Source organism: Zalophus californianus, chromosome 14 (assembly GCF_009762305.2).
Source record: "Zalophus californianus isolate mZalCal1 chromosome 14, mZalCal1.pri.v2, whole genome shotgun sequence".
NCBI lineage: Eukaryota > Metazoa > Chordata > Mammalia > Carnivora > Otariidae > Zalophus > Zalophus californianus.
This window is the reverse complement of record NC_045608.1, coordinates 29364578-29434510: the sequence shown is the minus strand read 5'-3', so window position 1 is coordinate 29434510 and position 69933 is coordinate 29364578. Positions and strand designations below refer to the sequence as shown.

The window sequence follows — 69933 nt, the reverse complement described above, 5'->3', positions numbered from 1 at the left end:
CACAGTGGAAGATACAGGTGAAGTGTTATTCCATCTTATCCAGAACTGGAACCTACAGTGGATTTTAAAAACCAGAAGTAAAAGAGAAACCCAGATTAGTGCAAATCCATTCTTTTTACTGGGAAGATAATTAAACCCACTGTCTGCTGCTAGTGGGGCAGCCATGTTACCCTCATCTACACAGGATGGCTTCATTACCCTCATCGAAATTGTATGCCCAGGCATATCTTTATCTAATTCTGCTTCATTTGAAAGAATTTTTCATAGTCATTGAAATTTCCAGCTGCTTCGAGACTAGGTTGAATAAGTAAACTGATGATTCTCTGGGATGTGCTCACTTGTTAAAGATGTCTCATAACCCGAATACTCCAGGATCCTGCTAATTCTACAACCGAGGTCCTTCGGGGATCATCTCAAACCCACAGTCTTGGATATTAACTTCCACTTTTGACAAGAATGTTGATGGCGATGCCAACTCCAAAGACGTTAATTAAGAGACACCAGATCACATCATTAGATGCACATGTATTGATTCTCCCTATTGATTCTTTAAGAGCTAGCCAGGAAGACACAACGAGAGTTGAGAGAACAGAGATGCCACAGTCCCCACTTCACTGAAATGTAGAGTTCATGCAACGGATCCTGTTGATTCCTTCAGCATCAGGGGATAGGGTGCAGGAAGGGGGTCAGGAAGTGCTTGCCAGATACCTTTTTCCCAACTTGGATTAGTGAATATAGAGTTTGAAGAGAGAAGTGAGCTCTTGGGGGAAATGTGGAGGCAGAGTTTCTCTCAGATTAGAAAAAGGAACATCTGGGTGTGTGGGGTGGAGGCTACAGGGCAGGCAGGGATGCTCCAAACTATGCTCCGAACTCAGAGACAGTGGTCACGTGATGCCCCACGGATGTGGATCCCACCTCAAACCTAGCTCAGGGGCAGCAAGAGAGCTTGAGATCTGAAGGGTCCACGGGAGCTGGCAGGGGGTGTCTCCGCTCTCAGCTGTCATTGCTCCACCTGGAACCCCAAAGGCAGAGACTCATTTTCTAGAAAAAGCTACACTAGGAGAGTGCCATACGAATGACTCTTGTATTCCAAGCAGCCAAGTGGAGATAAAATTAAGTTGATTTAAAGGTACTGAAGACATAAAACATTTCTGGCACATCCAAGCTGTGGATCGAGCTTCCTGTCCATGATCCTCCACTACCACTACCAGCCAGCCACACCACATGCACAATAAGAAATAGTAAACAGAGACATAACCTTTGTGGAAAGGAGGATTTTCAGCAAAGATAGGAGGCTGCCAAAGCCAGGGAGTCTCATTGAGCCAAATGATTACAGCTTGATTTTATTTCTAAGCATCTTTTTAGCATTATGTTGTCACCTATAATAAGTAGTCTCTTGCACAAGGAGTAGAAGATCCTAATTGGCTCTGGCAAAGGAATTTTCTAAAATTCTCACAAATCTCAAGTGGGTAACAGCAGTACAAGACAAGCATCTTGTTTTCTAATGGCTCCTGGGTAGAAGATGATCACCAGAAAGACCAAGACATGATTAGAAGCATGGAACTTTCAGTCCCATACTCCAGCCTCCTGAGGAGAGACGCTGGAAATGGAGTTAGTAATTGATCATGCTCATGTGAGGAAGCCTCCATAAAATCTCAATAGTATGGGGTCAGAAACCTTCCAGGTTGGTGAACACATCCACATACCAGGAGGGTGATGCACCCCAACTCCATGGGGCCAGAAGCTCCATCACTCAGGAGGCTCTCAGATCTCACTCTGTATATGTCTTCTTCTGGCTGTTCATCTTTATCCTTTGTCATATCTATTATTATATAGTAAATTGGTAAACATAAGTGTTTCCTTGAGTTCTGTGAGCTGCTCCAGCAAATCAGTGGAACCCAAGATGGAGTAGTGGGGACCTCTGGTTTGCAGCCAAGTGGGCAGAAGTTGTGAGTAACCTGGGGACCTACTACTTATGGTCGGCATCTGAAGTAGGGAGCAGTCTCATGAGACTTAACCTGTGGGATTTGAAGCTATCTCCAGGCAGACAATGTCAGAGTTGAGTTAAACTGTGAAATACCCAGCTGGTGTCACAGAGAATTGCTTGGTGGGGGAAAAGCCCCACACACCTGGTGTCAGAAGTGTTGTGAGTATGGTAGTAGATGAGCATAAAGGAGACAGAAAGGAGGAGGAGAGACTCGTGTTTTTCTGTTTCTAAGGATTTTGTGGAAAAAAATGCTTTTAAAAGGCTATGTGAGGGGTGCCTGGGTGGCTCAGATGGCTAAGCCTCTGCCTTAGGCTCAGGTCATGATCCCAGAGTCCTGGGATCAAGCCCACATCAGGCTCCTGGCTCAGCAGGGAGCCTGCTTCTCCCTCTCCCTCTGCCTCTCCCCCTGCTCATACTCTCTCTGTATCTCTGTGTCTCGAATAAATAAATTTTTTTAAATTAAAAAAAATAAAAAACTATGTGAATTTTGAGAGTACACAGAGACTGTTTCTCAGATTTGTTCATGTTGGTGTTAAAAAATGGGCATTTGGAAATTATTTCAAGGTACTCAACTTCACTCAATATAGAAACTGGACTAGTTCTAAATTAGTCCTTTCAGACATTCACAAGGCCACTCCATCCCTCTTTTGATGGTTGCAAAAATCCCACACTTCGTAGGAAAACTTAAAACAGAAAGGATTTTCTTGCAGTTACATCTCTGTTGCATTTTTGCAGCCAAACATTAGAATGAATGTATCTAAAACATGATGTTCTAGATCAGGATGGCCCACTCCAGGTCCGCAGCAGCCCACTCCCACTTTCAGCTTGTGTCGGCCCACACTGCACAAGTCATCTTGCCTTCCAAGTGCTGCCTCAGTATTAGTGAAAAAGAAGTTTTATTGAGTGTTTCAAATAACAACAGAAAATAATCTCTTCAACAAGTGTGTTTCTTTTAAATATATCTTGTAACAAATTACACTTTTAATGTTTTCTGCTTAAAAAGTATGTCATAAGATTTTCATAAGTTTTCACTTTTCTAGCAATAATTAAGAAATAATAAAAATAGTAGAGATATGTCAAATATAATTTTTTACAACATGTCTATCATACAAAAATAGGAAAAGTGAAATAAAATAAAAACAGGAAAAAAACCATAAATTTATCACTCAGAGATAAACACTAAAACTATCTTTCCATTTATTCTATTTTTATATAAGACTATATTTGCATGTTTATTAAAATAAAAAATAGGATGACATATTCTGTCTTAAAATATATATTTATTATTTATAATATTGGGAACTTCTTCTTCTGCAACACCATTCTAATGACTGTATAGCATGCCATGTTTTAGCATTTATTAACCAGTCCCCTTTTGACATGCTTTGTTTCTCCTTATTCACAAGTAGTATAACCAGGGACTCAATTGCAAAAGAAACTTTTTACTGTTGTGGCTTTTTGTGAAAGAAAAAGATGAACTAAAAACAGTTTCATAGCATTAAAGAAGTAGACTCAATTTTAATTGGATAAATAAAATGAATGAATAAAACAAACATTTCAGCAGTTTGTCAAGAGCTCTGGTGACAGTAAATAGCATGAGATATTTGGTCCAAAAGCCTGAGATATTGTCATAATTTATATAAGTGCTATAAAAAATAGTTTAGAATAATATTAGTATTATATCATTTAACAGCATGTATTGTATGGATCACGTACATCTAATAACTAATGTAATCAATATTTATGAATATTATGGAAACTTGCTATAGGGTCTTTTTATATGGACAATAGTTTTTTTCATTTTTTATTGTTATGTTAATCACCATATATTACATCATTAGTTTTTGATGTAGTGTTCCATGATTCATTGTTTGTGCATAACACCCAGTGCTCCACGCAGAACGTGCCCTCCTTAATACCCATCACCAGGCTAACCCATCCCCCTACCCTCCTCCCCTCTAGAACCCTCAGTTTGTTTTTCAGAGTCCATCGTCTCTCATGGTTCGTCTCCCCCTCCGACTTACTCCCCTTCATTCTTCCCCTCCTGCTATCTTCTTCTTTTTCTTTTTTCTTAACATATATTGCATTATTTGTTTCAGAAGTACAGATCTGTGATTCAACAGTTTTGCACAATTCACAGCGCTCACCATAGCACATACCCTCCCCAATGTCTATCACCCAGCCACCCCATCCCTCCCACCCCCCACCACTCCAGCAACACTCAGTTTGTTTCCTGAGATTAAGAATTCCTCATATCGGTAAGGTCATATGATACATGTCTTTCTTTGATTGACTTATTTCACTCAGCCTAACACCCTCCAGTTCCATACATGTCGTTGCAAATGGCAAGATCTCATTCCTTTTGATGGCTACATAATATTCCATTGTGTATATATACATCTTCTTTATCCATTCATCTGTCGATGGACATCTTGGCTCTTCCCACAGTTTGGCTATTGTGGACATTGCTGCTATAAACATTGGGGTGCATGTACCCCTTCGGATCCCTACATTTGTATCTCTGGGGTAAATACCCAGTAGTGCAATTGCTGGATCGTATGGTAGCTCTATTTTCAACTGTTCGAGGAACCTCCATACTGTTTTCCAGAGGGGTTGCACCAGCTTGCATTCCCACCAACAGTGTAGGAGGGTTCCCCTTTCTCCACATCCCCGCCAGCATCTGTCGTTTCGTGACTTATTAATTTTAGCCATTCTGACGGGTGTGAGGTGGTATCTCATGGAGGTTTTGATTTGGATTTCCCTGATGCCGAGCGATGTTGAGCACTTTTTCATGTGTCTCTTGGCCATTTGGATGTCTTCTTTGGAAAAATGTCTGTTCGTGTCTTCTGCCCATTTCTTGATTGGATTATTTGTTCTTTGGGTGTTGAGTTTGGTAAGTTCTTTATAGATTTTGGATACTAGCCCTTTATCTGATATGTCATTTGCAAATATTTTCTCCCATTCTGTCAGTTGTCTTTTGGTTTTGTGGACTGTTTCTTTTGCTGTGCAAAAGCTTTTTATTTTGATGAAATCCCAATAGTTCATTTTTGCCCTTGTTTCCCTTGCCTTTGGCCATGTTTCTAGGAAGAATTTGATGAAGCTGAGGTCGAAGAGGTTGCTACCTGTGTTCTCCTTTAGGATTTTGAAGGACTCCTGTCTCACGTTTAGGTCTTTCAACCATTTGGAGTCTATTTTTGTGTGTGGTGTAAGGAAATGGTCCAGTTTCATTCTTCTGCATGTGGCTGTCCAATTTTCCCAGCACCATTTGTTGAAGAGACTGTCTTTTTTCCACTGGACATTCTTTCCTGCTTTGTCAAAGATAAGTTGAGCATAGAGTTGAGGGTCCATTTCTGGGCTCTCGATTCTGTTCCATTGATCTATGTGTCTGTTTTTGTGCCAGTACCATACTGTCTTGATGATGACAGCTTTGTAATAGAGCTGGAAGTCCGGAATTGTGATGCCGCCAGCTTTGCTTTTCTTTTTCAAGATTCCTCTGGCTATTCGGGGTCTCTTCTGGTTCCATACAAATTTTAGGATTCTTTGTTCCATTTCTTTGAAAAAAGTGGATGGTATTTTGATGGGGATTGCTTTGAATGTGTAGATTGCTCTAGGTAGCATTGACATCTTCACAATGTTGGTTCTCCTAATCCATGAGCATGGAATGTTTTTCCATTTCTTTGTGTCTTCTTCAATTTCTTTCATGAGTATTTTATAGTTTTCTGAGTACAGATCCTTTGCCTCTTTGGTTAAATTTATTCCTAGGTATCTTATGGTTTTGGGTGCAATTGTAAATGGGATCGACTCCTTGATTTGTCTCTCTTCTGTCTTGTTGTTGGTGTATACAAATGCCACTGATTTGTGTGCATTGATTTTATATCCTGCTACTTGACTGAATTCCTGTATGAGTTCTAGCAGTTTGGGGGTGGAGTCTTTTGGGTTTTCCACATACAGTATCATATCATCTGCAAAGAGTGAGAGTTTGACTTCCTCTTTGCCAATTTGGATGCCTTTGATTTCTTTTTGTTGTCTGATTGCTGTGGCTAGGACTTCTAATACTATGTTGAATAGCAGTGGTGATAGTGGACATCCCTGCCGCGTTTCTGAACTTATGGGAAAAGCTCTCAGCTTTTCCCCATTGAGAATGATATTCGCTGTAGGTTTTTCGTAGATGGCTTTTATGATATTGAGGTATGTACCCTCTATCCCTATACTCTGAAGAGTTTTGATCAAGAAAGGATGCTGTACTTTGTCAAATGCTTTTTCTGCATCTATTGAGAGGATCATATGATTCTTGTTCTTTCTTTTGTTAATGTATTGTATCACGTTGACTGATTTGCGGATGTTGAACCAGCCTTGCAGCCCAGGGATAAATCCCACTTGGTCGTGGTGAATAATCCTTTTAATGTACTGTTGGATCCTATTGGCTAGTATTTTGGTGAGAATTTTTACATCCATGTTCATCAAGGATATTGGTCTGTAATTCTCCTTTTGATGGGGTCTTTGTCTGGTTTTGGGATCAAGGTCATGGTGGCCTCATAAAATGAATTTGGAAGTCTTCCTTCCATTTCTAATTTTTTGAACAGTTTCAGGAGAATAGGTATTAATTCTTCTTTAAATGTCTGATAGAATTCCCCTGGGAAGCCATCTGGCCCCGGGCTTTTGTTTGTTGGGAGATTTTTGATGACTGCTTCAATTTCCTTACTGGCTATAGGTCTGTTCAGGTTTTCTATTTCTTCCTGGTTCAATTTTGGTAGTTGGTACATCTCTAGGAATGCACCCATTTCTTCCAGGTTATTTAATTTGCTGGCATAGAGTTGCTCATAATATGTTCTTATAATTGTTTGTATTTCTTTGGTGTTGGTTGTGATCTCTCCTCTCTCATTCATGATTTTGTTGATTTGGGTCCTTTCTCTTTTCTTTTTGATCAGTCTGGCCAGGGGTTTATCAATCTTGCTAATTCTTTCAAAGAACCAGCTCCTAGTTTCGTTGATCTGTTGTACTGTTCTTTTGGTTTCTAGTTCATTGATTTCTGCTCTGATCTTTACTATTTCACTTCTTCTGCTGGGTTTAGGCTTTATTTGCTGTTCTTTGTCCAGCTCCTTTAGGTGTAGGGTTAGGTTATGTATTTGAGACCTTTCTTGTTTCTTGAGAAAGGCTTGTATTGCTACCTACTTTCCTCTCAGGACTGCCTTTGCTGTATCCCAAAGGTTTGAACAGTTGTGTTTTCATTTTCATTGGTTTCCGTGAATTTTTTTAATTCTTCTTTAATTTCCTGGTTTCCCATTCATTCTTTAGTAGGATGCTCTTTAGCCTCCATGTATTTGACTTCTTTCCGACTTTCCTCTTGTGATTGAGTTCTAGTTTCAAAGCATTGTGGTCTGAAAATATGCAGGGAATGATCCCAATCTTTTGGTACCAGTTGAGACCTGATTTGTAACCTAGGATGTGATCAATTCTGGAGAATGTTCCATGGGCACTAAAGAAGAATATGTATTCCGTTGCTTTGGGATGGAATGTTCTGAATATGTCTGTGAAGTCCATTTGGTCCAGTGTGTCATTTAAAGTCTTTATTTCCTTGTTGATCTTTTGCTTAGATGATCTGTCCATTTCAGTCGGGGGGGGGATGTTAAAGTCCCCCACTATCATTGTATTGTTGTCAATGTGTTTCTTTGCTCTTGTTATTAATTGCCTTATATAATTGGCTGCTCCCATGTTCGGGGCATAGATATTTACAATTGTTAGATCTTCTTGTTGGATAGACCCTTTAAGTAGGATATAGTGTCCTTCCTCATCTCTTATTAGAGTCTTTGGTTTAAAATCTCATTTGTCAGATATAAGGATTGCCACCCCAGCTTCCTTTGGTGTCCATTAGCATGGTAAATGGTTTTCCATCCCCTCACTTTCAATCTGGGGGTGTCTTTGGGTCTAAAATGAGTCTCTTGCAGACAGCATATGGATGGGTCTTGTTTTTTAATCCAATCTGATAGCCTGTGTCTTTTGATTGGGGCATTGAGCCCATTTACATTCAGGGTAACTATTGAAAGGTATGAATTTAGTGCCATTGTATTGCCTGTAAGGTGACTGTGACTGTATATTATCTGTGTTCCTTTCTCATCTATACTGCTTTTAGGCTCTCTCTTTGCTTAGAGGACCCCTTTCAGTATTTCTTGAAGGGCTGGTTTCGTGTTTGCAAATTCCTTTAGTTTTTGTTTGTCCTGGAAGCTTTTTATCTCCCCTTCAATTTTCAATGACAGCCCAGCTGGATGTAGTATTCTTGGCTGCATATTTTTGTTGTTTAGTGCTCTGAAGATACCTTCCAGTCCTTCTGGCCTGCCAGCTCTCTGTGGATAGGTCTGTTGCCAATCTAATATTTTTACCATTGTAGGTTACATATCTCTTCTCCCGAGCTGCTTTCAGGATTTTCTCTTTGTCTCTGAGAAGCATAAGTTTTACTATTAGATGTCAGGGTGTTGACCTATTATTATTGATTTTTAGAGGGGTACTCTGTGCCTCCTGGATTTTGATGCATGTTTCGTTCCTGACATTAGGGAAGTTCTCTGCTATTATTTGCTCCAATATACCTTCTGCCCCTCTCTCTCTTTCTTCTTCTTCTGGGATCCCAATTATTCTATGTTGTTTCATCTTATCATATCACTTATCTCTCGAATTCTGCCGTCTTGATCCGGTAGTTGTTTATCTCTCTTTTTCTCAGCCTCTTTATTTTCCATCATTTGGTCTTCTATATCACTGATTCTCTATTCTGCCTCATTTATCCTAGCAGTTAGTGCCCCCATTTTTTATTGCGCCTCATCAATAGCCTTTTTTATTTCGGCTTGGTTAGATTTTAGTTCTTTTATTTCTCCAGAAAGCGTTTCTCTAATACCTTCCATGCTTTTTTCAAGCCCAGCTAGTATCTTTAAAGTCATGATTCTGAACTCTAGGTCTGACATCGTACTAATGTCCGTATTGAGTAGGTCCCTGGCTGACGGTACTATCTCTTGTTCTTTTTGCTGATGTGATTTTTTTCGTCTTGTCATTTTGTCCAGAGGAGAATAGATGAATGAGAGAACAAAATGCCAAAAGGTTAACAACGTCGCCAGCAAATATATTGTATACAAATCAGAAAAGACCTGAAACCAGGGGAAAAGAAAGGGAAAGAAAGAAAAAAGAAAGAGAAAAAAAAAGAAAAAATGATAAAAACAAAAACAGAACAATACAAAAAAAGCAGAATATGATCAAATATGATCAGGCTAGTGCATAGATCAGTGCCACACACTAGATTTTGGGCATATTTTGGTCTGTTAGATAAAAGTGCCTCCTAAAATTTTAAAGGAAGAAAGACATATATGTACAAAATAAGGGTTGATACAATGAAGGGATGAAAGATGACTGTAAAGATGAAAATTATAAAACATTTTTATAAAAGGAATTGATAAGTTGTTTGAAAAAAGAAAGAAGATTTAAAAAAAAAAAAAGGAGAGAATGTGATCAGGAAGGAGACTAGAACAAAGCCATACACTAGTGATTTAGGGTATATTTTTATCTGTTAGAAGAAACTGTATCTCAAAATTTTAAAGAGAGAACAACTTATATATATATGCCAAAAATAAGGGTAACTACTATGAAGGGATAAAATATGACTCTAAAAATGAAAAATAAAAAATGTTTTTTTTAAAAAAGGGATTGATAAGATGTTGGTTGAAAAAGGGAAATGAAAAATTAAAAAAAACAGTTAACAAAAATTAACTTTGATGAACTAATGAATCATGGTAAAAAAAAAAAAAGCCATGAATTCTATGTGCAGTATTCCCCTAGCGCTGGAGTTCTCCCATTCTCCTTGATCGGTAAACTTGGTCTTGGCTTGCTGGCTGTTCATGCTGATCTTCTGGGGGCGGGGCCTGTTGCCGTGTTTTCCAAATGTCTTTGCCAGAGGCTGAATTGCCCTATCTTTGTCGGTCCGGGCTAAGCAAGTTGCTCAGGTTTGCTCTCAGGACCTTTTGTTCCCTGCAAGCTCTCAGTACAGCTTTGGAGGACCAGGGCAAAAATGGTTGCCTCCCAGTCTCCGCCCAGAGGAGATGAGAACTCGGGGCCCCGCTCCTCAGTGCGCCCCCAGAGAAAAGCAGTCACTCCCGTCTCCCTGGTCTCTGGCCGCACTCCGTGCTCACCCGGCCTATGACCGAGCGTTTCTATCTCTGGTACCCGACCCCGTGTGGAGTCTCCAAACCCAGCAGATCCCTGCGGTGCGTTCCCGTGCCGCTCCTCCCGGGGGAGAAAGGGGAGTCTCCCCGGCTCTGCCTCTTGTTGGGTCCCTGCTGGAGGAGCAGTGGCCCAACTGGGCCGCGGATCACAGTTTATGGCAACCCCGAGCTGAGAGCCCGCGCCTCGGCTTCATCTCTGCAGCCAGCTTCCCCGCTCTGATACCTGGGAGCTCTACCGCACTCAGGCACCCCCGGTCTTTCTGTGACCCCAAGGGTCCTGCGACCACACTGTCCCAGGAGGATTCCACCCCCCACTTAGCCACTGCAGCAACGTCCCTCAGCGGAGCCCACTTCTTAAAAGGTCCGATTTTGTGCTCCGCGGCTCTATCACTTGCCAGAAGCGGCCGACGGAGGCCCCCTCCCCCACCGTCTATCCTCCTGACTATCGCCTTGGATTCACTTCTACACACGTCCTACCTTCCAGTAAGTGGTCGCTTCTCTGTTCAGAGAGTTGTTGCTACTCTCCTCTTCCATCTCCTGTTGAGTTTGTGGGTGTTCAGAATGGTTTGATCCCTATTCAGCTGAATTCCTGAGACCAGACGAAATCTACATCTCCTACTCCTCCGCCATCTTGCTCCAACCTGACACTATATCATTCTTAAAGGGTCTATCCAACAAGAAGATCTAACAATTGTAAATATCTATGCCCCCAACATGGGAGCAGCCATCTACATAAGCCAACTGTTAACCAAAATAAAGACTCATATTGATAACAATACGTTAAGTGTAGGAGACCTCAATACTCCACTCTCAGCAATGGACAGATCATCTAAGCAGAAAATCAACAAGGAAACAAGCGCTTTGAATGGTACACTGGACCAGATGGACTTCATAGATATACACAGAACATTCCACCCTAAAACAACAGAATACTCATTCTTCTCAAGTGCACATGGAACTTTCTCCAGAATAGACCACATACTAGGTCACAAATCAGGTCTCAACCGATACCAAAAGATTGAGATTATTTCCTGCATATTCTCAGACCACAATGCTTGAAAACTGGAACTCAATCACAAGAAAAAATTTGGCAGAAATTCAAACACTTGGGAGCTAAAGACCACTCTGCTCAAGAATGTTTGGGTCAACCAGGAAATCAAAGAAGAACTTAAACAATTCATGGAAATCAATGAGAATGAAAACACATCGGTCCAAAACCTATGGGATACTGCAAAGGTGGTCCTAAGGGGGAAATACATAGCCATCCAAGCCTCACTCAAAAAAATAGAATAATTCCGAATTCACCAACTAACTCTACACCTTAAAGAACTAGAGAAAAAACAACAAACGATGCCTAAGCCATGCATTAGAAGAGAAATAATTAAAATTAGAACAGAAATCAATGAATTAGAAACCAGAAACACAATAGATCAGATCAATGAAACTAGAAGTTGGTTCTTTGAAAGAATTAATAAGATCGATAAACCACTGGCCAGACTTATCCAAAAGAAAAGAGAAAGGACCCAAATTAATAAAATTATCAATGAAAGGGGAGAGATCATGACTAACACCAAGGAAATAGAAACAATTATTAGAAATTATTATCAACAACTATATGCCAATAAACTGAGCAATCTGGATGAAATGGAGGCCTTCCTGGAAACCTATAAGCTGCCAAGACTGAAACAGGAAGAAACTGACAACCTGAATAGGCCAATAACCACTCACGAGATTGAAGCAGTGATCAAAAACCTCCCAAAAAACAAGAGTCCAGGGCCTGATGGATTCCCTGGGGAATTCTACCAAACATTCAAAGAAGAAATAATACCTATTCTACTGAAGCTGTTTCAAAAATAGAAACAGAAGGGAAACTCCCAAACTCATTCTATGAGGCCAGCATTACCTTAATCCCCAAACCAGGCAAAGACTCCATCAAAAAGGAGAATTTCATACCGATATCCCTGATGTATATGGATTCCAAAATCCTCAACAAAATCCTAGCTAATAGGATCCAACAATACATGAAAAGGATCATCCACCATGACCAAGTGGTATTTATCCCCGGGATGCAAGAGTGATTCAACATTCGCAAATCAATCAGTGTGATAGAACACATTAATAAGAGGAGGAAGAAGAACCATATGGTCCTCTCAATTGATGCAGAAAAAGCATTTGACAAAATACAACATCCTTTCCTGATTAAAACTCTTCAGAGTATAGGGAAAGAGGGAACATTCCTCAAGTTCATAAAATCCATCTATGAAAAACCCACAGCGAATATCGTCCTCAATGGGGAAAAGCTGAGAGCCTTTCCCTTAAGATCAGGAACACGTTAAGGATGCCCACTCTTGCCATTATTGTTCCACATAGTACTAGAATTCCTAGCAACAGCAATCAGACAACAAAAAGAAATAAAAGGTATTCAAATTGGCAAAGAAGAAGTCAAACTCTCCCTTTTCACAGACGACATTATACTTTATGTGGAAAACCCAAAAGACTCCACCCCCAAATTACTAGAACTCATACAGCAATTCAGTAATGTGGCAGGATACAAAATCAAGGCACAGAAATCAGTTGCTTTCTTATACACTAACAATGCAACTTTAGAAAGAGAAATTAGAGAAATGATTCCATTTACAATAGCACCAAAAACCATAAGATACCTCGGAATAAACCTAACCAAAGAGGTAAAGGATCTATACTCTAGGAACTACAGAACACTCATGAAAGAAATTGAAGAAGACACAAAAAGACAGAAAAACATTCCATGCTCATGGATCGGAAGAATAAACATTGTTAAAATGTCTCTGCTACCCAGAGCAATCTATACCTTCAATGCCATCCCGATCAAAATTCCAATGACATTTTTCAAAGTGCTGGAACAAACAATCCTAAAATTTGTATGGAATCAGAAAAGACCCTCAATCGCCAAGGAAATGTTGAAAAAGAGAAACAAAGCTGGGGGCATCACGTTGCTCGATTTCAAGCTATATTACAAAGCTGTGACCACCAAGACAGCATGGTACTGGCACAAAAACAGACATATAGACCAATGGAACAGAATAGAGAACCCATATATGGACCCTCAACTCTGTGGTCAAATAATCTTTGACAAAGCAGGAAAAAAAACATGCAATGGAATAAAGACAGTCTATTCAATAAATGGTGCTGGGAAAAATGGACAGCCACATGCAGAAGAATGAAACTCGACCATTCTCTAACACCATTCACAAAGATAAACTCAAAGTGGATGAAAGACCTCCATGTGAGACAGGAATCCATCAAAATCCTAGAGGAGAACATAGGCAGTAACCTCTTTGACACCGGTCACAGCAACGTCTTTCAAGATATATCTCCAAAAGCTAGTGAAACAAAAGCAAAAATGAACTTTTGGGACTTCACCAAGAGAAAAAGCTTCTGCACAGCAAAGGAAACAGTCAACAAAACAAAGAGGCAACCCACAGGATGGGAGAAGATATTGCAAATGACACTACAGATAAAGGGCTGGTATCCAAGATCGATACAGAACTTCTCAAACTCAACACCCAAAAAACAAATAATCAAATCAAAAAGTGGGCAGAAGATATGAAAAGACACTTCTCTGAAGAAGACATACAAATGGGTAACAGACACATGAAAAAATGTTCATCATAATTTTTTTTAAAGATTTTATTTATTTTATTTGAGAGAGAGAATGAGAGAGAGAGAGCACATGAGAGGGGGGAGGGTCAGAGGGAGAAGCAGACTCCCTGCTGAGCAGGGAGCCCGATGCAGGACTCGATCCCGGAACTCCAGGATCATGACCTGAGCCGAAGGCAGTCGCTTAACCAACTGAGCCACCCAGGCGCCCGAAAAAATGTTCATCATAATTAGCCATCAGGGAAATTTAAATCAAAACCACGTTGAGATACCACCTTACACCAGTTAGAATGGCAAAAATGGACAGGGAAAGAAACAACAAATGTTGGAGAGGATGTGGAGAAAGGGGAACCCTCTTACACTGTTGGCGGGAATGCAAGTTGGTACAGCCACTTTGGAAAACAGTGTGGAGGTTCCTCAAAAATTTAAAAATAGAGCTACCCTATGACCCAGCAATTGCACTCCTGGGTATTTACCCCAAAGACACAGATGTAGTAAAAGGAAGGGCCATATGCACCCCAATGTTCATAGCAGCAATGTCCACAATAGCCAAACTGTGGAAAGAGCCGAGATGCCCTTCAACAGATGAATGGATAAAGAAGATGTGGTCCATGTATACAATGGACTATTACTCAGCCATCAGAAAGGATGATTACCCAACTTTCACATCCACATGGATGGGACTGGAGGAGATTATGCTAAGTGAAATAAGTCAAGCAGAGAAAGTCAATTACCATATGGTTTCACTTGTTTGTAGTACATAAGGAATAGCATGGAGGACACTAGGAGAAGGAAGGGGAAAATGAAGGGGGGGAATCGGAGGGAGAGATGAACCATGAGAGACTATGGACTCTGAGAAACAAACAGGGTTTTAGAGGGGAGGGGGGTGGGGGGATGGGTTAGCCCCGAGATGGGTATTAAGGAGGGCACGTACTGCATAGAGCACTGGGTGTTATACGAGAACAATGGATCGTGCAACACTACATCAAAAACTAATGATGTGTTGTACGGTGACTAACATAATAAAATTTAAAAAAATAAAGTGCATTTTTTTTCAAGAGAAGTTCTACCATTTGCTGTTTCCATTTAGCAGGTGATCATCAGCATCTTCCCTTGTCAGTACCTATAGATCTGTCTCTTCTAAAAAGTAAATATAAAAATAAAGTAAAACACAAATTCATGGTGTTGATGTACTGGAATTTATCTAACCTGGTCCCTCTTAAGAGCTAGTATTTTTGGGGGCGGAGCAAGATGGCGGAGGAGTAGGAGACCTAGATTTCGTCTGGTCTCAGGAATTCAGCTGAATAGGGATCAAACCATTCTGAACACCTACGAACTCAACAGGAGATCAAAGAGGAGAGTAGCAACAACTCTCTGAACAGAGAAGCGACCACTTACTGGAAGGTAGGACGTGCAGAGAAGTGAATTCTAGGCGATATTCGGGAGGATAGACGGCGGGGGAGGGGCCTCCGTCGGCCGCTTCTGGCAAGTGATAGAGCCACGGAGCACAAAATCGGACCTTTTAGAAGTCGACTCCGCTGAGGGACATCGCTCCAGTGGCTAAGCGGGGGTGGAACCCTCGCGGGACAGTGGGGTCTCAGGACCCTTGGGGTCACAGAAAGACCGGGGGAGCCTGAGTGCGCCAGAGCTCCCAGGTATTGGAGCGGGGAAGCCGGCTGTAGAGACGGAGCCGAGGTGCGGGCTCTCAGCTTGGGGTTGCCATAAACTGTGATCCGCGGCCCAGTCGGGCCACTGCTCCTGCAGCAGGGACCCAACAGGCGGCAGATCCGGGGAGACTCCCCTTCCTTCCCGGGGAGGAGCAGCGCGGGAACGCACCGCAGGGATCTGCTGGGTTTGGAGACTCCACACGGGCTCGGGTACCAGAGATACAAATGCTCAGTCACGGGCCAGGTGAGCACGGAGTGCGGCCGGAGACCAGGGACAAGGGAGTGACTGCTTTTCTCTGGGGGAGCACTGAGGAGCGGGGCCCCGAGTTCTCAGCTCCTCCAGGTGGAGATTGGGAGGCCACCATTTTTGCCCTGGTCCTCCAAGGCTGTACAGAGAGCTTGCAGGGAACAAAAGCTCCTGAGATCAAACCCCAGCAGCTTGCTTAGCCCGGACGACAAGGGTGGGGCAATTCAGCCTCCGGCAAAGACATTTGGAAACCACGGCAACAGGCCCCTCCCCCAGAAGATCAGCACGAACAGCCAGCAAGCCAAGACCAAGTTTACCGATCAAGGAGAACGGGAGAACTCCAGCGCTACGGGAATACTGCACATAGAATTCATGGCTTTTTTTTACCATGATTCATTAGTTCATCAAAGTTAATTTTTGTTAACTGTTTTTTTTTTCTCTTTTTCTTTTTCCCTTTTTCAACCAATATCTTATCAATCTCTTTTTTTAAAAAAAAAAACAAAACATTTTTTATTTTTCATTTTTTTTTGAGTCATATTTTATCCCTTCATAGTAGTTACCCTTATTTTTGGCATATATATATATATATATATAAGTTGTTCTCTCTTTAAAATTTTGAGATACAGTTTCTTCTAACAGATAAAAATATACCCTAAATCACTAGTCTATGGTTCTGTTCTAGTCTCCTGCCTGATCACATTCTCTCCCTTTTTTCTTTCTTTTTTTTTAAATCTTCTTTCTTTTTTCAAACAACTTCGTATCTTATCAAGTCCTTTTATAAAATCTTTTATAATTTTCATCTTTACAGTCATCTTCTATCCCTTCATTGTATCAACCCTTATTTTGTACATATATGTCTTTCTTCCTTTAAAATTTTACTGGACCTACTCAATACAGACATTAGTACGATGTCGGACCTAGAGTTCAGAATCATGACTTTAAAGATACTAGCTGGGCTTGAAAAAAGCGTGGAAGTTATTAGAGAAACGCTTTCTGGAGAAATAAAAGAACTAAAATCTAACCAAGTCGAAATCAAAAAGGCTATTAAGAGGTGCAATCAAAAATGGGGGCACTAACTGCTAGGATAAATGAGGCAGAAGAGAGAATCAGTGATATAGAAGACCAAATGATGGAAAGTAAAGAGGCTGAGAAAAAGAGGGAGAAACAACTACAGGATCACGACGGCAGAATTCGAGAGATAAGTGATTCGATAAGACGAAACAACATTAGAATAATTGGGATCCCAGAAGAAGAAGAAAGAGAGAGAGGGGCAGAAGGTATATTGGAGCAAATAATAGCAGAGAATTCCCTAATGTGAGGAAGGAAACAGGCATCAAAATCCAGGAGGCACAGAGAACCCCTCTCAAAATCAATAAAAATAGGTCAACACCCTGACATCTAATAGTAAAACTTACGAGTCTCAGAGACAAAGAGAAAATCCTGAAAGCAGCTCGGGAGAAGAGAAATGTAACCTACAATGGTAAAAATATTAGATTGGCAACAGACCTATCCACAGAGACCTGGTAGGCCAGAAAGGACTGGCAAGATATCTTCAGAGCACTAAACGAGAAAAATATGCAGCCAAGAATACTATATCCAGCTAGGCTGTCATTGAAAATAGAAGGAGAGATAAAAAGCTTCCAGAACAAACAAAAACTAAAGGAATTTGCAAACACGAAACCAGCCCTCCAAGAAATATTGAGAGGGGTCCTCTAAGCAAAGAGAGAGCCTAAAAGCAGCAAAGATCAGAAAGGAACACAGACAACATACAGTAACAGTCACCTTACAGGCAATACAATGGCACTAAATTCATACCTTTCAATAGTTACCCTGAATGTAAATGGGCTCAATGCCCCAATCAAAAGACACAGGCTATCAGATTGGATTAAAAAACAAGACCCATCCATATGCTGTCTGCAAGAGACTCATTTTAGACCCAAAGACACCCCCAGATTGAAAGTGAGGGGGTGGAAAACGATTTACCATGCTAATGGACACCAAAAGAAAGCTGGGGTGGCAATCCTTATATCAGACAAACTAGATTGTAAAACAAAGACTGTAATAAGAGATGAGGAAGGACACTATATCCTACTTAAAGGGTCTATCCAACAAGAAGATCTAACAATTGTAAATATCTATGCCCAGAACATGGGAGCAGCCAATTATATAAGGCAATTAATAACAAAAGCAAAGAAACACATTGACAACAATACAGTAATAGTGGGGGACTTTAACACCCCCCTGACTGAAATGGACAGATCATCTAAGCAAAAGATCAACAAGGAAATAAAGACTTTAAATGACACACTGGACCAAATGGACTTCACAGACATATTCAGAACATTCCATCCCAAAGCAACGGAATACACATTCTTCTCTAGTGCCCATGGAACATTCTCCAGAATTGATCACATCCTAGGTCACAAATCAGGTCTCAACCGGTACCAAAAGATTGGGATCATTCCCTGCATATTTTCAGACCACAATGCTTCGAAACTAGAACTCAATCACAAGAGGAAAGTCGGAAAGAACTCAAATACATGGAGGCTAAAGAGCATCCTACTAAAGAATGAATGGGTCAACCAGGAAATTAAAGAAGAATTAAAAAAAACTCATGGAAACCAATGAAAATGAAAACACAACTGTCCAAAATCTTTGGGATACAGCAAAGGCAGTCCTGAGAGGAAAGTATATAGCAATACAAGCCTTTCTCAAGAAACAAGAAAGGTCTCAAATACACAATCTAACCCTACACCTAAAGGAGCTGGAGAAAGAACAGCAAATAAAGGCTAAACCCAGCAGGAGAAGAGAAATAATAAAGATCAGAGCAGAAATCAATGAAATAGAAACCAAAAGAACAGTAGAACAGATCAACGAAACTAGGAGCTGGTTCTTTGAAAGAATTAACAAGATTGATAAACCCCTGGCCAGACTGATCAAAAAGAAAAGAGAATGACCCAAATCAACAAAATCATGAATAAAAGAGGAGAGATCACAACCAACACCAAAGAAATAGAAACAATTCTAAGAACATATTATGAGCAACTCTATGCCAGCAAATTAGATAACCTGGAAGAAATGGGTGCATTCCTAGAGATGTATCAACTACCAAAACTGAACCAGGAAGAAATAGAAAACCTGAACAGACCTATAACCACTAAGGAAATTGAAGCAGTCATCAAAAATCTCCCATGAAACAAAAGCCCAGGGCCAGATGGCTTCCCAGGGGAATTCTATCAGACATTTAAAGAAGAATTAATACCTATTCTCCTGAAACTGTTCCAAAAAATAGAAATGGAAGGAAAACTTCCAAATTCATTTTATGAAGCCACCATTACCTTGATCCCAAAACCAGACAAAGATCCCATCAAAAAGGAGAATTACACACCAATATCCTTGATGAACATGGATGTAAAAATTCTCACCAAAATACTAGCCAATAGGATCCAACAGTACATTAAAAGGATTATTCACCACGACCAAGTGGGATTTATTCCTGGGCTGCAAGGCTGGTTCAACATCCGCAAATCAATCAACGTGATACAATACATTAACAAAAGAAAGAACAAGAATCATATGATCCTCTCAATAGATGCAGAAAAAGCATTTGACAAAGTACAGCATCCTTTCTTGATCAAAACTCTTCAGAGTATAGGGATAGAGGGTACATACCTCAATATCATAAAAGCCATCTACGAAAAACCTACAGCGAATATCATTCTCAATGGGGAAAAGCTGAGAGCTTTTCCCCTAAGGTCAGGAACGCGGCAGGGATGTCCACTCTCACCACTGCTATTCAACATAGTATTAGAAGTCCTAGCCACAGCAATCAGACAACAAAAAGAAATCAAAGGCATCCAAATTGGCAAAGAGGAAGTCAAACTCTCACTCTTTGCAGATGATATGATACTTTATGTGGAAAACCCAAAAGACTCCCCCCCAAAACTGCTAGAACTCATACAGGAATTCAGTCAAGTAGCAGGATATAAAATCAATGCACACAAATCAGTGGCATTCCTATACACCAACAACGAGACAGAAGAGAGACAAATCAAGGAGTCAATCCCATTCACAATTGCACCCAAAACCATAAGATACCTAGGAATAAATTTAACCAAAGAGGCAAAGGATCTGTACTCAGAAAACTATAAAATACTCAGGAAAGAAATTGAAGAAGACACAAAGAAATGGAAAAACGTTCCATGCTCATGGATTGGGAGAACCAACATTGTGAAGATGTCAATGCTACCTAGAGCAATCTACACATTCAAAGCAATCCCCATCAAAATACCATCCACTTTTTTCAAAGAAATGGAACAAACAATCCTAAAATTTGTATGGAACCAGAAGAGACCCCGAATAGCCAGAGGAATCTTGAAAAAGAAAAGCAAAGCTGGCGGCATCACAATTCCGGACTTCCAGCTCTATTACAAAGCTGTCATCATCAAGACAGTATGGTACTGGCACAAAAACAGACACATAGATCAATGGAATAGAATCGAGAGCCCAGAAATGGACCCTCAACTCTATGGTCAACTCATCTTTGACAAAGCAGGAAAGAATGTCCAGTGGAATAAAGACAGCCTGTTCAACAAATGGTGTTCGGAAAATTGGACAGCCACATGCAGAAGAATGAAACTGGACCATTTCCTTACACCACACACAAAAATAGACTCCAAATGGTTGAAAGACCTAAACATGAGACAGGAGTCCATCCAAATCCTAAAGGAGAACACAGGTAGCAACCTCTTCGACCTCAGCTGCAGCAACTTCTTCCTAGAAACATTACAAAGGCACAGGAAGCCAGGGCAAAAATGAACTATTGGGATTTCATCAAGATAAAAAGCTTTTGCATAGCAAAAGAAACAGTCCACAAAACCAAAAGACAACCGACAGAATGGGAGAAAATATTTGCAAATGACATATCAGATAAAGGGCTAGTATCCAAAATCTATAAAGAACTTATCAAACTGAACACCCAAAGAACAAATAATCCAATCAAGAAATGGGCAGAAGACATGAACAGACATTTTTCCAAAGAAGACATCCAAATGGCCAACAGGCACATGAAAAAGTGCTCAACATCGCTCGGCATCAGGGAAATCCAAATCAAAACCTCCATGAGATACCACCTCACACCCGTCAGAATGGCTAAAATTAACAAGTCAGGGAACAACAGATGTTGGTGGGGATGTGGAGAAAGGGGAACCCTCCTACACTGTTGGTGGGAATGCAAGCTGGTGCAACCCCTCTGGAAAACAGTATGGAGGTTCCTCAAACAGTTGAAATTAGAGCTACCATTCGATCCAGCAATTGCACTACTGGGTATTTACCCCAAAGATACAAACGTAGGGACCCGAAGGGGTACTTGCACCCCAATGTTTATAGCAGCAATGTCCACAATAGCCAAACTGTGGAAAGAGCCAAGATGTCCATTGACAGATGAATGGATAAAGAAGATTTGGTGTATATATACACAATGGAATATCATGCAGCCATCAAAAGGAATGAGATCTTGCCATTTGCAACGACGTGGATGGAACTGGAGGGTGTTATGCTGAGTGAAATAAGTCAATCAGAGAAAGACATGTATCATATGACCTTACCGATATGAGGAATTCTTAATCTCAGGAACAAACTGAGGGTTGCTGGAGTGGTCGGGGGTGGGAGGGATGGGGTGGCCGGGTGATAGACATTGGGGAAGATATGTGCTACGGTGAGCACTGTGAATTGTGTAAGACTGTTGAATCACAGATCTGTACTTCTGAAACAAATAACTCAACATATTTTAAGAGAAAAGAAAAAGAAGAAGATAGCAGGAGAGGAAGAATGAAGGGGAGTAAGTCAGAGGGGGAGATGAACCAGGAGAGATGATGGACTCTGAAAAACAAACTGAGGTTTCTAGAGGGGAGGAGGGTAGGGGGATGGGTTAGCCTGGTGATGGGTATTAAAGAGGGCACATTCTGCATGGAGCACTGGGTGTTATGAACAAACAATGAATCATCGAACACTACACCAAAACAAAATAATATATGGTGATTAACATAACAATAAAAAATTTAAAAAAAGAGCTAGTATTTTTTCCCGTTTTGTTATAATAAGTAATGCTGAAATCAGTATCGTATTCTACATGTATTTGCACAAATGTTCCCCAGTCCCGTTGTCATTTGACTTTGCTTGTGCTATGTGCAAAGATCTGTTTTGTTTAAAATTTGTGAGGCCACGTTTATCGATCGTTTGCTTTATGGCTTCTGGGTTTAATTATAAATAACAGTGATTCATCCATGTTCTCTAGGAGTACTTTCAACATTTCAGTTTCCCAGGCCTTGCCCAGCTGAGCCCCCGCAGAACTGACCAAGTCTCCCGGGAACCCGGGAACCGCCTGAGCTGCTCCGGAGAGAACCTAGGCAGCACTCCCTGGCCTGTTAGCCTCTCCGGGAAATGTTCCAAGTTCCCCCTTGGGCTCCGGGGTTGCGCTTTGCGGGCTAGGAGCTCCCAGGAGGATGCCCCTGGATGCATTGCACGCCCACCGCCCGCCCCCAACCCAAACCCCCTGGCGGAGAGATGTGATCTTGGGTGCCCCCTGAGGAGATCGCGCCTTTGGGTGGCGGCGGTGCGTCTTTGCTGGCCGGCGATATAGTGCCCTCCCTCTGACATGAACGACGGTTGTGGGGAGCCATCTGGCGGCCGCTTTTATATAGTTTTCCTCCGGAATCCCGGAGAAATCCGCAAGGATGGGGTTTGGCCAAGGCACGCAAGGCAGAACTCCAGAAGGCCGGTGGCGCTAGCGGAATCTTCCCGGTCCTACCGGGAGTCGGTGCGTTGGTGCATCATCCATTCGCTGGAGAATGAACAGGCAGGGTTTTAGGGGAGTGACCGTCGCTGTCCTCCCGGGTGCGGGTGTGGACCAGAACCTGCTGGTGCCCCTTTGCCCTCGAGAACCAACCATAGCGGGATAATGGGAAAGCGTGTGACCTGGCCTTCTGGTCTTCATGCTTTCCATTTTCTTTTTCCGTCTCCCGCCGGGAGGTGGGACCCGGCTGTTCCGGGAGGACCGGATTGCGCATCATAGGCTCAGCCGCAAGCCCAAGTGGATCCCAGCTGTCAGAGGCACCTGCTGAAATTATTTTCCAAGCTTCCATTCGTAGTGGCACACCGGTAGGAGCCGTCTGTGAGAGACAGAATGGGGCCCTGGCTGGGCCGCTGTCCTTCGCGAGGTCCGGTGGTCGGAGGTGACTCCAAGATTTCCCAAGTTCCCCTTCGGAGACACGGACCGGCCCTACCCACACAGATGGCCTGGGAAGGTGTATCCGGGCCTGGAGACGGGCTTGCGTGGGTCCCCATCGCCGGACTTTCCCATCAGCTTTTCCGAATCCCGCTGTGGAGGTGGAGACCAGCTCGAGCCCTATGGGTGAGTTTAGGTAGGACGCCCCATCCATTGTGCGGGTCTGCGTGGGACCCGGTCTTCGGAACGCCCGCAAATATTCCAACTCCCTTCTCCAGAGCTGTGGCCTGGCCAGGATGACCGATGAGAGGAGGCCTGCGGAGGGCTTTACTGGGCCTCCACGTCTTGCTTCCCATCATCTTGTCGTTAGGGACCGAGACGAGGCCAGGCCCATTAGGCTGGCGGTGCTCCCTCTTGGTCCTAGGGACCCAGGTCCATCCGGGTGCGGTCCACCTCGGTGGTACTGCGCCACCTGGCGGCCCCTTTTATATAGTTTACTCCATGCGCTGCGGTTGAATGGTCAAGGGATCTGACTCTGCCACGATGCCCGAAGCAAAGCCCCGAGATGCCATCAGCGAGGGCGGGGTCGCTCAAGTGGCCTCCCGGAGCCGACTGGGAGCGAGCCCTGAGATCGGACCTGCAGCTCTGCGAGGGAGCGCCCGTTCCCGCCACCTTCCCAGGAGGCTCGCTGGCTTGGCGCTTTAAGGGTCCACCAGCACAAGGTGCCCTTCACCGCAGGTGGTCCACAGGCCGGCCCGCGTACTGCCTGGGCTCCAGTCGTTGGAGGTGCTGCTCAGAAAATTTTCCAAGACCCCATTCACAGGGCCGCCTTGAGTACTGGGAGGGGAACCCCCAGCGTGGCCGCTGTACCTTTTGGGGCCTGTTCTTTGGAGGCACCTTCCAGGGAAGTTTTCCAAGTCTCATTCCAGGGACACTGATCAGCTCCTGCCCCCGGAAGGGGCGGGGCGGGGGTAACACTCCTTGCTAAGAAATACTGAGCTGGGCTGGGAGGAGCACCCGTAGCGGACCCGGAGGAGAAATACGTTATTAAGATAGGTGATTGAAGGGATTTACTGGAATAGAGAATGGAAATCCTGAGATTTATAGGAATGATTGTTACTACTGAGGTTACTATTATTCATCATTATCGTAATTGTTACCGTTTTTTTCTGGTTAATTGTAGTTGTAAAAACACTGAAGTTTCTCTATCCAAGAAGACTATCTGATTGACTTAAAATGATGAAGCATGGGTTCCGGTCCACGAAATTTGTTAAGAATTGAAATATAATTGACATAACATTGTATATTAGTTTCAGGTATACAATGTAATGATTTGATATTTGTATATTTTGCAAACAGATCACCACCATCCAGTTAATATCTGCAACCATACATAGTTATAGGAATTTTTTTTTCTTGTGATGAGAACTTTCAAGGTCCACTTTCCTAGATACTTTCAAATATGAAATATGGTATTAACTATAGTCACCGTGGTGTACAGTGCATCCCCATGACATTCATTTTTATAACTGGAAACTTGTACCTTTTGACTCCCTTCACCCATTTGGCCCGCCTGGGGCCTCCATTCCCTCCTCAGGCAACCACCAGTCTGTTCTCTATATCCATGAGCTTGTTTTTGTTTTGTTTTGTTTTTCTAGATTCCACATATAGTCAGATCATACAGTATTTATCTGTTTCTGCCTGACTTATTTCACTTAGCATAATACTCTCAAGGTCCATCCATGGACCTTGCTACAGCAAAGGCAAAATTTCATTCTTTTTTATGGCTAATACTCTATTTGGTCCACAGAATTTTCTAAATCCACTCAGGAGCCCAGGAGCCTGGTTGCTCCAACTAGCAAGGCGCCTGACCCACAAGCCGCAGCACCCAGCTTAGAAGGTCACACCACACTTTCTGCAACAACTGCCCCCAAGAGTCAGGACTTGATCAGTAGCTGACAGTTTCCCTCAATATTGCCCTGTCCTCCAACACAGCAAATGGGAGAAAGCCAAATTTGCCCCCCCCGCCACAAATCATGCCCCTCTTTTAGTCAGCCTGACCCTCCCATCAGGACATGCCTTCCGTTTTTTCCCCACCAGAAAGCTTTCCCACTCTGCCTGCCTTGAAGTTTCTGCAAGTGCTGGTGGCTGACCCCTGCGCCATGCAGAGCAAGCTCTCAATAAATGGTGCTTGTTCTCATTTGGGAGGTCTTCCTTGATCTCAGTGCCAGCTATGTGGCAATATCTTGTGGGGATGAGGCAAGGTTCTCCAGAGGGTTGTATATTCTTTGAATCAGTGACCAACATATGGTGCTGTTTTTCCAATAGCCAGAAGTCATAGGTCCAGGAAGCAAGGGATGTAAACAGGAATGGCACCACTCCCACTACCCTAAGTCACCCACTAGCAAAATTTCTGATTCCTAGTCCCATAACCTCATGTTCTGCCGGCCTGGAAGTCTTAAAACACGAGAGGGAGAAAGGCTCTTACAAGGAGACACAATGATTCCATTGACCTGGAGGTTAAGACTGCCACTCAGCCACTTTCATCTCTTCGTGCCTCTGAATCAATAAACAAGGGAAGGGAATTGTGGTGTTGCCTGGGGTGACTGATCCTGACTACCAAGGGAAAATTGGACTACCACTGCACAATAGAAGTAAGGTACAATATGTCTGGAATACAGGAGATTCCTTAGGGCCTCTCTTGGTTTCACCATGCCCTGTGATCAAGGTTAATGTAAAACTATGATGACCCAAGTAATAGGCAGGAATGAAGGGTTGGGTCTACTCACCAGGCAAAGAATAAAACCAGCTGAAGCGCTCACTAAAGGTGAAGGGGTAGTGAAAGAAGTTAGCTGTAAATGTCAGCTACGGCCACGTGATCCGTTACAGAAACAGAAATGAGGACCACAATCATCATTGAGTATTTCCTCCTTATTTTACTATGAATACGTTTGTGTATATCTTTTTTCCCCCTCTTTTATGCACTTATCATGTAACATAAGATGTACCAATTTTTATCATAGGATTTAACTATGGCCAATTCCACATCATAGTGTTTAAGTTACATGATATCAAGGAGAAAAGGAAACACCACTCAAGGACCTACCTCCTCTGCTAGGGAAGGAGTTAGTGCCTTTTCCCTCGTACAAAGGTTGTATCACGTAAGGCAGAATCATGACCCCTTTATTTGGTCATAAGTAATTCCTTATGGCTTGAAGAGATGTGTATGGGTGCCAAGTTGACAAGAGGTAGACTAGTCATGGGTAATTTTATGTCAACCTGACTGGCCATGGGGAGTCCAGATTAAACAATATTTCTGGATATGTCTGAGGGCATTTCCAGGTCAGAACAGCATTTCCATTGAATCATTCGATTCCAAAACATATTGCCACCCCCCACCATGTGTGTGGGCCTCATCCAACCCACTGAGGGCCTGAATAGAAAGAACAAAAAAGAGGAAGAAGGAGGAATTCAACCCTTTTTTCCTTGGACTTGCTGTTTGAGCTAAAACAACTCATTACATCTCCTGCCCTCACACTGGGATTTATACCATCGGCTCCCCTATTCTCAGACCTGCAGACTCACACCGAATTACACCATCAGCTTTCCTGGGTCTCAGTCTTGCAGATGGCACACTTTTCAGCCTCTGTAATAACATGAGCTGACTCTCCACATACTCACTTCATGAAAATCTACAGCACACACTGACAAACCAATCACATGTTTGTCCTTGCCCCACACACCAAAAAGGATGACAAGGAAACCAAAGGGCCAGAAGCGCAGCACGGGTTGTGGGACATCCCATCACTGAGAAGCCCATTCCCCATGGCAGCAGAGGGTTTTATCGGCTGCAACTCTGTTCTGAGGAACTGGGCAGAGAGCACCCACCTCAGAAGAGCCCCTAGGGGAATCGGGGGGTGAGTGAAAGTGGCCTTGAAAGAGGCCTCCACAGGCCTTCCCCAGTGTTCTAGAAGGATCACAGATGTTCTGCCAAGACTTATATCAGCTGTGGTTCATGCCTTTGTCTTAATGGCCTATGTGGATGTGTGCAGGGCACCAGGACACCAGAGCAGAACCATGTCTCTATACACACAGCAAGACCCTCACATAAAAAAAACTCAAAGGATACAGAGGCCCACACAACACTCAAGGACCAACGGCTGTAAAAACCACAGTGAAGCCTTTAGCCCCACACATAAACACACACCCCTTCACACCACAGACTCAGCTGTGCCCGTCCAGTTGTGCAGTCTGAAACAGGGACTGCAGCTCCTCAAAACACAAAACAACCAGCCGTACCCACCTGACGTTGAAGAGCCAGTCCAGTGTGTTCCAGTCACTGAAGTGTTACTAGCCAGCTTCTCAGGCTTGGGAGGCCAAGTGGAGCAAACAGACGGCGGCTGTAGAGCGAAGGTTCATGGTAGACATTACCCAGCATGTGTTATGTGGCCCCACTGAGCCCACACACACAGGGGACATGTATCCCCACTGCATGTCCCATCTACATGCCAGCCCCCTGTTCCTACAGACATACCTCCCAGGGTGCCAACACTGTCAGCTCTAGGGATCTAGGGAGTCAGAACCCCCTCCCTCCGATCAGGCCCTCACTGGTAACCCAGAGGAGGCCCAGGAGTCCACAGCCCTGAGTGACCCACCACCTATGTCCACACTAGAGAGGAGTGCTGCTTACACGGGTCAGACCAGGGTTGCCAGAGGGGCCCTCCTGCTCCAGTAGCAGAGCAAGGCTGTGGAGTAGCTTCCAAACCCAGGCCTGCCTGACTTTGCCCACCTGGACTTCCCAGGACTTGGAGCAACCAGGTACACTGAGCTTGCCTGGGCAGAGGGGCATTGTGGTCACCTACCTGGCCAGAGCATGAATCTCTATCTCAGACCCAGGCTTCACGCAGATGCCCTTCATAGATGGGGAACTGAGAGGTGGGCCCAGACTGAAACCCCAGCACCTTCCGCCATCTAGATCTCCTCCAGGACTCAGGTGGGCACCCTCACCCAGATGCTGTGATCACCCACTGCCTATGATCTCCAGGAAGGTGACAGTGCCCAGGCCTAGACCCAGCCCATTCCTGCAGCCACTCACAGCTGCTCAGCTCCCACATGGCAGCTCCGGCTCCTGTCACCAGCCAGGAGTCTGGTGCAGGGTGCCAGGGTGCTCTCCCCTGTGCTTGTCATTCGTTCATTCTATTCATTCCTGGTTCCAGGCCCAGAGGCATCACAAGGACATGTGGGGAAGGGAGAGCCAACCCTGCCCGGACTGAGGAAACACCCTGGAGAAAACTGTGAGGACCATGTGGGGACTTCAGTACAACCCCAGGTGGCTCTAGAAATCACCCCCTCAACCTCCCTGTGTTGCCCTCCCTCCACCCTTCCTCAGTTGAAGCCCTGTCATCTCAAATCCCACCATGGTGGCTACCGAGTAATTTGTGAAAGGCAAATCTGATCATGTCTGTGCCCCTAAACCTTCAGATCCCCCTACTGCTCTTAGGACAAGCCCTCAGGAGCCTCTGTAACATGTACCCCAATACACTCTCCCTTTGGCTGCTGTGGCCCAGCCTCATGGGTCCTCTTGAGTAGGGGACAAGGACTTTGATCAGTTTCAAGGTCAATCAGATATCAAGGGTAGGGGCTTCTCTCTAAACTGACTTAACGGGATTCTTTATACAACTGGACCAGGCAGGCTGAAGACCGCCCAAGTGATGTAGGAAAGAATGTTAGGGTTCAAAGCTGACGTCCAAGAAAGAATTCTTGAGACATCTTTGGTGCATAAAGTTGGTTTTATTAAAGCATGGGGACAGGACCCGTGGTCAGAAAGAGCCGCACTGAGGTCATGAGGATTGGCCCATTATCTACTTTCAAGTTGGAAAGAGGTTAGGGATAGCGTAAGTCTCCAAGGAACTTGGAAGCAAGGCTTCCAGGACATTGAGGGGCTATTGGTGGGAAAAGGTCATTTATTACTGTCTAATAAAACCTTAGTCATGAAACCCTTCAGATGTATACTGTCAGGCCATATGCTTGGGGCAGGGGTGATTGCCAACACATATCTTGGGGGGGTTTAGAGAGAAAGGAAATTTCTAAAGGAATTTTTGTATGTTAAAGTAGACTTACAGGATTGTGGGGCCGGGGTGGGGGGGGGGCGGCGTTGGGCTAGGATTGTTTTTTGCCCTTAGTATTAACATTGAGGCAGTTGAGTCCCTAGAGGAATGTCACTCTGCCTGTTTCAAGGACTTGTCAATGGGCTGTAAGTAGTAAGGAAATTTAATAATTTTTCTTCTGCCTTTGTTTCCCACATCACCAAGTATGAGGCCTAGTCAGAAGAGCGTTCAGAGAAACCTGCCCAAAGTTTGGTCAACGAGTCTTGGTCAAGGGATCATCCTAGGGAATGCCCTAAGTTAGGCTGACTCCTCTCCTTGGCCCCGACCCTATAGAGCCCCCAGGGGGTCAGCATGCCCTCTTCTCAAAAAGTCTGGGCATTCTATCCAAGGCCAGTTGGATTCACCTGCTCGAGCTGGCCACACAAGCCTTCTTTCTGGTTGTTTTCTTCAGGAGTCTACCTACTTTTGCATTTCACTATACAGCAGCCCCCTCCCAATTTTTGGCAGCACTGCACACCCTCCCACTGAGATGAGGAAGACACAATGCTGGTTCTCCATGGCGGGAATCCCCTGCCCCCATGAGCCCAGCAGGATATTCAGCAATCGAAACTTTGTTTTGTAGATTTTTGTGGCTTATGAAAACCGTAATTGTGGATTCCAGGAAATTTATTCTCAAGGTTGGACTGAGACATTGGGCCAGGTTTTCTTCGACACGTTGACTACCCTGGTGGAGGCAGAAGCGAGGCGGGAAACAGGACTGTCCCGAAGGTGCTGTGGTTGGGGAAAGCGGGGGAGGGGGGAAAACCGCCCCTGCCGAAGCCAGGCGCTTTTTCCAGCGCGCAGGGCCTGCCTACACCACCGCTGCTGGAGCTCCCACACCCTGCGCAGGTGTGTGTGTTTGGGGTGGGGGCTCTCTTGACAGGTAACCCCGACAAACGTCCTATGAATGGAAGACAAGGAGACTGAGGCCTGAAGGTGACGAAAATGGCTCAAGGTCACGCCGCTTGTATTGGCGGAGCTCAGCGATGAGTGACTCAAGCCCTTTTTGGGAGAGCAACAGGAGCAAACGGGTTGCGACAGCCGCGGCTCCCCCGGCGCCCCAGCAGGCGCGTGCGCTGGACGACACCCCTCCCCCCTACCTCTTCCCCCCAAGGACACCGCCCAGCCCAGCCATACATCCCCAGTGGGGCTGGGCTTCGGTCCGCCCCCACTTTGTGCGGGCAGGGCGGGCTTCTTCGAAATCTCGCGATTTCGACGCTATGGTTACGCGTACTCTGCAGTCGCGTGGGCAAAATGGCATGGTAAGAGGCGGGGACAACGAGGGACCCTCCTTAAAACCTCCGCGGAGCGGGGAGAGAGTCTCCTTCTGCAGGGCGCAGAGGGTGGGCCGCGCCGTGCTTTAACTGTCGTAAAAGGGGGCGGGACGCACCGCGTTCGAACGGACGTAAAATGGGCGGGACGCGCCACACTAGGAACTGACGCAGAGGGGGCGTGCGTTGCTCTAGCCGGCTGCTGGCTGGGCTCCGGCGCCATGGAGCGCTACACGGGCGCCTTCGAGGAGGCGGTAGATGGGGCCCGGCAGCAGGAGCGGCACTACCAGCTGCTGTCCGCGCTGCAGAGCCTAGTGAAAGAGCTGCCTAGGTGCGCGGCCGCGGAGCGGAACGGGCGGCTGAAGTGGCCCTGGGTCCGGCCCGCGCTCACCTCGCCCCTCTGCCCGCAGCTCCTTCCAGCAGCGCCTGTCCTACACCACGCTCAGCGACCTGGCCCTGGCGCTTCTCGACGGCACCGTGTTCGAGATCGTGCAGGGGCTGCTGGAGATCCAGCACCTCACAGAGAAGAGCCTGTACAACCAGCGCCTGCGGCTGCAGAATGAACACCGAGGTGCGCGGGGGCGGCGGGACGACGCAGGCTTCTCCGGGAGTTTAGCTCTCGGTCTCTGTGCAGGCCGAGCCCTGCCCTGGGTGTCGCTCAGATGAAGTCCCTAAAATTGACCAGGTCAAGGGCTCGGAGACTGCTAGCGTCTTTTTGGCGACAAAGGGGTCAAAGCAGTTTAATTTTTTCAGTTGCACGGCCCCTTGTTAGCATAATATCCAGACACTCCCTGCCCGGACTTGCCCGTGTCTCCACCCTCCTCCAAGCAGGATGACCCAAGGCCTCCCTGCCTGGTCAGTCCATCGACAGATCCCGGTAGTGTTGGTCAGCGTTAGTCATTGACCGCCCCCAGTGATGTCCCGAAGTGTTGACAGCTCCGCCGTGCCCTTTAGGGTCATTTTCCCCTCCGGCAGCGCAGAGGGCCACACCACCACCTGCACATTGGGTTCCCCTGCACTATGCCCTGTGGCACCCTTGGGACCCGAAAACTTCCTCGCTTGAGCCACACCCTCAGCCTCAGCTAAAGCTTTATGAGCCTTGGCCCCTCCCAGGCATCCCCACTCAGAGGTCTCCCGGAGCCCCTTACTGCAAGGTATGCTGGGCAGCTCTCCCTGCCCCATCAGTTTCCCACCTTTGTTATTTTGTTTTTACCCAACTTATTTATATATAAAAAAAGGTTAAAACATTCAGTAAAGTTGAAAGAATAGCGTAATGTATACCCATATTCTCTCCAGCTAGATTCAGTAACATTTTGCCAAAGCCTTAATACCGCCAAATATATGCAACACCATAGGGCTTCACCGTGAGTCTTCAGCATTCCTCTAGACTGGGATTTTCAAAAGCGCAGCGTTGTTATTTGTGGCTGAACAAGTCTTAATGGTAAGACGGTGTCTTGTGCATTGCAAGCTGTTTAGCAGCATCCCTGGCTTCTACCCACTAGATGACAGTGGCACATCCCGCGTGCCCCCCCCCCCCCCCGCGGTGACAGTCAGAAATGTCTTCAGACATCCTTGGGGATCAACCTTGGCCCAGGATTGAGAACCAGTGCTCTAGATCAAGAACACTCGCCAATGTGAGCATGGTGGACAGCGTCCTGAAAACTTAAATCATTCCAGGGTGTCTTCTGATCTTCAGTCCGCAATCATATTATCCAACTTGTCGTAAACTGTCGCTTTGTGAGGCCAGTGTAGGTTTATGCATCGCAGTTGGTTACTTTGGTCTCTGCTTCTGGAACAGTCACATTTACTATGGGACTTTTTGAAGAGTCTGGGGCATTCTGCCTGTAGAATGTCCCCATTCTGGATCTGTCAGACTGCTTCCTCATGCTGTCATTTAACCATTTCTACAGGCTCTGTGTTTCCTGTCAGCTGGACAGCAGGTCCAGGCATGATGATAGGCAGCTTCCACGTTTGTGGCAAAAACTAGTGTTTCTTTCAGGAGTGGACATTGGGTTTTGTTGAATCCCTTTTTCTGCATGATCACGTGGCTTTTGGTTAACTATGGTGAATAACTCATTTTTTTAATTCCTGGGATAAACTGCATTCCTGGGATAAATCCCATTTGGTAGGATGTATTACCCTTTTTATTATATTGTATTTGATTTGCTAAAATCTTGTTAAGAATTTTTGCCTCTGTGTTCATAATGGACATTGATCTGTAGTTTCTTATAATGTCTTTGGATGGGGTAATAAGGTAAAGCTGGCTTCATAGAGTGAGTTGGGGGAAGTATTCTCTTCTGTTTTCTAGAAGAATTTTTATAGAATTGGTATTACCTTTTCCCTGCTGTTGGAGCGGTTGTCTTTGTAAACATCTCTATTGAGGTGTAGCATGCATATACAGTCACAAATCCAAAGTATATAGCTCATTATTCTTTGTAATGCTCAAATTATGCCACGTTTGGTCAGTGGCAGAGCTCTTGGGCTGGCTCCTCCGTTTTTTGATGTGTCCCCATCATTCTCGGAGCACTTCCTTGCTTTCTGGTGCAGGAAGGTGTTTAGGCTCATCTTTTCTTGTTCTTTCCCTGCCTCCTCCCCTCCAGCTTCTCCAGCAGCCTCCCGTCAGGATGCACCTTCCCCTTCGGCCGCCATAAAGCTTTCCCACTTCTCCTGCCTGTGCTTGAGTCTCTGCCAAATGCAGGCAGTGGTGGTCACTTACTATCTTGCTGTCAGTAAGTAGATCTTGTAGATCTTGTGGCGTGATCTGTTTATCACCACAGAGGTTACTAGTTCAGGGAGCCAGTAAAGCACTCAGAATGATAAAAGTAGGGGGTGGGCAGCAATCTCTTCACAGAATCCTGGTTCCTTTTAATGGGGAGTTTTTGATAACCCTCTAGACACTTTGCTACTTGTCCTTTGGAAGTTTCGGGCAGGTTTTAATACCACCAGCAGTGGGTAAGCACCCTGTGACTTTCTGCTTTTCCTTCCCTCTGACTCAGCAGGTGGTGGTGATTGGCTGCCGTTGTTTTCCTTGGTCACGGCTAAAGCCAGTCCCCTCCCACCTGGGCAGTGGGCACAGCTCCCTTCTCACCTGTGGTTGCTCACCCAGTGCACTTTGGGAGTTGTCCTGGGATTTGCAGCAATGTTTCATAAACGGAGCAAAGGAGATGACATATCCCTGCATTTATCTGTTTCCTCCCATCCTGCCTCCACGGGGTATAAACATTAACCTGGGAGCATCTCCTTGTCCCTGTGTTTATGGAGGTGTCTTTAAGTGTGGCTCTTGGTTTCAAACTCATTTAATGTGATAAATGCTTGTTGAGGTGTGCACAGAATGCCAAGAAACAGGAGATTGGGAAGGTTCTGGGCACAGGAGGTGCCAAACTACTGGCTAAGAGGTGTCTGCTTAAGACATAATGTTGGGTTTGTGTTTCCTTATGGCCAGGGACCACTCCTTATAGGGGAGATCTGGCCACTTGACATTGGTCTAGGATTTGGGCTGTGTAGTTTGAGTGGAAACCACTTTGTTTTGCTTTTGGGTTTTGGGTTTTTTCTTGTTTTGTTTTTTTGAGAGAGAAAGAGTGGTGGGCAGGGGAGGGGAAGGGCAGAGGGAGAGGAGATAGAATCTTAAGCAGGCTCATGCCCAGTGTGGAGCCTGATGTGGGGCTCGAACTGACAACCCCGAGATCATGATCTGAGCCAAAATCAAGAGTTGGACACTTAACTGACTGAGCCACCCAGGCGGCCTTGGGCTGTGTAGTTTTGAGTATTCTGTTTTGTAATCAGTTTCTTTCCATTCCATGCATGGTACCTTTGTCCTCTGTCCAGTCCTATCACAGTGGACAATTTTGCTTCTGTTTATGGTATGATTTAATGGCAACTGTGAGAGCTTTCTCAGTGGCCATTGTGAGCCCCACTCCAAGCAGCACAGACTCCCCAGCACAGGGCCTCTAATGGCTTACCTCATCCTTGGGCCTCCCAGGGTTTGTACCCACCTTACCCGCTCTGGGAGCTGTGGATGGGGTGGGGCAGCTCTGCCCACCCTGAAGGGCAGCACTGAGGGAATGACACCACCACGCCACCATGGGCAGAGGCCATGCCATGCTTGGGCACAATGACTCCTCTCCTCTCCTTCCTTTTCCAGACTTTGCCTGGATGGTCTCACAGTGGACCCTCAGGTGGACATCTCCGTGAACGTCCCATGGGTGATGGGCAGCTCACACCTAGGACTGCTGGCCTGTGGCCATCTGAGCCCAGAAGCCTCTGGACTAGTCTCCCACTCCTTTTGGTCTTGTGAGCACTGGCTATAGCTCTGGCCAGCCTGCCCTGTCTCACCCTCCTCAGTTGTCTTGCACCCTCCAGAGTCCCCTGGATCCTCACTGCTAGAGAAAGGCCCTGCCCTGGGTGAGGGCAAGACTGAGTGGGCTAGGGGACTAGGCGTCCCCCAGAACTCCACCCAGCTTGTAGTGCAGGGTTTCACCTCTGCACCTTGGCCTGGCTGCCCCATGGTGGGACAGCCAGGGTAGGTGCTGAGGCAAGAAGTGTGTCCTGCCCCCCTCCATCTCGCCCCCCACCACCTGCTGGACTTCTCTGGTCTCATCTCCTCCTAGTGCTCAGGCAGGCGCTGCGACAGAAGCACCAGGAAGCCCAGCAGGCCTGCCGGCCTCACAACTTGCCCGTGCTCCAGGCAGCTCAGCAGCGTGAGCTGGAGGTAGGGGTGTGAGCTGGGTGGGTATCACCTGGGCTGTGGTGAAGAGGGCTCAGGGCGGTTTGGGAGCCCCTGGCTGCTCTGGGCCTCAACTTGCGTGGGCCGTTGGAGGCCTGATGAGTCCCCAAATGTGACTCTTCACTATGGGGTTTGGGATGTGGCAGGACCGGGTAGAGAGTGTGATCCCCCTGCTTCCCAAGACCATAGCTCTTCAAGGGCTGGGCCTGTTCAGGGCAATGGTGGGGTGGTGGGCCAGCCAGCAGAAGCCCAGTCTGCTTCCAGGTTGCTCCAGGACAACCAGGAGACCCATATGTAACCAGGAAGCCATGGGTGGTGGGGGTGCATGGGAAGGCTTATGCAGGGTCCCAAGCAGCCTAGAGCCAGGGTTCACAGGGAAGAGGTGCCGAGCTGGGATCGGCAGGCAGCCCCAGTGGGGAGGGAACATATACAAAGGCCCAGAGACATTTGGCAACTTGATAGTAAGCAGAAGTGGACCTGGCATCTGGCCAGCTCATGGTGGTCCCGAGCAGTCCTTGCTGGGCAAGGCCTGGCACAGCAAAGGGAGGACACCTGGCCAGGGGTCCTGGAAGGGAGAGCATTCCAGGTAGGGCAGCCGAGCCCTTCTGTAGGGTTCAGTGTGGCCGAGAAGGGAGCAACCTGGGGGCAGTAAGGGCACCATCAGTGGTCTTGGAGCCACTGGGAATGGGGAGCAGGCTGGAGGAAATGGCAGGCCACCAGTGTGTGTGTGAGGCAGCGTGTGATGGGCAGGGGGCTGAGCCCCTGAGCCGCCCTCACCATGCAGGCAGTGGAGCACCGGATCCGGGAGGAGCAGCGGGCAATGGACCAGAAGATTGTCCTAGAGCTGGACCGGAAGGTAGCCGACCAGCAGAGCACACTGGAGAAGGCTGGGGTTGCTGGCTTCTATGTGACCACCAACCCACAGGTCAGTGCCTCAGGCAGGCCTGCCCTGGCATAGCCCAGGGGATGCTGGTTCCCAAAGGCCCAGTTCCGTCTGGGGTTTTATCACTCGTCCCTGGGGAGCCAGGCCCAGAGTGTGTTGGGGGAGGGGAGGAGGGAAGAATTAGTAAGGCAGGTCCCACTGCCTCTGCCCACAGGAAGGCAAGCCAACTGGCTGTGGGAGCATTGTCCACCTTCCCCAGGCCCTGCTGCTCACAAGGCCCTGTGCCCCAAGCCAGGGCAACTGCAGGCCCTGTTGCAGGTGACGTCCCTGCTTCTGTCCCTTTCTAGCAAGCCGTGGCCAGGAGTCCCTGGAAGTCAGTCCCATGGGTTCACTGCCTGGCACTCTGTAGGCCCCGATATCTGCCTCTGGGCCCGTGGGAAAGGGGGCTTTTGCCAGGAGAGGAGAGACCAGGTGTCATTCTGGTCTCACAGCAGCCCTTCTGCACCCCAGGAGCTGACGCTGCAGATGAACCTGTTGGAGCTCATCAGGAAGCTGCAGCAGAGGGGCCGCCAGGCGGGGAAGACAGCCTTGTGACCAGGTGGGGTCTCTGCCAGTTACCTGCTGCCCGTCATGGCTGAGAAGACAGCCCTGTTCCTGTCACCACAGGCAGCAGAAAGCTGAGTGGAACTTGTCTTCCCAGCACCTGGCCACCACCTTCCCAGTTGCCTGCAGGAGGGGTTGACCCTCTGAGGAGAGACCAGGTGGACCCTGGCTGCACCTGCCACCCACCTTTGTCTGATTTTTTTTTTTTTTTTTGGTCCAAAGCTAGGATGGTGCGGGAAAGGGACGAGTGGGTCCGTTCTGCTGGCTGGCTGCCGCAGAGTCGGGAGAGTGGGGCTGGAGGTCCTAGCACCTTCTCACTCCACCGGGCACATCCCAACGTTTGCCATGCCCCATCTTCTGGTCTCAGCCCCTTCCTTGGCAGGTGCAGCCCCCTAAGTAAGTGGGAAACACTGCAAGGCCCAAGTCCTGTGAGGGCCAGAGAAATAAAGGTACCTCAGTGTGACCTGCATGTCGCTTGTGTGATAGCTCTGTGGTATCTGCCATGACCAGGGCCCAACTAGGGCCCTCGCCTTGTAGCTCCGTGGCCTATGGAGGAACCAGCAGAGGCCCCCCACCCGCCCCTTTGTCACAGAGGCTCTCCCAGGGGCACCCCCTCTGGGGCTCCCTCATGGAGCAGCAGGCCTGGGTAAGCCCCAAGGCACTAGGACCACATCTAGTCTGCTCTGGGAGGCTGGAGGCAGGGGCAGGCAGCCATGAGTCTGCTCCTGTCAGAACAGCGGAGCCTCATGGGTCATGCGGCAGCTGGGGCGAAGGGCACAGAACAGTAGGAAGAGTCTGGGGGAGAGAGTCCCCAGGTAGAGAAGCACCAAGCCCACCCCTAGGAGCATCTCCGAGCCAAGGGGTGGGGGTGTCCAGCACCTAACATAGCTGAATCTGTGATACACCCTGAAGGGAGGGATTGGGGGATCCACCCCACCCACGGTGGGCCTGGCCCGCAGGGACACATGGTGCCAGAGAGGCAGGGCCATCAGTGCCACCCCATCTTTGATGCTGACCCCACATGATGGTGCAAGGGAAAGAGCAATGCAGGCACAAAGTTAAGGGCTGCAGAAGTAGTGGTTTATTGACCAGGCCAGCTTCCCCAGCCTGGTGACTGCCTGCCTGTGGGGCTCAAGGGGGGTGGGCTAGATGAACCCTGGCAGAAACTGGTCCTCCGGGTCCAAGGTCATGGGGCCTGGCAGAGATGGGGGTCGTGCCCACTTGTTCAGAGGCAGTTCCTGACAGTTCCCAGTGGCTCTGGCAGGCATCAGACACAGTCTGAGTGCCCACATCCTGAGCAGGGGCCAGAGGGGCACTGAGGCCCCACTTCCAGCAGGTCTCGGGCATAAAAAGGTGAATCCACGTGAGGCTGGGGTTGGGCTGTAGCTGTGCGCCAGCCTAGGGGCCACCCAGAGCCCCACAAGGCAAGGGCTGGAGGCCAAGTCTGAAGGTGGATGACGATGGTAGCCCGCGAACACTAGGCTGGACGGTGGAAAAGGCTGCCTGTGCGGAGCCTCCGCTTGAGCTCCTGCCACAGCAGCTGTCGCTCCCGCCAGGCGCCCTTCACAACGCCACTGTTCTCCAGGGCACGGCGGGACAGGTAGGGCAGCACCTCCATCACAGGGCCATAGGGCACATACTTGTACACGGGAAAGCCTGCCTGACCTGTACACAGGCAGAAGCAGTGAGTCCCAGCCCTGGACACCCCCACCCCTGCTCCCCAGGGAGGCCTCACTCACCTAGTGGGAAGCTAATCTGGTCGCACATGCCCAGTAGCTGTCCAAAGTACACCTGGCAATCGGCAGGGTACAAGCCCAGCTCCTCCATCCTATAGACAGACAGTGGAGCAGGTGAACCCCGCACCGCCCCTTCTCCCTGACTGCCACTCCCAGATCCTCAAGCATACACTTTAGCCTCCATCCCCTGCGGTATGGGCAGGGGTGTAGGCTCTGTGCTGCCCAAACCAGGCCTCTGCCCTGTTTCCCACCTTAGCCTATGGCTACCAAGTTCCGTCCTCCCCCTTCCCCTGTGTTCTCTCTCCCTTCCGTCTTGTCTGTCCCGACCTCTGTTCTGGTGCCCTGACCCAGCAAGGCAAGCCTGCCCCAAGGTGTGCCCTGGGGAGGCTCTCAGAGGCCCTCCCCTGCCCCATTTTGAGCCCCTCTGCTTCAGTGCCACACCCTCAGTCCCTCCACCCGACTGGGTCTCTTGTCCTCCCCTTGCCGGCTGCTCTGTCCCATAGAGCAGCACCAGCCACTGGTGACCACGGAGTTTTTAGAAGTCGGCTGGCCTAAACAGATGGACTGCAAATAGCACACACACATGGAATTTTGAAACTCTGGAAAAAATGTATTCTTTTTCTGAAATGCTGAATACAGGTAATATTTTGGGTATGCTGGGCCAGGTGAAAGGTATTATTGAAATTAACTATCTTTTTTGTGTAGGAGAACATTTAGATTAGATGAAACTCACGTTTCTATTAGCGCCGCTCAGATGTTGGGGTGGGTGGCCCCCAACTCTGTCCAGCATCATCTGTCCTCACACCTCCCCTCATAGGATCTTACAAAAATTCCCAGGGTTTGAAATGTCTACTTGCTGAGGATTTCCACATTTTTTACCTCCAGCTTCCTGTATCCACGTGTCCAGACTCAACCTATCTGCACCAGCGCTCTGGAACCTGCCCTCATCCTTCCGCCTCCTTCCAGGGGCACGTTCAGCCTGGGTTCTCCTCACACGCACCCAGGCTGTTGGCCAGGAGCGCGCTCCCCTGGCATGAGGGTCCTCACACAAGCCCTTTTCCTCCTTCCCTCAGAGTCCGGCTCCAGAGTGAGGGCCACCCAGTCTAACGCAGGCCACAATCTCTACCGTGTTGCCCTGGTCTCTGGTTTAGGTATCTTTGGGCCCCCCTGGACCACAAACCCTGTTAGAGCAGGGCTGCCTCCTGACAACTGGCGGCAGGGACATGCCGGTGCCTCCCGCAGGCATGGCTGCTGACCTGCCTCCGCACCCTCTGCCCTGTGACTGCAGCTCCCCCCCAGCAGATGGGGGCTCTCCACTTGCCATCTAGGCTGGGCCTCCTGACTTCCTCTGGCCAACAGGACAATAGCAAATGTGATGTGGGCAGAGGCTTGCCCTCTCCGGGGCTTCTGGAAGCCTGAGACCACCATGAGGCAAAGCCTGGCCTGGCCTATTGGAAACTGGACATGTGATGCAGTCCCCTTTGCTGACACAGACCCAGTCGGGTGGAGGGACTGAGGATGTGCCAATGAAAAGCCATTTAGGTCCAGTCAGGCCTCAGCTGACCGCAGATGCAAGACAGACCGCAGGCAAGGCCAGCAAAAGCAGCCCCCAGTTGAGCCCAGCCCACCCTGCTGGCCCACGGGATACACTGCTGTTCAGGCCTCTGAGTTTGGGGTTGGTTTGCCACTTGGCCAAAGCTGACCCAAGCTGTTCAGACTGAGATCCCCGATGTGGCATCAGAGACCTATACCGCTTCCTCGGGGAGGGCCAGCCCAAGCTGCTGTGGGCTCCAGAGAACCATGGACTGTAGGGGGCTGAGCCTTCTCCACGACAGTGGTATTTGTGGAGCCTGGCACGGGCCCAGGGGGCCATGAGAGAGGAGAGCGTGCTCAGATGGCACTCTGGATGGGGGGAAGCCATGTCCAGGGCAGCAGGCTGGTGAAAACAGACATGTTGTGGGTGGGAAGATTCAGAAGACAGGAGGCAGGAAAGCCCTTCTGAGGACAGGCTACACCTCTCAGAGTCCCACTGTCCTCTGTGTAGCTGGTGTCTGAGTGGACTACCTGTGATCCCTGCGTTAAATGTGAGTGGCCAACCAGAGCCGGCTGAGCTCGTAACTGAAACCTAAGAGAGCGCCACCTTCCATACCGCTGACCCACACGGGCCTGCCACTGTGCAGGGGTGCAGGTTCCCAAGTGCTGGGCCAGGGGTCCGGGAGTCTCTTGATGTACCTCGTCTAGTGGAGGACCCTGGTGCCCGAGGGTTCAAGCTTTGATCAAGTTTCCGTCACAGAGTAATATTTTTAAGTCTAAGGGGAAAACAGGTTTTAAGATTTACAACTCAATCAGGTGTTTGTTTTAAAAGTCAAGCTAAATCTATTTTTTTTTTCTTTTTGCGCTGAGCGCAAAAGGTGCCCCTGGCCCTCTGACATCCAATGACAAGGATGGGGCATCTGAGGCAGGAAATGAGCGCCTGGGAAGTCCCTAGGGATGGAGAGAAGGCGGAACAGTCCTGTCCAGCTGGGACTCCACTCGGCCCCCCCACCCATCCCACAGAAGCAGTCAGACCGGACCCTGGCAGGGACTCTTGGGAGGGAGCCTCGTCACAGTGGGTGTGGAGTGACCAGTCAGCTCATCAGGCAGCGCCCCAAAGCTGCCCAGCCTGGCCGTTCCTTCATCCCTCCTTCCCAGAGCCCAGCTCAGCCACAAGCCTTGGGTGCCCTGCTCTGCTCCCGGGAAAGGCTGGGGCCGGCAGGGCCACTGCCGCCATGCTTTGTGTGGGGCCTCCAGCCCAGGAAGGTGCCGACTGGGGCTAGAAACACCCCCTCCACCCCCCGCCCCGTGTGGTGCTGCCTGGGTGAAGATGGAAAACACAAAAACGTGGTAATGACATTGGAATATTTTAAGAATTTACTTCACCTTATTCCTATATCTGACTTGTATGGATCCTACCAAACTTTTGCTCCACAGGACAGGCATTTAAAGAGAAAACAGACTATATTAAATTCCAAATGCAGTTTCAAGCGTTGAGAGATTATTTATAAACGACGTGACATGCCGGAGGACCCCTGAGGGGCGCTGACGACACATAACATATTTGTGCGTTTCAGTAAGCACAAAGTTCCGTAAGCGTGTAATTTCACCTAAGGAAATTTAGTTTTTGAATTTGCAACTTTAGTAAGTCAGGTATTAACTTTAAAAACGAAAGTAACTACAAATAACCTTTTTGCTCCTGCAGTGCCAATGCCCAGCCGGGCCTGGGAGGCGGGGGGCCTGCAGGACACTAAAGCTGCCCTCCAGCTCCCTGCAGACATTACCCTGCGAATACCACCGCGCCTGGCAGGTCACTCCGCACAGGCTTCCACAGCACTCATCCCGAGCCCCTCCCCCACCGGGGAGCACCGCACAGCTGGGGGGGCGGGGTGCCTACCTGCGCAGCGTGAAGCGAATTGTGTCCTCATTGTGGGAGGCCACCATTACTTTGGCCTTGGTGTTGTGCCTCAGCTCCTCCAGGACATAGTTGAGGCACCTGGGGGGAGTGCCACATAAGCCCCAACCTGCAGGGGCCACAGGCAGGCCCAGGGCCATCCAGCGAGCCCACTCCTCCCAAGCATGGCCACAGCAGTAGGACCACGGCTGCACTTGACATTCCTCAGCACCTCGCAGGTAAGAAAGAAAACATGAGCAGCACCCAGGGCTAGACATTCGACAGGGGACTAGCTGGGGCACGGTGCCCCCGGCACCCGTGACACGTACACCTTCGCTTCTGGGAAGGGGTCCACAAGGAAATCAAAGGCCTGGCGGGAGTGGGGGGCCTCCCCCGCACACGGTGTGAAGGTGCTACCATCTGGCAGCAAAGGTGCATGTCCTGGACCCAGCATTTTGGCTGCTAGGAATGTGCCACAACTGTGTCCCTGCCCGTGAGAACACGGGGACAAGGTGTGCTACAGGTCACTTGCGTCATGACGGGGATGGGCATGCTGCTAGCTGCTGGGTTGACACCGGGGGCCCGCACACCGACACGGGAGGATCCAGACGGGTGTTACATGGAAAAGCAAGAGCACGGGGCTGAATACACAATACCAAAGCTGACGCGGGTACACACATGGTATACTCAGAAGCTCTGGCAAAGTAGCAGGGTACTGCCGGGGAGAAAGCAGGAGCCAGGCAGACGCCAGGGGTCTGACCTCCTAGAGAAAAAGCACAGGTTCCGCCTGTCCCTGCTGCATGACAATGTTAGCAAGATAAACAGACCAAAAGCAGATGCAGAACAGCTGATGACCCCGGTGTGTAATATGAAAAGCAAATGGGCTGTATACAAGTCAGGAGGGCCACTCGGGGCATCTCCCTTGTCCTAAGTGTCAACAAGAGCTGGCTGGGGGGCCTGGGCCAGTTTGGTTTTATTCGGTAGGCTTTTCCGTCCTAAAAATGCACCTTAATAGTTTTTGGAAAGGGTAGAACAGCAGAGAGGATTCAAAAAATAAACAGTAAGTTAAAAGCAGAGGAGATAATCAGTTCTGGCCTCAAGTGTAAGTCTCACTCCTGCTCCCCCTTCAGATGGGCGTCTTGTGGGGTCAGTGCCAGCACCCCGGCCCTGTTTTCTCATTCCCTGCCCAGGAAGCCATGAGGCCCTGGGGGCCAAGGAGGGCTGGCGCACCTGTGGTACATGGCATTGGTGGCCTCATACGTAGGGTTAATGGGGTCCTCATAGCCAATCTCTGCGGCGCGGGTACGTTCCTGGGCCATATATGCACCCCGCACCAGCTTGGCCCCAAAGCACCAGCCCTCGCGGCGAGCCAGCTCCACGTCCAGGGTGACGTTGTCATAGGTGTCCTGTGGGACCGGGGCCAAAAGTTGATGATGACCAGGATGAGGCCCCCTCCAGCCTGTGTCCCCTGAGGCCCAGGTGCTCCCAGGGTATAGTCACCGTGGGACACCAGAGCCAGCAGCAGCCACCTGACCTGCGGGTGCTTAGGGGAGCTGGGAGACAAGTAGGGGTGAGGACGGCCCCTTGACCTCTTGTCTCTTAGAAATGGGGATTCTTCTGTGTAGCCTGGGACAACGCTGTTGGGGGACAGACGAGGTGCCAGAAGCCATGGTGCACTCCAGAGTCTCCCTGGGCTGACACGGAGGCAGGGGTGCTGCATGCTATGGGTACCTGCCTGGGCCCCTTTCCCCGCCCCCCCCCCGCCCCCGGAGCCTTGACACCCATCCCACACCAGTTTTCCAAATACCTGCCTGGTCCCAGAGCAGCCCAGCCCAGGTTCGTGCTCAGCAATCCCACCCTGAAGCACCCCGGACTCCCTGAGGTACATGCAAAATCCTGAGCAAGTCTTTTTGTGGGGAGGGAACCAGAAGCTGCCAGTCCCGTGAACCATCTGATCCGAAGGGACCCAAACTAAAAAAATGGCAGGAAAAACCAGTGACGCATGAGGCCATCAAAATGTGGGGATTAAGGCACATGAAGCAGACTGTAAAAAGGGCCCTTCACCTTCCTCCTACCCCTTCTACACCCCGTCTGGGATCTGAGGCCCAGAGAAGGGGCCGGTACAGAGCTGGGGACAGGGCCCTGGGCCTTTCTTCCTGCTCAGAGTCAGTCATGCTCAGGTAGAGGCCCCTCCCCAACACCAGCACGGGACTTAAGACGCAGGGCATCCACTCACCCGAGGGCCGGAAGGGAGACAGCAGGCGGGGACTGTACCTTGAGGTAGCACTGGTACGTGTTGAAGATGAGTGGCTTCCCCGTGTTGAACTTGCGCTGCATCTCCAGGGTCAGGCGGCTGATGGCCGGCTGGAAGTAGGTCTGCTCGGCGTCCACCATCAGCCGCACGCCCATCTCGGCGGCTTTCTAAGAGGTGCAGGGGTGGGACAGAGGGTTTGACTGGGGTCAGGTGAGACATGTGGCCCCCTCTCTGGGCACGTCGGAGGGTCCTCGACCTTGGCCAGGATGTCCATCCTTTGCAGCATCCTCGTCATCTGCAGCTCTTCCTCCTCAGTGAACCGTGACAGCAGAGGCTCCAGCTGTCCTGTCTGGGGCAGCACGCGGTCAGGCCGCAGCAGGGCTCTAAGCCCCCACCTCTCAAAGCCGCCACGTCCCCTGCCCAAGGGCACCCTCCTCCCCTCCGTGTGCAGGGCCTACCAATACCCAGTGCATGTCCCCAGGACCCGCAAGGCCACCTCATCCCCACCCCTTCCCCGTTTTTTAGCAAAGATCCAGTGCCCTGCCCTGAGGCCACCTGGTGACACAGCACCCCAGAACCTCGCTGCCAGCCAGCACCCTCTGACTCACAGGGCTAGCTGCTCCAGGTCAGGCCTGCACCCAAGGTATCTGCTCCCACAGCCTCCCAGGACCCTGGAAGGGGATCCCCCTTCTGCCCCCATGCAACGGTAAGGAAGTAACCCTTGACCCATCCAATCACCCGGAAGGGTTCAGCCCCTAGCAAGGAGAGGGCTTAGAGGGAGAATGGCAGTCGCAGGCAGACAGGGACAGCCTGCAGGAGACTGACAACACAGCAGCGGGGACAGAGGCGCCATCCCCAGGTGGTGGCCTTCGGGGAGCCAGCAGGTCAGCAGCAGGTACCTATCCTGGAGGCCCATAGGGCACTGGGCTCTCTGCTAGCACCACATGCCCGCTAACACCGCCCAGGGCACTCCCAGTGGGGCCTGGAGCATGCCCCTCTGTTGGCCCTCAGAGTCTCAGTTTGGGGGCTGGGCCCTTGGCCAGCTGGGCCTGGGTGCTTGTGGGAGGCACTGTTTGCGGGATGTTTTCCCAAGGTGCTTCTGCTGCTTTACATCCAGCTTGAGGGGTGGTTTCAAACAGAGAGCAAAGTCCTGGCACCTCCCACAGGCAGGACGGGCAGGGAAGGGGGCTCTCATTCCCTGGTGAGAATGAGAACACAGGTTGGCCTAGTGACTTGCTTTTCACACACACACAACCGGGCACAAGTGACGCCATGGAACATCTGAGGTGAGGCTGGAAAAGGTGACCATGCTTCCGCCCGGCTCTCGGGGGACACTCACCCTGGGAGCCCAGCCCCTGCATGGCAAGGAAGCCCTGCCCCACACACAGCCAGCATCCACCGCTGGCCGTGGGAGTGGGGCCCCTCCACAATAACCCCAGCTCCCACCACCCTCTGAGAACAACTGCAAGGGAAACCCTGAGCTAGAACCACTAGAACTGGTCAGTCCAGAACTGCAATGCAGGACAACAGGATTACTGCCGTTTCAAGCCACTGAGGTCTGGGACGACCCAGCATGCAAGGATAGAGGACGTGGGTCTCTGTCCCCCTCTATGGGGCACTCAGGGACCTGTCCTCTTCCTCTGGACCACAGGGGTGTTGTGTGGCCAGGAAGGACACTGGTCTCAGCCAGCTGTGTCCCCGGCCGCTGCCCCAGGATGAGGGACAGGGAGCATTTCCCTTAGCCTCACACCCCGATGCGACATGGGTGAGGGGTGGTCACCTGCATGTTAGGGACCACCAGGTGCTTGGAGAGCTCGGTCCTGCTGTCAATGAGGCTGCTCCAGTCCAGCAGGTCCAGGGTGCTGTGGGAGAAGCTGCATCAGCACAGGGGCACTAGGATCTGTCAGGGCGCCCAGTCCCCAAACCAGTCCATGCCTTAAAAGAGCACCCCAAGCCCAACCCCCACAAAACCCGCCACAGTGTTCAGTTTTAAAAGACAGATAAAATGTTAACATTGTCCTCTGTTTACAAAATGGAAACCAAAACCAGAACATTCTTGCACTGGGGTGGCAGCAGCTACACCAAGGTCACCATGGGCCATGTCAGGCTTGCGAAAGAGCCAAACCCAAACATGGGAGACCAGAAAGGAGGCAGACCCTGCATGTAAGGGGGACCGCTGCTACCCCCCGCCCAGGGGCCCTGGGGATCTCAGTCCCAGCTTCCAGACCCCTCAGGAAGAGGTGTGGGCCCCTGTAGGATCTCAGCTGCCCTGTCCCTCAGCCTGCCTGCCATGTGGGCCCCAGGGAGGGCTGAGTGTGGCACCCTTACTCTAGGACCCAAATAATTCTGTGAGCAGCCCTGCTGGTTTCAGGGGTACCCCTACGCAGCTATAGTCTGGACTAGCTCTGGGCTAGCTGCGGCCCCGGCCCCGTGGACTCCAGGCCTGCAACTCCTGCTGTGTCTCAGGGCAGAGGTCCCTCAGCACTGTCACCCCAGGCCCATGCTCTCCAGGAGGGCAACCAGGACTGGGAGAAGCCATTGGGGCTCTGCTGGAACCATGGCTGAATCAGGGCAGACACTTCAGAACTCCCAGCTCGGGGGCTACTCTTACCCAGACACGCCCAGGGTCTCCGCAGTAAACCAGTTCTCAATCTCCGTCCTGGAGGCGATGCCCATCTTTGCCACACTTTCCTTGAGAAGTAAGAAGCTGCCAGTCCCATGACCTGCCCCAGCCCTGGTCGCTAACATTCCCTGCCCCCCCCCCCCAATATCTGTGCTGTTTTGACTTTATTACACCATTAGTGCGAACAGGATACGGCTCTGGTTTGTGTTTCTGCCTCACAGACGGCTCTATACCTACCTGTCCCTGATGCCCCTCCCTGGACCCAAAGCTCTGCAGTACTCTGCCACCTGCAGGGCAAACCCTGCTCCTCAAACCCTCGCCCCCAGCAAGTCCTTCCCAGCAGACCCCAGCTGCTGCTGCGTGGGGGGGTGGAGGGACTACAGGCCTCTGGGAACCCACCGCAAACACTACCTGGCCAGGACTCCTCCCCAAGCCCCCACAGTACCCACCCACTCATACCCACCGGGCAAGGCTTCACACCTGTAGCACAGCCACCTCCAGCTTCGTATCCATGGCAGCCAGACCAGCCTTCCCTTGCTCTGCAGCCATTTGGTGGAAGAATCGTCTCCACTTGGTCAGCACATCTGAGAACTGCAGCTGCAAGTGCAGGCCTGAGCCACCCTCTCTGGCACACACCCAGTTTCCCGCCCCCAGGACCCCTGCAGAGCCCCTGGGCCCCCTCCCAGTTCCCTGTGTGCCCGGCTCCCAGCACCAACGTACCAGCACAGGAGCTTTCCCTTAATGCTCACAGCACCCCAAGTTCTCACAAACTCTGTACATGGAAGGTTCTGGCACTTACCAGAAACTGAGGTCTCCCCAGTGCAGTGAGCTTGATGGCTGAGAAGCCATCATCACTGGCTCCGCCTGTCAGAAGCCACAGGAAGAACCATTAGGGCTCCCGAGGGGGACGAGGACCAGGAGCCTGTGCCCAGAATCTGTGCCACCCAGGAGTTAGACACATCTCACCAGACATGTGATGGACTGTGAGTGGCTGGCATGGCCCCTCTTCCTACCAATTACCTACAGCGACACAGTCCTGGGTCTCCCTTCCAGATGGGCCCCAAGACCACCACAGAGTGGCACCAGCAGATCTCTCCTCCCTTCCCCACCCGGCCCTAGCATGGCACCGCGCTTCCTGGACAGGCCTTCCGCTCCCCAGCATGCCTGCCTTACTCTCCCTGGAAGCAGCCCTAGTGGCAGCTCGGCTATCTCAGGCTGAGGTGGATGCCACCAGGGGCCCCTGCCAGCCACCCAGCCCCCCCACCCTCCCCCCTGCCCTTGAACAAGAGGGGAGAGCCCACCAAGGAGCCACATATCCTGGGCTGGCTGGCTAACCTCTTATGGGCAGGACAATGTTCCTACTGAGCCCATAAATACACATGTGCACCCCACCTCGGAGGCAGGAACAGGCAACTTGGCAGGGTTTATTAGCCACGTGGATCCAGGAAGCCGGTGGGCAAAGGAGCCAGCCCATTCTGTCCCTGCCCCATGTCCTCTCCCATGCCACCAGCACCCCAGGCTGCCCATGGTGGGGGGGGAGGGGGCGGGCAGGGGAAGGGTTCACAGAACACAGAAACACCCAGCAGAACAGAGGGTGGAACACAGCAGGTGCTCAACCACACTCGCCTCTCTCCTCCCTTCCAGAAACCCACGACCCGTCTTCACTTCCGTGACCTTCGCTTCTGGCAGAGCAGGCACAGAGGCAAGGAGGCGGCCCTGCTCTGGACCCACATGGCCAAGTCTCTGCCTGACCACTGGCATCTCCCCAGCACTGCTCTCAGAAGGCTGCTTCCGAGCACCACTCACTCCCACCCCTCCCAGTGTGCAGAAGGTAGAGCCCACGAATGGAAGGGTTGCGGGGCCACGCAGTGGGGCTGTGCTGTGGCTGGGGAGGCCCCCCCCCCCGACTCGCCTCCTTTGGTGAGCGCTCCACCCAGAGGCCAGGTGTGGAGGAGTTCTCCATGGCACCAGCTCCTGGAACAGCGAAGCCATTGCCAAACCCAAGTGCCACGTGTGGCTAGGCTCAAGCCCCTGACCTGGATGGAAGGCTGCTCAGCCCACTGACATCTGGGCACTCGTATCCGGGAAGAGGCAGGAGGCGCTGGGCTCCTTGGGCAGGGCTGGACTCAGGCATGACCCCCAGTATGACCTGAGCCCAGCCGATGGGCTTCCCCAGTGTCACCCACAGTCATCCTCATGACTGTCCGGGCCACCTGGAGAGAAGCCCCAGGCGAGTGCTCCAGCCTGGCCTCGCTTTCACCCATCAGCATCTCCACACGTAGGTGTCGGCCCTCCCTGGCAGGTGCACAGCCAGCAAAGTGCGGGGCCCCACCTGCAGCCTCAATGCAGCGCAAGAATGTCTCCATGTGGCTGTCACACTTGGCTTCATTGGCATAGAAGTAGGTTCGGGCACTGATGACACCATCCCTGCGGTCTCCAAAGGCCCGGTGGGCCTGGTACTGCTTCTCCCTCTTACTCGTACCTGGAGGGGCAGGTACACGGCCTGAGCACAGAGAGGCTGTGTGCTGTGCTCTGGCTCCCACCCAGCTCTGGGCAAACACAGGGTTTCCCCGGCATCCGGCAAGGCCTGCTGATGGCCCACAGCCCCCTGCCCTCGGCACTGGCTCCTTGGCGGCCACGGCCTCCCTGCACTGTGTTGCCCACCACTCCCGGCTCCTACACTCACTGTTCCTTCTCCCTGGCTGAGCCCTAGTCACATGGCAAACCCGGCCACAGGGTTTGCTGCTGAGGGCCAAGGGGGCCAGGACCCCCGGGGGCATCCCGAGGGTGGGGGCAGACTTGGAGCAATGGCCTGGGCGCACACAGGGAGGAGCCGTGGCCCCAAGTCTCGCCTGTGCCCTTGAACCAAGGTCTCCCGAGGAGGGGTTGGGGGTGAGGGAGGGGACAGGCTGAGAGAGTATTTGTTCCTGAACAGCCTTCTCTTACTCACCACTGCCCTCCCTCTCTACAGCGGACGTACAGGACCTGTGCGAGGGAAGAAGAGGGTGAGGGTCGGTCACGCCACCTCAGGGTGCAAGTGACAAGCATGGGTTCCCTTTGAGCAGGCAGAGGTGAGAGGAAGCCAGAGGCTGAGCCCTGAACCTGACCTGACAAGGAGGGCTCTGTAGAAGGGCAGGTAAGAGTGACTCATGTGCCCCACCTCTCTCCTCACCCACCCACCCCAGGCCTGCAGGGTCACCTCCCCTGAGCTGGGTGGGGCAGCAGCCTCACAGACCGGCCTGGCCCACAGGCTCTACACCCTGGAGAAGCCTCAGGTTCCCTACAGGTAGGTGAGGAGTGAGTAAAACTAGCGGACAGCCCAAGGCACGGAATAGGTGCTTGAAGAAAGCTAGCTATGGGGGCATTCCCTTCTGAAGGAAAGACAGAGCCTCGGGGCCAGTCAGGGCTGATAAGGAATGGACCGGGCAACAGCCAGTGCACAAAACTCCCGAAGTTGCTCTGCTCTATGCACCCCCTACATCCAGGCCCCTCCAACTGCCAGGAGCCCCAGGCCGGGCTCTGGGCTCCTGCCGAGGCGCACGGCTGGCCCCACCTTCAGCCACTGCCTGCCAGCCCCCTGCCTCCTTCTTGCCCCTTCGGTGTGTCTTCCAAGCAACAGCCAGAATTTTTCTTTTAAAACCAAGTCCTCCCATCATACCCGAATAACACCCCCAGTCCTCATGAGGACAGGAAAGTGAGGCCAGCCTGAGACCATGGTTGCTTCTGCCCCCACTCAGGCTCAGCCCAGCCACCCTGGCCTTGCACTTGAGACAGAGGTAGAGGTAACTGCACCTGCAGTGGTCTCAAGCCGAGGCAGAGGGCCAAGGCAGCTTTTGACCTCCCTGCTCCTACAGCAAGTCAGGGGCCGCTGGCCACCCTCCAGGGAGCCCTCCCTTGGGACCCTGGCTCTTGTGTGACCCCAGGGCCCATATCTGGCAACTCTGAGCCAGGATGCCCAGGTCAGGACCCAGGAGTCCCAGTAGCTGGGCCAGCCCACAGAGCCTGGGGGCTCCACATCCTGCTTACACAGCCCACAAGGCCCCAGCCTGGGGACAGGGGCCACTTCAGGGCAACTCGACACGTGTGCTTGATATACAAAAGAGGGTAAGGTGTCACCGTGTGACAGTATCTGACTCTGTAACATGAGGGAGGGGTCGGCCCCACGCAACAACATCCCCACTGGGAACAAGGAGCCCCTGTAAGACCAGCCCCAGGCTGTGACCCAGGTACAACCAGGCAAAAGCACGACTCGGGCCCCACCATCTACACTGAGGCATGGGTCTGTCAGCAAGGATGGTGGCTGCTGGGGACTCGGGCCTGCTTTGGAACCACACAGCCCATGGCTCAGAGAAACAGGAGTATTCCTCTCCAAGGTTCCTGCCTTTTAGGCAGGCCGCATTCCGTTCACATGGGAAACCATTATCGAAAAGGCCCCCAGTGGCCCAGCACCATGTAAGGTTCCTGCTCAACACTTCCACAGCGGGCCTACCCACCGTCCAAGCCCCAGCCAGGCTCCAAAGGCACAGGGGAGCACGGGCCACTCGCTTCCTCACTGCCAGCAGGCCCAGCACTGAAAAGCAGAGACTGCAGCTGTCTCCATCGGTGAGGTCCCTGACCGGACGGCAAGTCCTTTAGCAATGATGGAGCAGAGGAACCGGGCTGGCGGCACTGCCGTGTGGTCAGGGCACAGAGGCCTGTCTCCGGGCAGACAGCACCAGCAAGGATCAGGGTCACACTCCCAACCAGGCCCGGCGGGTGGGTCATGAGAAGACCAAGATGGCAGCGGCCAGGCGCAGTGGAGGGGAGGAGGGTCATGTCACCAGTGGGGAGAGGAAGTACCCTGGGCACACACACACACACTTGCAAAGCCCAGGATGTGGAAGAGGGAAGAGAGTGCGCCCAGGGGCAGAGGGCAGAGGAAGGGGAACACTGGAACACCAGAGGCCCAGGGGAGAGGCGGCAGGAAGGCCCCAACCATCCCCTTGGCCGCCTCCAAGCTCAGCTCGCTGCACTGGGGGATTTGTTGGCTGGCTGCCTTTTAGCAAAAAGTAGAAAGTGAGGAGAGCCCTCACTGGCTCTCTCCTGGGGAAATGCAGGTGGCAAGAGGGAGTGATGTGCAGAGAAGTCCAATGGAGCTCATGCCCATCTGCACACCTACCTCCAGGCAGCACCCAAGTCCTCTGCTCACTTTGCACCACCAGTCCCAGAAGAGCTGCCACCCTGGGGCTCTACCTCCAGCCAGCCCTGGGTCTGCATAGCCAAGACAGACACACCTGCCATCCACACTGTCCCTGGGTGTCCTCATCACAGCCAGTCATCAGGAGATACCCTAGCCCCTTATCCCCACAGCTCTCAGCCTGCTGGGGAGATCCTGTGGGGCTCCTCTCCTAGAGCCAGGGCCCCAGCCTCTGCCTTCTACCAGGTGTTCTGGGAAACACCATCCCACCCCAGCCCTAGATGGCTACACTCTCCCTCCAGCACCTACACTCTCCCACCTCCTGCTTCCTACCCCAGGGAACCCTTCCTGGGCCCCCTACTCAGACCCTTGGGAGGCCTGCTGGGCATCCTGTGCATTCAGACAACCTCCATCCTTTCTGTGCCTCACATGGTTATGCCCAGGGCAGGCCCGGCACCACCTGTACCCTCCCTTCCCCAACTCCTGTGGCCTTAATTTGGGGTAGTGGCCTCTGTATCACTCCCCAGAGCAGGGTCTATTGGCCTCATGACAAGATTAGCGAGACAGACCTCTGCCCCCCGGCCCCCAGGACACAGAAGCAGTTCTCTGCATGGGGGCTATGTGGATGGGGGCTGCATGGTTTGGAGCCACTCCTGACCAAGAACACCCAGTAAGCCAAGCAGGCAATTTGACAGTATAGATGTTCTGCCCCCTCAGCCCAGGCCTCTCCAAAGGCACTGGGCCACCTGGCAGCAGAGCCAGGCATGAGTCTTTGACACCTGCCACTGACACTGGATGGTGGTCACCATGTTAGGATGGGAGGGACCAACACTCACGTCCCAAAGCCCACCAAGCAGGGCTCCTTACAGCATCGGGGGCGCAAACATCAGGGTGGCCCTGGGGCACAGGCGCCTTGGCTTCACGACAGGGCAAGTCCGGCCCACCTCCCAATGCTCCCCCTGCAGAAGAGGCAGGAAGCCAGCCAGATCACCCTGGGAAGGGAGTCTTCCTACCAGAGGAAGAAAATGCCATTGTGAAACCACTCAGCCCTCAACGGAGAAACACAGCAGGGACACAGAGCTCATTAGTCATTCAACAGGCAGCCCCACTGAAGAAGCCCCACGAGGAATACACAGAGGGGTGCCAAACTGGAGAACCCCGCCTTTAAGACAGCAAATGGCTAGGCAGGGGCTGGGTTCCCCAGGCCAATCCGCTGCCGCTGTTGCTGCTTGGCTTGGACATTCCGTTCCCAGGGCAGGAGCCTCATGTGATGCCTTTCTCCTTCCTCCCCTCCTCTCTTGTCCCCAGGCCAGAGCAATCACCCCAGCCTGAGACAGGACAGGTTACTCAGCAGGCTTGTCCCAAGCCTCACGTGGTCAGGCACAGCTGCCGTCAGAACTAAGGGTCCCAAAGGCACGCAAAGGCCTGACATGGAGGGGTGCAGGTACCAGCATAAGAACCGGGCATTTTGCAAAGAAAGGGCTGGTCTTGCCTGGGTCTCCTGTGCGGCCACCTCCCCAGGAAAGCAAAGGGTGGCCTCGTTCTCTAATTTTGTTCTGTGGCCCAGAAGGGTGGGTCAGGGAGGTACCCATCTGTCCCTAGGCTCACTGCCCAGAGAACAGGTCCTGCAGCAAGTTGATGACCTCCGGAGGAGGCCCTAGGCCAGCCTGCCACACTGCTCCTGGCTGCCATTCCCTTCTGGGACCCCTGGCTAGGCACCAGGCCTAGCAGGCTCCACACTCACCAGGCAGAGCCCCCCTGCTGATTAGAAAACCCTCCCAGGAGGGGCACCTGGGTGGCTCAGTTGGTTAAGCACCTACCTTCGGCTCAGGTCATGATCTCAGGGTCCTGGGATCGAGCCCCACATTGGGCTCCCTGCGCAGCGGGGAGTCTTGTTTCTCCCTCTCCTTCTGTGCCCCCCCCCTCCCCGGCTCATGCTCTCTTTCTCTAATAAATAAATAAAGCCTTTAAAAAGGCGGCAGGGGGGCGCCTGGGTGGCTCAGTTGGTTAAGCACCTGCCTTCGGCTCAGGTCATGGTCCCAGGGTCCTGGGATCAAGCCCCGCATCAGGCTCCCTGCTCAGCAGGAAGCCTGCTTCTCCCTCTCCCACTCCCCCTGCTTGTGTTCCCTCTCTTGCTGTGTCTCTCTCTGTCAAATAAATTAATTAATTTAAAAATAAAAATACATTAAAAAAGAAGAGAAACAAAAATTTAGAAAATTAAACGAACTTTTAAAAAACAAAAAAAGAAAGAAAAGAAAACCCTCCCAGGAGCTAGGCAAGGGTTAGGCAGTGGGCCCCTGTCCAGCAGGTTAGCAATCCCTCTGAAGAGATGCTTTAGCACATCAGGAAGCCACAGCACCTCAAACACCAGGGTCAGCAAACATCTTTCGTAAATGCTCGGGTAGCATCTATCTTCAGCCTTGTGGGCCATATGGCACCTGCCACAGCTACTCAACTCTGCCCCTCTAGGGCAAAAGTGATTTGAATTTCATATACTTTTCACATGTCACAAAATATTATTCTTGTTTTGTTTCAACCATTTAAAAAAAGTATCAACCAATCTCAGTTTGCAAACCATGCAAAACTAGGCAGGTGGGCCACACTGGGCTGTGGACTGTAGTTTGCCGTCCCCAATCCCTGCCCCTCCTCCAGCCTTGTGCACACAAGGCCTTTTGTGAAAGCCCAGAGCCGTCATTCTCACAGAATAAAACTGCAAGAACCCCAGGCAGAACCCAGGAGGGTCGCTGGTAAGCAGGCTGACCAAGCGCTCCTAGCCTTGGGGGGCCTCCTCCCAGCCCAGCCCCAGCTGGCCCCAAGACGCTCTGAGGTGGCAACCAGATGCCCAGGTGGGCCTTACTCCATCTCCTTGCGCTCAGCCTCCTCGGGGCTCAGGTCCTCCTCCACCCCGTAGTCCAGGATGGAGCCCACTCCGAATGCCCTGTTGTGCCGGATCAGGGGCCGGATGGACTCCTGGTCCTCGCCAGCCACAAACTGCCCGTAGAAGGTCATCTTCATCAGCTTTTCGAACAGCCTTTGCCCCAGAAGTCTCCTGGTGAGATGGAGCAGCTGAAAGGCAGAAGGAAGGGGCTGTCCTGGCTGCCCGGCCTCCCGTCCCCAGCAGGACACCCTTGTTCCCCTGCCCCCTTCGCTCCAACCATAAAGCCTTGACACACTCTCCCCAGGGCCAAACTTGACTCCTGGCCGTGGTTTAACAGTGGACACCACCGGCAGCAGCTTGCTTCTCAGCCTGTAGCTACTGTCAATCCACTCCTCATGAAGGGCAGAGATCCCAGTGCCCGCCCCCCCGCCCCCGCCAACAGCCACTCACCTCCCTGCCCTGCACACTCACAGGTGACCCCAGCGGCACACAGTGGGTGCCCGACCATCACTCGATGGATAAAGAAATGAAAAGCAGGTCTCTCTGGGAATAGCAGCAGGTGCGTTCACCATAACATTCTCTGTGTCCACACCTCAGTGGGTTATGCCGCCTAGGAGGAGGATTTGGTATAACTTTCTAGCAGGCGAGCACCCAGATTTCTCAATGTTTTGTTCACTGCTTATTCCAAGTCCCTCAAACAGTGCCTGGCAAGGGGCCGGCCCTCCAGTGGCTGCTGAGCAGATGAACACATGCTAAATTCAGAAGGAGTCTAACTTAAGCTGGAGCAAGCCTTAGGCTAACAATAAGCCAAGTGAGCATCTACAGAGTCTGTCAGATGAGAGCCCATTGTGGGACCAGTGGGGACTCAGTACTGTCATCCAGGGCCACAGCAGACCCACAGCTCGAGTGGATGTGTCCCGGAGGAAGACAGCTGCCCATAAACCACTCAGCTTTCTCCTCCAATCACATTTTGCCACATCCCCAATTTCTGCCATCATTCATTCCAAGTCCTGAGCCACTGCTTTGTGCCCAGTACAATTCTAGGCTAAACAAAACTGATAAGGAGCTTACATCCTAGCAGGGGAGAGAGCAAGGCACCTCCACAAAGTGATTCAGAACAGGGGTGAGGGAGTGATGGGTGGGAGATGTTTGCTAACTTAGATCCGGGGGGGAGGTGGCTTGCCAAGTCATGGAGGTGGCACGGAGTCCCTGCAGTGCGACAGTCAGGGCAGGAAGGAATGAGGACAGTGGAGTCCCCTGAGGCTAGAAGGGAGGGCTGCTGGGAGGGCACATCTGCCACCTGTCTGGGAATTCCTGTGTGTCCACTGTCCCGCACACTTAGCTCCAAGACAGAAAAAGCCTGAGGTCTGTCAAACCCAATGGATAAGGGCCCCTTTTGTGAGGAACATCTCTTGGGATCAGGGCTGCAGGGAACAATCTCTAGTCTAAGCAGAAGTATGAGCAAATCAAACACCTTCATCCCCAAACCAATCCTGAGCAGCCCCACACTGGCCGGAAGGGAGACATAAGGGAGACATACCTAGACTCACAGGTTGGTGCTTGATGAGGGTGCCGCGGGGCATCCAGAGGACAAGGGTCTCCGGGCCATCCCCTCTGCCTTGCCACAGCCTCTCTGCAACACCTGGCTTCACTGCATCTCATTGTTTTTATAAAGAGGATGAGAAACGGAAAATGGAAGCCCGATGAGGGAGAACGGGGCAGGCTGCCTTGGCCCCACACAGCCAGGGCCAGCAGATTCTGGTCAGGGGATCCGTGGGCCAGAGCGGCCTTGCCAGAGAAAACGCCAGGTCTTGATTAGATCAGAGATCACCCCAGTGGTAGGTGGGGCAGAATCGGACACCTAAAAACCATCATCTGGCTCTGGAAAACCCCTGACATCCAACGGGTCAGCTCTGAGAACTGTCAGGAACCACTGCGTGTGGAAAGGGGCCAGCCATCTACTCTCGGGCCAGCAAATTTTCCTGCCCAGGGCCACATGGTAAATAACGTTGGCTGTATGGGCCACGTGGTCACAGTCGTAACTACTCAACCCTGCACGTGAAGCACAGAAGTAGCCACAGTCAATGTTAATCAAAGAAACAGGAGCAAGGCAGATGTGGAATTTGGCCCAGGGGAGCCCTGGGCTGGTAACCTCCCACACAGCCTGCACTTCGCACTGACCAGCTCCCCAAGGGGAGGCGGGGCTCAGAGGGAAGGGCAGGCAAGGCCACCCGGGTCACTGAGCTGGTCACTCACCCTCTCACTCTGGCAAAAGGAAGCCAGCCCATCAGAGAGGGCTATGGAAGCACATGGGGCAGGGCTGGCAATTCTAAAGCTAACTCCAGAGCAAAGCCACCCCTTGAAAAATATCCTGGCGTCAGGTGTATCCCTGGGTAGCACGACCTAAGATGAAGGCAGCCCCCACTCTTCTCCAGGTGGGGGCATCCTTCATGGGTTTAGAAACTTGCCCCACGAACACATGTACTTGTTTTCACTGTAAAAGACTCAAACAGACGTGTACAGAGCAAGGAGGGGTAAAGCCAGTTCTCTCTCCTCCCTGTCCCCCAAGGCCACCATCACCATCCATCCTCTCCCCTTCCTCTTCTGTTACCCCCTTCTGCACTGGCCGACACCCAAGCACAGAGCCTCTGTCATGGAAGACCTGAGTTTTCTAAACCCTTATCTTCTGTCAAGGAAGGGACCCTACTGGGTCCCAAACCAATGCAGCAGCTCAAACAGGGTTCCTTCAGGCTGACACTCCCTGGGAACAGATTTGAGGATCCCCAACTGCCCCTGCAAGTGCTGCACAGACCCGCACTGCTCAGCAGGAGGACTTTCCACCCCAGGCCAGAGGACAAGGTAAGTACTGGTTCTGGTGAGCAGCCCACAACCCTGCAGCCAGGCCTCTGCCCCATTTCCCCATTTCCTCCAGTGCCACGCACCGCGGCCACTGACACCAGTATGACCACTAGCAATGTTGTGGTGGAAAAGGTCCCACAGGGGGCACACAGAGCACCGTTAGTGGGCTCTCCGAAGGCGTCCTCAGGGCACAGGTAGGACAGGAGGGAAGGCTGGGAGGAGCCTCCACCCACAGTGGTCCCTGCACTCCAGCACTCGCTGGCACTTGGACAGTGGTCACCCACAGTACCCGATCGTCTCCAGCTCTGCTGGCTTCTCCTCTGGCTTCGATCCCAATGAAGACAGCTCGGTGCTGAGATGGGAGAAATACGGCCTGGCTGGCTCCAAGCCTTCACTCCCTCCCTTCCAGCCACACGGCGGTAGGCGGGGCTCCTGAACCACTCCTGCCCCAGACACCCCAGTCCCACCCAGCAGTCCCATCATGCCCCAACTGCAGGAGCCAGGTCCCTGTCCTTGCCCTTCACAGAGACCTCAGGGCCAGCCATTCCCTCCCCTAGTCGTTCTCGCCCCCCCGCCCCCAGCTGCCTCCTCCCTCCTGACCACTGCACCTCCAGACCTTGCTGCTCCTTTCAGGCTGCCCCTCAGACGTTGGTGCTCCCCAAAGGGTTCTCATCACCTTCACCCCCCACCAGGTTCCTGGACCCCTGAGTGTCACTTTCCATCCTCCTCTCCAGTTGGCCTGGGCACTCCACAGCCACAAATTTGCCACAGAGCATCCACGTCTATCACAAACACAGATGGCTTCCCAGAAGCCTCCACATCTCCAGTTCGGCCCCTTCCTCCTCTGCATTCCCCTCCCACCGTCAGTCCCAGGCTGCATCTGAGTAAAACTTCTGGAGACCCAGTCCAACACTCCACTGGCCTCACAGATCCCTCAGACCCCTCCAGACTCTGACTCTGTGGCCTGTACCCTCACCTCCCACCCACCGTGGTTTTACCTTCACCTAAGCCTAAAGTGTGGCTTGGTGCTCTTCTTTGGTCCAGCCTCCCCAGCCTCCTTCAGGGGCCAAGGAAGGCAGTACCATACACTCAGCACAGTCTCACTTGAGAATTCGCCACCACCCACATGAAGAGCCTTCCAGACCCTTAGCACCAAGAACTGCACCCTTGCAAACTGTTCCCAGGATCACCTTGAAAAACTGTCTTTTCCATACGTCCAGGCTGACAGTGGCTGAGACGGTGCTTTTTACTTCCCCAAAGCACTCACACTTTTCACAAGTTACTCTACTGAAGTAATAAAAGTAGTTCAAGTAGCTTCCCATTTTCCCCAACACTGAGCAGAACGGCTCTGTCTAGTCACATCTTCTGAGAACTCTGAGTTCCCAGGCCATGAGTCCTTCAATACCACTAAGACTTCCGTTTGGGCAACATGGAAGACACTCCATTTCAATTTCAGGTGGCAACTTTGCATTACTGCAAGCAGCACATAGCTTAAAAATTCAGAAACTGGTCTTTGTTTTTAGTTAGTAGTAACTGGGATACAGGAAAATTCACGAGGCCCAAAAGGGAATGCAGGAAACACCTCCCTTCCTGACTTCACGGCTACCAGCGATGCTCAAGGGGCTCCCGCTCTACAGTAAAATTTCATGAAGGTTCCCGGGAACACACAGAGGACCCGGCGCGTGGCCCTGCTTGCGCGCCGCGATGCGCACCTACCCACCTGCCCGCCCACCCACCTGCCCACCCGCGCACCTGCTCGTGGTGCGCCAGCAGCGCGGGAGAGGCGCACAGGCGCAGCACCAGCAAGCTGCGCACCAGTTCCCAGCTGCGCCGGCTGCGGTACGCCTCTTGAGTGTTGCCGAAGTCCACGACGGGCACCGGCGGCCGCGCGGCCTCGGCGGCCCCACATCCTGGCACGGCCTCCCGGCCTGCGGCAGTCTGCTCCCGAGCCGCCGGCGCGGTGGACAGCGGGGCGAAGCGGAGAGTGCCGGTGCACAACACAGAAACGATGCGCCTCAGAGCCATGGCGGGGCGTCCGCACGCTCGGCCGCTGCTTAACTACTCCCCTCCGGCCCCGCCCCTCCCCGCCCCGCCCGCTCCGCCCGCTCCGCCCCGCGCTCAGCCGCGCCTTCTCCTGGGAGACTCTTCCGGTCCTAGGCGCGCGCCCGTATCCTGAGCCTCGCCCTCTCTCCGGTAGACCCCGCCCCACGCCTTCAGCCACGCCTTCTCGTGAGGAGGCTCCGCCCCGCGCCTCGCGCCGCGTCTCCCAGAGAAGTCCCCGCCTCGGCCCCCGGGCCCGCGCCTTCGGTTGGAGAAACCGCGCTCTGCACCCTGAGCCGCGCCCTCTCCTTGGGAGGCCCCGCCCCGTCCTAGGATCCGAGCCTCCTTGCTGGGGAAAGCCCGCCCCGCGCTCCGAGTCGCGCCCACTCCTAGTGAGGCCCCGCCCTGCCCCAGGCCCCCAGGTCCCCAGCCCCCACCTAGGGAAACCGCGCCCCGCGCCCCCCGCCGCTCCGTCTCTTCAGGGGGCCTCGCCCTGCCCCGCCTTAGGACCGTTGCCCTCCGCTGGGGAGGCCCCCGCCCCGCGCTCCAAGCCGCGCCCTCTCCAAGGCGGCCGGACCCCTGCGAATTCCCGAATGGAGCGCGTTCTGCGGCCGCCTCGGCCACACAGCGGCGCCAAGCGCGCCTGAAACCCTCTTTCTCAGCCTGTGGCCACATCCCCGAAAGAGACCCTGTCGCCTTGGCTGCTTATCCCTGGCTCCATCTTTCCCCTAGGAGACCCCGCGCCTCCCGGGACCGGGTACGCCACTAGGCGTGCGATTTCCCCCTGGGTTTCCCAGGTGTCCCTAGGCTGGCCCTGTGGGTCCGGAGCCTGCGCGTCAGCGCCATCGCGCACCTGCACACCCGGGCTCCTCCGCTGAGGCGGGGAGGGTGTAGAAGTCAGCAAGGCGGGAAGGCGGTGCCGCTTCTGTACAGGGGCGTTTGGGAAGCCGTCCTTCCTCATTCCTAGGCCTACGGCGCGAGCGTGGGAAGAAGGCTCCTTAGGGGCTTGCCTAGTCCTGTTCTCTCCGTCTTCCCAGTGCCACCTCCCACCCAACGCCCAGGCACGGACCTCCAAGTTCCCCTTGGAACCCCTGCAGCCCCCACGGTTCCTACCTGGATCCTCCTTCAGTGCTGCTGCTGTTGGGGCTGACAGCAAAGCGCTTTGCCACCTCCCTCAGGCCTCCCTTCACACCTAAAAGCCTTCCCACTCTCTGCCCCTCTGCCTCCGATGCCCGTCCTCCCAACATCGTGGGTGACCTGCCAACGGAGTTCCAGATATCATCTCCTGGGAGCGACCTGCCTTGACTGCCAACCTTAGCACCCTCTTCCCTATCGCTCACCCCTTGGCCCCTCCTACATCTCATCAGGATATTCGGGCACCCCCACAGGTGCTGGGTCTGACTGTGGGTGGCAGCCTCGCTCAGCCTCACTCACCTGGTTCGCCTGGCTCCCTATGTGCTTCATGCATTTTGGTGCTTTGGATGCCCTGTTCAGGACATACCCATTCGGCACTGTTGACTTTTGGGGCTGAATAATTCTTTGTTGTGGGGTGGCTTTGTGCATTGCAAGATATTTATCAGCCTCCTTGACCTCTACCCACCTGATGACTGTAGCATCCTTCCTGCCAGACCTTACTAATGTTCCCTGGGGGTCACCATCACCACTGCTCTAGGTTGAGGGAGGCTATCCGAGGCAGTCATGGTTTTTCTGCCCCGCTCTTGCTCTTGTTGGGGTTGAAGAGGAAAAAAAGGGAGAGACAAAAGAGACAGGTGAGCCAAGGCCTAGAGGCAGGAACTCAGGGGTCCCTTCAGCAGCTTAGAAACTTAACTCACCAAGAGCAGGTCAGCCTGGCAGCTGGCCGTGGCCACCAGACTCCCCCTTTTTCCTTCCACGGATAATCTTCCCTCCTCCTGAAAACCCTTCAGGGGCTCCCTGCTGCCATCATGACAAAGCTGCATGGCTCAGTCTAGCTCATCCACCATCAGCAGCCGGGTCCCTGCCCAACACCCACCATGCCTCTCTCACCCACGCTGGTCATTTTGCCAGCCCCGCCTCTGAGCTCCGGGCCGCTGTTTGCATGTTGCTCTCAGGTACCTGTTCTTCCCCCTGCACCCCAGATTCCTTCCTTCTACTCCTCAGGGTCAGTTTGGCAGGCATGTCCCTGGCTACAACTCCCTCTTCTTGCATTAGTTGCTGGCTTTAAACCCTAAAAATAAAACTTTCAGTTATTTAAAAAAAAAGGGGGGGGGGATTATTTGGGAATAGCAGAGAATTGCAATTCAGGACAGGGAAGATGTGGCAAAACCAGAGGCAAGTCGGGAGAACAAAGGAACGGAATGCTCTTTTATGTAGGAGAGGGGGAAATTTGGAAGGAACGGTTATAAACCAAAAAAGTTCTTTGGAGTAAACAGGAAATCTGAAGTATAGTGGCTTTTCATTGGCTGAGCTGTGACAGTCTCATTAGCTGGCAATTGCTGGAGGAGAAAAACCTTTCTCCTGCTGGCAAACTGAAGCAGCTAAAGCGGCCAGGACTTGCCCCAAGCAGCTGTTCCTGTTGGGCGTGGGAGCTCCCCCTGCTGGCTTCCTGACTCCGTTTCTAAACTACTTTCCGTTTTATTCATTTTCACACTGGTGACCCTGTCTGCCGAGTCCCAGCCACCTGCCCTGTTCCCCACACTGCCTCCTTAATGTGTCTTTATTGAATGAAGGAAGGAGCGAGCATGTGTGATGTGGGAACTTTGACCCCAGGCTCTAGGCTGCTGGCTGTGGGTTTGAGATGCCTTCTGGGCCCTGCTCTGATCCCTGAATCACCTTGGACCAAACCTACCCCTTGCCCAGCATCCTGGCTCCTGCTTTCCAGCAGACATCCTCTTGATGCCACATTCTGTCCTTCTGTTGTGCACACCAACTGCCCAGGCTGCAGTGTTCCCCCAAGAGCATCTGTACCCGGGTACCACAATTGGACCCAGGTTCTCAGCACTCAGACTTCCCCCAGGCATTGTACATCAGGAGAAACAGTGCAACTGAGCAGGAGGTACAGTCCTGCCTCGTGGACAGGTGCACACACCAGTCAACATTGGTGACATGGTGCCAGTAAACTCAGGGCTGGGGAAGGTAGGAAGAGCGGACCCTAACCCTGATCCTCCCCAGCAGGAGCCAGTACTGTGCTCAGCCCATTTTGGGGATAATCCTGCTGATTTTATCTGCTCCTGCCCAGTGACCTCCCTCTGATACACTCATATTAGGGGCAGGGAGAAGGGAGTACCTAGGCACCACCGGCTGTGCCACCTGTCACTGCCCTGATAATGGAGAAGGCTCATAACTATCCATATCATGTATACTTTTGGCAAAATGATTGAGCACATGAAATGCCAGGTCAGCCCACAGTCTAAAGGTCCCATGCATCTCTCCCCCGACCTGCCAGGCATCTCCATTCCTGCTCCGACTCAGGAAATACCAGAGTGGAGTCTAAGCCAAAACAAAGCTGACAAGGTCAAGGCTACGTCCAGGCAAAACTCACAGATGAGGTGGCCCTTGTCATGTGGTGATCAGTGATGGGGCCTGTCCTGGCACCGGCACCCCAGCCACCCAGGACAGTCCCTAGGGCTATTCAGTCCGGCCTCATGTAGGTGGAAGGTCACATTGGGTTTATCACCTCATGTCTTACAGTAAAACATTCATTCTGTAGCCTGTGGCTCAAAAGCAAAGGATTCAGAGACGGTGGCAGTCAAACAGTGGAGTAGGAAGCTCCAGGAAGTCATCTCTCCACTGAATGAACAATTGAACTGTCTTAGGCAACTATTTGGGGACTCTGGAGCCTAGTAAACCACTTGCAGTCTCCAGGGGACAGCTGGATGAAAAAGCTGGTAAATTTCAGTCCATTGTAGTCAATTTCCACCTTCTTCACAGCATCTACCAACCCCTTGCCCAGGGGCAAGCAGCCTTGGGGACTGTGAAAAGTAATCCCGGCTCCTGGCAGCACTATTCACAATAACCAAAATGTGGAAGCAACCCAAGTGTCCACTGATGAGCAAATGGAGAAACAAAGTGCAGCCTACTCACACAGTGGGATGTTATTCGGCCATAAAAAGGGAATGAAGTACTGACGCATGTTCCAATGTGGATGAACTTAGAAAACACTATGCTAGGTGAAAGAAGCCAGACACAGGGCCACGGGTTGTGTGATTCTATTTACATGAAGTGTCCAGAATAGGCAAATCTATAGAGACAGCAAGTAAATTAGTGGTTGCTACTAATAGGTATGGACTTTGGGTATGAACTGTTCCAGAACTAGATAGTGGTGATATTTGCTCAACCTTGCAAATTATATTAAAAACCATTCAGTTGTACCCTCGAAATGGGTGAGTTGTATACTATGCGAATTGTTATAAAAGGCAAAAGTTTCACAGTCAGGGCATTTGCTTTAAGGAAGCCTATGACCTGGGGAGAGGACACAGAAGCAGGGCACACACAGTGTTCACTGAGATAGTCGGCTCACCTCCAGGCTGAGGCAGGATGGGGATGAGCATCACAGCGCACCAGGTCCCCAGGGAGGATGATCTACCCGTGACTGTGCCTGCAGAGACAAGGCTGGCCAGCAAGATGCCAGCCAAATATGAACATAAGTAAAACAACTGAGTTTTTCACAGGTGCTTAGTCAACGCTAAGACTCCAGATCTGCTGGGAATAGCTGCTGGCACATTTTGAAAGAAGGATGGCCCCTGGTCCAGAGATCCTGGTGGGAGTTTGTTGGGGGGGCGTGGGTGGGCCGAGGGCTGGGCTACTGTCCTCCAGCTCAGAAGACTGAGGTGGACCCAAGAGGGCCAGACTTCAGTGGATTCAGTCATGTTGGCAGTCACCTGCTGGTCACCACCCCCACCCCCAAGCTTGGGCCAGTCAGCAGGGCCAGGGGATCCCGGGGAGGAAGCAACCAGGGGACAGACCTTAGCAGGCACCTGCCCAGCCATCTCAGGATGCTTACAGACCCCCTTTTGCTGCAGTCATGTGCCATCGCTCTTCCCAGACAGCCCTCCCTCTGAATTCCTCCTGTGTCCTGTCTCATATGGATACTCGGTGAAATATTTGTTTTCACTTCAGCCATGAACTTGACGTTGGAACTCTGTCAAAGTTATTATTTTGCCATGTGCCTCTTACCCATATTTCCTGGAATATCTGTCTACCCGGATCGTGGCCCCCGCGTCAGAATTCATTCTGATTTATTGCGTTTTGCCACTTGCTCTGTACCCATTTTTGCCGATATATTTGCTCTGTCAGCTCGCAGAGGAATTCATTCACATTTGTTTAATTTGGGGCTTGTTTTCCCATTATCGGCCTATACCAAACAGCAGCCAGTATTTGCTCCCCCCGTCGTGTAAACTCCCTCATCGGCACATTATCCCCTTACCCCCTCCACGCCAGCATTCACAGATTCTGCTCGAGCTTTATTTAGCTAAGGGATGTTAGTCATTGTTTTCAGAGCTAGTAAAACATGATTGTGTTTCCTGAAGTTAAGATTGTCTGTAGATCCTTTGTACCATGTTTACATGAATGCAGTCACACTTTGCCACACCAGCCACTTTGTATGGTCACTTTCAATGCATGTGTGAGAAAAGGCACTTAGATCCCTCCCCCACCAGATTCCTTGTAAAATCAGGGTGTACTCCATATGCTGACAAGTGTGGCAATCACAACCTTCCCCTACAGGAGCTAAATTACCGCCCCATATTATGCGGGGGAGACTGAGGCTCACAGAGGAGGAGCCACCTGCCCAAGGGCCCACAGCAGGATTTGAAACCAAGGTGGCTGTCCCCAGAGCCTCCTTCCACCTTTTCCAATTGTCAGGTGTGTGCTAGGTCCACAGAGCCTGCCACCTCCCACTGGATCCCTGGCTGGCAGTGGCTGGGGAAGCAGGAATGTGGGAGCCCAGCATGGGCACAGGCCTTCAAAGGGGGCCAAGTTGGAGGGACCCTCAGCCCCTGGCAACAGAAGGGAAGCAAAAATGACAGGGTTGAGGGGGCGCCTGGGTGGCTCAGTCAGTTAAGTGTCTGCCTTCGGCTCACGTCATGGTCCCGGGGTCCTGGGATCGAGCCCCGTGTCAGACTCCCTACTCAGTGGGGAGCCTGCTTCTCCCTCTGCCTCTGCCTCTCTCTCTGTCTCTCTCAGTCTCTCATGAATAAATAAATAAAATCTTTAAAAAAAATGACAGGGTTGAGGCTGGATAAACATGTGCATCTTTGTGGTGGACAAAATAGAATTCTGCACATGAAGAAGGTGGCAGGCTCAGGGCTCAAGATGCCTTTAACAGGACCAAGGAGGTGTGTGCCGCATGAAGACTGGAGTAACACAAGTACAGCAGGGGCCACCCCAGCTCCCATTACGTCCTGGGCACAGCCCTGCCCTGGGAGCCCATGGCTAGCAGAGCCAGACCACCGATGGCATCTAGGACCGGGGGGAGTCTGGGACTTCTACGGGGAAATGAGAACAGCAACGGTACCCATCCCTTGGGGTCACTGCCAAGACTCAATGGGTCCCAGAGGTGTTTAGTGCAGGCCTGGCACCCACTAAGCACCTGACAAACCAAAGCTGTGCTTTTGCCACCTGTGTGGGGCGCCTGAGAGGGACAGGGAAGCCTCAGGAGACCAGGTTCCCCACAAGCTGGGCGGAGCGTCAGGGGAAAGCTAGCTGCTGCCTTGGAGAGGTCAAGGCAGGGCTTGAAGATGAGCAGGTTATAGGTCGGGGACCCCACATGGAAGAGGGTACTTACTGCTGGCGCTAGTTCTGAGGACACGAGTGGGGCAGAGCCCTCCACAGCTTTCCTGTATGGTGGCTGGTTGTCTGAGGGGTGGTGGCAGGTCACCAAGGACCTGGACCTTTGGAGGGGCTGACAGGTTCTGGGTCAAGTCTTAGAGACAAAGCCATCCTGAGAAGCTTGACTTTGGCTTCCCTGAAGCCCTTTCTGAAGAGCCCCACACACGAAGCGAGACCTCAGAGCTGGGCAGGATGGCATAGACATGCCACCTGCATCCTGTGGGGTCGACCAGGAGCCAGAATGCAGGCCCAGTAGGGTCTCCTGGGAAGTGTGGTGGGACAGAAAGAGCCACTTGTTACTTGGCATATCTCTGCCTACTTTGAGCTTTTTTATCCCAACAAGCGTGAGTGACTTCTGTGATAAAATGTGCTTAAAATGTGATATAATGTGCTTAAATAATAGCCATAGAAAGAAAAAGCAAAGCAGAAGTCCTAGACACTCGTGAAGGGCTGGCCTGAGTCTGGATTACATGACCAGCCTGTCATAGCTTTGGACACTGGTGGAAATGGCCCTCACCCAGCCAGCTGCTTTGCATAGGTAGAAAGTCCTGCTCCCTGGCCGGGACAGTCTGTTGTCCCAAGGTGGGTGACCCCTGGTGTACAAGGATAAGCTTGTCCATTGTCCCCAGGGCCCATTCTGACTGTGTATGCCAAACTGGCTGGTAGCCAGGGCCTCAGTGCTGACTGTGTTTCCTGGGTACCCATACAGGGACTGGAGGGCTTCCCAGTGGAGGCGACAGCTGAGTTGAGACAAGGAGGACTCTGGCTTTCTGAGGGAGAGCTGAGGCCTCGGGGGGGGGGTCACAGCGAAACTTGGAGATGGAGAAACTGGTACCCCTCCACTACCAGCCAAACTCAACCTGAGTTGCCCCTCTTGCCAGCAGAGTGCCCTGGGGGGGAGGGGGTGGCTCACAGTCTCTGCTTTTGATTTCTGACCCTTTGCCATGGGTACCCCATGCCCTTCAGCTCTCTCCAGCCGCGCAGGGATGAGCCCACCCTCAGTAGTCACCATCAGTTCTAGCTCCCAAACTACGGGTGCCAAACCACAGCCTCTCGTGGTGCTCTGGGCATAGGGGGAGGTAAGGGGCTCCCTACTCTACACAGCATGGCTGAGGGCTCTGGTCTTACCTGCTGCCCCAGTGCCTCCCAGGGGCTTCAGGCCTCCTGTAGGGCCGGCTCCTTGAGCTGCTTGGGAGGCATTTCAGCCCAGGTCTTGCTGAGGGTTGCTAGAGGCAGGGGCAGAGCAGGCCTGGCTCACTGGGTCCTTGGGGGTGGGGGCGTTGGACCAGGGCCTCTCCCTGCACCTGCTGATAAAGGTGGTTCAGGACATCCCTAAATGTCACCACTGGGGGGTCCTGGGTGGCTCAGTAGGTTAAGCGTCTGCCTTCAGCTCGGGTCATGATCTCGGGGTCCTGGAATCGAGCCCCGCGTCAGGCTCCCTGCTCGGCGGGGTGTCTGCTTCTCCCTCGGCCTCTGCCTCTGCTCCTCCCCGAGGAGCTTGTGCTCTCTCTCTCTCTCTCTCTCTCCCTCAAATGGATAAATAAAATCTTTTTTCAAAAATAAAATAAATGTCACCACTGGGGTTGAAGGGCTAGGAGCACCATGGGGCATCCTCATGATGATAACATGAGCATCTATTTGGGTGTTAGGGCGTGTCACTGATACACAGGAAGGGAACACCCTTACAGGGGAAGTTGTGTGCCTGCAAAGGCAGTGGGAAGGGGGCAAGAACACACGAGCTAAGGAAGGCAAGACTAGGGATGACCCTTGTTTTATAAAAGTAATAACACCATAAAATAACCCTACAGCTTAGTTGTTTAGTGTGTGATCATTTGGACCACTTGGAGATGTGGGCCACCAGGCAGACCCCTAGCCGGTGCCCTTCAACCCAGGCTCTCTGTACTTTATCTGAGATTGATTGGCTGGCTCTGTCCAGGATGTCTCTGGATGCTGTTCAAGGCCTCTGGCTGCTCTCTGGGAAATGCCCCAGGGCACAGTCAGCACTTCTGCTCCCTGCGGGCCCAGAGCCCGGCCACACCAGGCAGATGGATGGGTTCCCCCAGGGCTGTTCACTGGCTGCCCCTTCTGCAGGTGCCCAGGGTCAGTGGAAAGGTTCTCAGGGCATGTGGAGCCCGGGCTGGTGTGGCGCCCCCTCTGCATCGGCACCCCGGTCCCTGCTCCTGTCGCTGCACGAGTGCGTCTGAAGCCACGGTTAGTCTCTCAGCCCAGCATTGATTTTCATTCCTCGCTCCGGCCACGCTCTGATGTTGGTACACACTGTACCTCCAGGTGCTGAGCGATGCTGACCTTGGCCTCCTTGTCCCGGGCAGAGCACACGGCTGACGTCCACCCGTGCATCTTGCCACTCTCCCGCAGAGGCAATAAACGACCCGGCCGGCTGGCAATCTGTGTTAGACTCTGTGATCACAGAAAGCCCTGTGGTTGGGGCTCCCCCTCCTCTGATTAATGTTTAAACACACGTGGGGTGGGGGGAAAGAAGGGAGTCAGGGGGAGGCAGAGGGGAGGAGAATTGTGTCCCCTGCCAGCCCAGAGGCTGCCAGCTGGTGAGGCTGAAGGGGAAGTAGGAAACCATGGTCCTGTGTCCTGTCAGGGGGCTGAGCCTGGGGAGTGACGGTGTCCACCCCAGGCAAGCCCCAGGGGCCAGGGGTGGGTCTGGAGGACTGGGGTGGGTGCCTTAGGGCAGAGTGGGGCTGTGAGGCCCAGTGGGGAGGTCCCGCCTCCGGGCCATAAGACGGGCAGCCAGGAGGAGCCCTGGCAGACACTGGCAGCCCAGAGGTTGTGGGGTAACTGGGGGAGAAATGTAATACACAAACACATGGCTCTAAAACAGAGCCCTGCAGGGTCCCCCCACACACACTCACTGCCACCCTACTTCTGCCTTAATCTCCACCCCAGTTTCCAGGAACCTGGCTCTGGATCACCCAGGCCTCACCCTCAGCTTCTCAGAGGCCTTGGCTTGCTTTGAACACGACCTGATGTTTTGAGAAAGCTCATTTCCTCCCTGATTATAGAGCTAGCAGCATCATCTGAGACCCCCGGCAGCCAGGGTGGGAAGCCAGAGCTGAAGTTCGGGTGTACCTCTCACCAGTCTCTTTTCTTTGCAGGCATGACATACGTGCACGCACACGCATTGTGCAGGTACATGCACAGATCCACGCACACCTGCATGTGCCCACTCAGCACACTCACCCCACATCATGCATGTGCTCATGTGTGCACACGCACTTTCCTTTCTGGGACTTCCCACCCCTCCTGGCTCCCAGCTCCCATGTTCCTGCTACTTTCACAGCATCCTTATCCTCACAGGGGCCTGCCTGCAACCCATGGCAAGCCCCAATGAGGGGGCGCTGCTCCAGGATGAGTTCTCAAGGGACCAGACAGCCCTGTGCCAGCTCATAGTAGCTCGGCGGGTGCAGAGGCCCCAGGAATGCCAAGAGGCCCTTTCAGCACTGCCCCCCACCCAGCTGCCTTCCGGGGATCTACTGTAGGACTGGCCTGCACCCAGCAAGGGTGGGTGGAATCA

General features: G+C 51.5%; 2 protein-coding genes across 7 annotated transcripts; one reads left to right on the top strand and one right to left on the bottom strand.

The window, feature by feature from the left end:
- The first annotated feature begins 30524 nt into the window (after positions 1 to 30524).
- DGCR6L (DiGeorge syndrome critical region gene 6 like) lies at positions 30525 to 37052 on the top strand. 2 transcript variants are annotated; one of them, XM_027575527.2, is made up of 5 exons: positions 30525 to 30711; positions 30791 to 30951; positions 34988 to 35088; positions 35888 to 36028; positions 36478 to 37052. In XM_027575527.2, exons 1-5 carry the CDS (start codon positions 30602 to 30604, stop codon positions 36622 to 36624), a joined length of 660 nt encoding a protein of 219 aa, XP_027431328.1. In that variant the 5' UTR covers positions 30525 to 30601; the 3' UTR covers positions 36625 to 37052. The 2 variants fall into 2 exon arrangements, with proteins under 2 accessions (XP_027431328.1, XP_027431329.1); XM_027575528.2 differs by having other exon boundaries at positions 30532 to 30711; positions 36497 to 37052.
- Positions 36786 to 59596, bottom strand: LOC113912451 (proline dehydrogenase 1, mitochondrial). 5 transcript variants are annotated; one of them, XM_027575526.1, is made up of 15 exons: positions 59295 to 59394; positions 55134 to 55293; positions 54663 to 54871; positions 49580 to 49614; positions 48962 to 49111; positions 47429 to 47493; positions 47110 to 47226; positions 46618 to 46697; positions 45787 to 45868; positions 44263 to 44355; positions 44027 to 44173; positions 42983 to 43158; positions 41756 to 41854; positions 38329 to 38417; positions 36786 to 38254 (listed from the first exon to the last, which is right to left on the bottom strand). In XM_027575526.1, the coding sequence occupies exons 3-15, from the start codon at positions 54818 to 54820 to the stop codon at positions 38067 to 38069; spliced, it is 1479 nt and encodes a 492-aa protein (XP_027431327.1). In that variant the 5' UTR covers positions 54821 to 54871; positions 55134 to 55293; positions 59295 to 59394; the 3' UTR covers positions 36786 to 38066. The 5 variants fall into 5 exon arrangements, 4 of the variants coding, with proteins under 4 accessions (XP_027431327.1, XP_027431324.1, XP_027431325.1 ...); XM_027575523.1 differs by lacking the exon at positions 55134 to 55293 and having other exon boundaries at positions 59295 to 59596; XM_027575524.1 differs by lacking the exons at positions 44263 to 44355; positions 55134 to 55293 and having other exon boundaries at positions 59295 to 59596.
- Positions 59597 to 69933: the final 10337 nt, after the last annotated feature.

Excerpts from the sequence above, each read along its gene's own strand:
- DGCR6L (XM_027575527.2), top strand. The coding sequence starts at position 30,602 with ATGGAGCGCTACACGGGCGCCTTCGAGGAGGCGGTAGATGGGGCCCGG. Across the intron at positions 30,952-34,987 it reads GCTGCAGAATGAACACCGAG|TGCTCAGGCAGGCGCTGCGA; the intron begins GTGCGCGGGGGC and ends ATCTCCTCCTAG. Across the intron at positions 36,029-36,477 it reads ATGTGACCACCAACCCACAG|CAGCCCTTCTGCACCCCAGG; the intron begins GTCAGTGCCTCA and ends CTGGTCTCACAG.
- LOC113912451 (XM_027575523.1), bottom strand. The coding sequence starts at position 59,567 with ATGGCTCTGAGGCGCATCGTTTCTGTGTTGTGCACCGGCACTCTCCGC. Across the intron at positions 46,698-47,109 it reads TGGAGGTGGCTGTGCTACAG|GAAAGTGTGGCAAAGATGGG; the intron begins GTGTGAAGCCTT and ends TTACTTCTCAAG. Across the intron at positions 44,356-45,786 it reads TGGTGGTCCCTAACATGCAG|ACAGGACAGCTGGAGCCTCT; the intron begins GTGACCACCCCT and ends GTGCTGCCCCAG.